Source organism: Humulus lupulus, chromosome 2 (assembly GCF_963169125.1).
Source record: "Humulus lupulus chromosome 2, drHumLupu1.1, whole genome shotgun sequence".
NCBI classification, from domain to species: domain Eukaryota; kingdom Viridiplantae; phylum Streptophyta; class Magnoliopsida; order Rosales; family Cannabaceae; genus Humulus; species Humulus lupulus.
Genome location: NC_084794.1, coordinates 264,410,851 through 264,482,939, shown reverse-complemented (window position 1 = coordinate 264,482,939; position 72,089 = coordinate 264,410,851). Strand labels below are relative to the sequence as shown.

Here is a 72,089-nt window from a genome sequence, read left to right as displayed (position 1 = left end):
TCAAGTTCGACAATAGTACTGAGCACTAGTCGTATGGGATTGACCTATGAGTCAAGAACGGTATTAGCGTGTTTAACACAAGCCAAAAAGATTAGATCTAATCGACATAAGCATTATTGTCATAAGCATGAAATGCTTGACCAACCTTCAGTTCAATGAAAACAAAAGCACTTGTCTAGTCTAAATGCTAGTTACTTAGAGCCAGGGCCAAAAGGCCTAAGTGACTGCATCGTTACATGGCTAAGGGTGCGGAGCCCAAGTTCGTGACTCAATCATTAGTCACTTATCTAATTCAAGTTCGTGACTCCATAGTCACTTATCTGGTTTAAGTTTGTGACTCACTCATTAGTCACTTATCTGGTTTAAGTTCGTGACTCCATAGTCACTTATCTGGCTTAAGTTCGTGACTTACTCATTAGTCACTTATTTGATTAGGGCCACATGCCCCAGCATGATTATTAGAATCTTGATATTATCTCATTTGGGCTACAAGCCCAGTATGATTATCATAATCATCTATTGATATTGAATACATGCAGTAATGAGTTTTCTTGCTGAGCCTTGGCTCACGGGTGCTATGTGGTGCAGGTTAAGGAAAGAAAAGCTCACCCAACCTTGAGTGGAAAGCTTAGGTGGTGATGTGTACATATGCGTCCGCTTGACCACCACGACCAAGGTGTTTCTCAAGGGAACTAGGGGTTAACTCTATTTTTGCCGCTTAGGTAGGCGGGTTGTAATTTTTACACTATAATGACCATTTTGGATTGTAAATATATTGTAAACATTTTTATGGGCACATGTACAGCTTTATGTTTTAAATAAAACATATCATTTCCTTTTGATCGGGATTTTTGTTACCTTAGCCTATTAATAACACCTAGATGCACGTTTATAACCTAATGAATCGTTTAGCAAGTTAAGCACTGTTTAAAGTTCATAGTAATGGTCTTGGAGTAACCAAGGCGTTACAAATATATTGGGAGTTAGTGAGATCAGGAAGGAATTCTAAGGATTTTGACTATTTTACCCTCCGCGGTGTTTTTTTTTTGGGACCCCAAGCCTTGGGTTTTACTTGAGGTTACTTATGCTCGAAGTAACATGTCAGAAATAAAAAGAATGTTTGGTTACGTTCTCTCTCTCTCTCTCTCCCGTTCTCTTTTTGACACCCGTTAGCATTTTCGAAGGAAACTCGAGTTTTAGGGCTCAGATTCAAGCAAGGTTAGAGTCATAACGATTCTAGGGAAGATTAGAAGCTTGTTAGCCAGACGATTTAACTAGAAAACAACTCAATCAGAGATAATCCAAAATTTAAGTTTTGAGTTTTCAAGTTTTTAAGCTTTGATTGAATTTTATAGTTTTGACGAGTTTTTGATTAGGTTGTAACTTGGGTTTTGATGGTTTTGGGCTGCTGAGTTGTTTGGGAACTTTGTTTATGGGGTTTGGCTATGTTTGGATAGGTTTATCGATGGATTTGGTCAGGGAAAAGCGAAGGAAAATTAGAGTTTTCATGTCGAACCGCGGTCCTATTCTTGGGGTGTCGTGGCTCAAATCGATCGAAGGAGAAGCAGGTGCAAAAGGGCTATTGGCGCCGCAGTGCCTACTAGGGCGTGTCGCAGCGCTGGTGCAGGCAGGGAAGAGGTTCGGGCCTCTTACTTGAATGGGCTGCGGCTCAAATGCTTTTGGGTCGCGATGCTTAAGGGATTTTTGGCCTTAGGGAGGTTTTGATTGCGGGAACTCAAACCTAAGGGCTCGGGATCGATCCCACTACCCGGTTTAGTAGGATTCGACGTCCCGATGGCTAGGACTCGGTCCAGAAGCCTGTGTTTACTCGTTATTGATGGGACTCTATATCATGGTTGTGACTAGGTTATCACTAGGGGCTCAGAAATGGGATCGTGCTCGAGGGTCATTCTTTGGTAACCTGCACTTAGACCAAAGGTTGCTATTATATTAGATAAGGGCACTGAGGATGGTGAGTTATGTGTTGAAGGTTTGGTCAATGCCAAACTGTTTTTGTGAAATGGGTGAAAAGAGTATTCAAAGACTATTTGAATTGGACTTGTGATTGTCTTGATCGATGGCATAATGATGTATTCTGGTTAGAACTTTGTTGAGGTTGAAGAATGCCTTGGAAGTAAGAGTTTCCCTAGGCAAGCATGATGGTACATGTAGTTGGGTTGAGTTCCACGTCTTTTACAGAGTAGAATCAATTGATGAGTTGCTATGACACCTCAAGACGGGAGAAAGTGATGGTCTATGCATGATGTTGGTTAAAGGATCCGACTAGAACTAGAGTGGAGTTTCTAGTAGGCTTATTAGCCAGTGGATACTTGGAATTATTATCGTATACGGGAACAAGAACAACAGGTAAGGAAATCCCAAATGAAAGGAATTAAAGGTAAGTCTTGATTGAGTTAGCTAAGGATTCTACAGTGTTACGTATAAGTTTATCGTGATATAAGGACCAAATCTAGACTCTGGTGGACACCGAAATTACATGGAAATTCTGGATGAATCTCATACTACTCTCTTGGTCTTCTCGTCCAGACATTATGAAAAGGTACAATAATCTGAAGGTTTTGTATTGGAGGCCTAGGTGAAGAGGAATATAATGAATGAGGAACAAAATGCTTAACCTGATAGTAGATCGTGATAGGTATCGCAGAGAAGCTGCCAAGACGGTTGGGTCATTATGGACCAACGTCTGAGGAGAACATGCTTTTATTGGTAGGGATAATCTATACAGCTGATCGATATTCAGAACTCTAAGCAAGATGGATAGTAAGCCTCCATGGAGTTTGGGGTTAGTGTCATTGAATGAGGACTTTCTTTTACCCTCAGGTCTTGGGAGGATTAAGGAGGATAATGAACAGATAATCGGAATCTGATGAGTTTTATTATTTTCAGACTGATGATAAATCAGAGAGAAAGGGAGTTGTCCAGTTATTGGAAGAACACTTGTTAAGATGGAGCATAATAAGGGTTGCATATCATCCAATTATTGGATTGAGGTAAGTAGGATGTTGTATTTGGAACCGGAGGTAGATCAGGGGATCATTGAGATTATTAAAAGATTAGAGCATGGGTTGGAGAAACCCATGTGTTGATTGATAAGGATCTACAGATAAAGATGAAGATAATCCATGTGGAGTGACCGGTTCAATCATGGGATTGAAAGAATGAGATTCTGGGGAATAAGATTGTACCTCGAGTTAAGGTAACACACTAGAAATGGTAGGGTCAAGGAATGACCGGGATAGCTGGAATCAGTTGTGTGGAAGTGGTGTTCCGGGCAGTTCAGATAAAATTTCGAGGACGAAATTTCTGTAAGGAGGGGATAGTTGTAACGACCCAAATTCCCTAATAAGGTTTAGGACCTTGATTAGGAGGCCGGGAGGGCCATAATTGATTTACGGTGCTATTACATGATTATATGCATGATTATGTGGGTCATATTATTATACGATGATAAAGGCATGCATGGGGCTATATACTCTGTTGTGAGGGTATTTTGGTAATTTGGCTCATTGAGAGCGTAATTGTGTACTTGTGTGTATATTGGTAGGCTAATGTTGAGACCACATTATTATGTGGATATATCTGTGATCTGTGACTTGAGACGATCCTAGTGAGCAGATTAGCGAAAAAGTCATGGCCGGGATTTATACCCGGCTCGGAGTGAGCCTAGGGGTATAAATGGGACTTTGGAGAATGTATTGGAGATGATTTGGTATTGAGAAATATAATTGGTGACTAATTAGATGACGGGAATTAAGTGGTAAATATTTAAGACACTGGAGGAATTAGTGGGAATTGGGAGCAATGACTAAAATGCCCTTAGAATGTTTAAGGTTTAGTTACTATTGGGAGGGCAAGGTGGTCATTTGGCTTATTTAAGGTTAGGCTATATTCTGCTTTATGATGTTAGTGGAGGTTGTAGATAAACTTAGAAACTTAAGGAAAAGAAAAGAAGAAGGAAAGAAAGAAAAACAGAACACTTAGAGGTACCTCACTCTCTCTCATTCGGCTGGGTCATCTCTTCACCATTCCTTGTGGGTTTTGGAGCTGGAATTCTAGAGCAAGCTCAGGATGGAGCTTAGGGCTAGGGACTTTGGTGAAGCTTGAAGAACTAGCAGAGTTAAGCCAGTCAATTGAGGTAAGTTTTAAAGTTTTCTGATGTGAATTTCTGAGTTTTAATGAGATAGTTTTTAAGTTTGAGTTTTTGATGGAATAAAGGGATATGAACCTGAGGAGTTGAAGGGCTTGAAGCTGGTTGGATGCTAGAACGATTCTACAGCTGAGGTAAGGATTAATTTGAAGTTTGATGGTTGAATTTGAGAGTTTTCATGGCTGGTTTTGAGTTTGTGGGTTTGAAATTTCAGAAGTTGGAATTGGGATTTTGGTGAGTCTTAGGCTGGATTTTTGGTTGGGTTGTGTTGTCTAAATCATTATAATGTTGTTATTATTAATTGGTTTTGAGTTGGGGGCTTTAGGATGGTTTTAGGTGAGGTTTAGAGATTGAAAATGGTGGTTTTTTCTGGGTTCGAAGGGTCGGGCCGCGGCATGGCTCTTGGTGAGCCGCGGCCCTTCGATGTTGTGGCATGCTGAGGAAGGAGGGCGGGCCGCGACATGGTCCAAGCAATGCCGCGGCCCTTACCTGTTTTTGTGCCCATGGAGGGTTCTGTCAGGGGCCATGCCGCGACATGGATGGCCCATGCCGCGGCGCTTAAGGGATTTTGGGATTTTGAGATTTTAGGCTTGGGAATTTAACCTAGGGTGCTCGGGGTTGAGTCTTTTACCATATTTGGTGAAGTTCAATGTTCCGAGGACCAGAACTTGGTTTAGAAGCTCATTTAAGATTGTTAATGGTATCCTTTATCTTGGTTGTGACTAAGTGCTAAGCTAGGGCTCAGGGATCGCGCTCAAGGAGCATCGCTTGTAGCTAGCTCGTTTGAAAGCCAAAGGTAAGAAAGCTGCACCTGATTATGTGGCTAGGTTTGGACTAAGTGTTCCCTATGTTTGTATGCACTGTTATGTGAATGTGTTTAACCATGTGGACACGACGGGACTAAGAGCTCCCTAAACTTGTTTATCATGTCATGAGATGACATTATTATGCCATGGGACATGCGGTAACCGGCCTAAGAGTGTCGGAATCAATGTTTGCACACAGGGCGCGGCTCGGCCACTGGTAGCTGAGGCAGCTTATTTATCACTGAGCTCGGTTAAGCTGGCCGGAGTCAGTGAGTATTACACTGGGGGCGGCTCAAGTGAGCCGAAGACAGTGTGTTAAATAGAGGGTGCGACTAAGGGCGCCAACCCTGAATGTTATTTGATTGATATGATAATGTATTGGTTATGAACGTGAATATTGTGTTATGAATATAGTTGGTTGGCTGTCTGGATGACAAACCGTTAATTTGCTGAGTGTTATCACTGATTGGATAAATGTCATGAATTGCTAAATTCCTGGTTATGCATTGTGGAATGTTTAATTATTGATGTTGATCTTGCCATGATATTATGCTTTCTTGCTGGGCCTCGGCTCACGGGTGCTACGTGGTGCAGGTAAAGGCAAGGGTAGGCTGAGTCAACCATGAGTTGGAGAGCTATGGGGGCGGGGTGTACATTGTCAGCTGCTCAGCCGCCACGGTCGAGGAATTGTACAGGAACAGAAACCTAAAATGTATATTTTGCCATTAGAGTGGCTTAAATTGTTTGTAACTCTTGGAGTTTGCTGTAACTAAGTCGTCTAAACCCTGTTTTGAGTTTTCATGTATTAAACAGTCATTTTAAATGAAAATAGCTTGTTTATGACCAAAATCTTTTATTCCTAACTTGTTGATGACATTGAATTCACATTTCTTTTAAATGACTTGATTAGCAAGTCCCGCACTATTTTTAAACACACAGTGTAACGGTCTTGGTTATCCAGGGCGTTACAGCTTTGTATCTAGATTTTTGACATATGATATATGCATGTTTGCATTATCTTATTGAGAAAAGGCTTGACTTATCAGTCAAGGACAGAAATAGCGCATTGAGCACTGGTCGTTATGGTTATGCTTAACCAAAAGCACATCATATGCTTGACCGACCTATTGGTCGTGAGAAAACTAAAGCGCCAGGTACGCTAGTCCAGCTCCAAGGCTGGCTATACAGAGGATAAGGCAATGGGCCTCGAGGTGACTTATTAGTCTCATATCCTAGGCTAGGGTTGGGCCCCAGACTTGACTTATGAGTCAAGGACAACCTTAGCACATTTAGTATTGGTCGTAAGGCATAGACTTATTAGTTAAGGACGACATTAGCACGTTGAGTGCTGGTCGTAAAGCATTGACTTATTAGTCAAGGACGACCCTAGCACGTTGAGTGTTGGTCATAAGGCATTGACTTAATAGTCAAGGACGGAATTAGCACGTTGAGTGTTGGTCATAAAGCATTGACTTATCAGTCAAGGATGGCAATAACACGCTGAGCGCTGGTTGATATGGTTTAGTCTAACCAGGAGCGTCATACGCTTGACCGACCTATTGGTCATGAGAAAACTAAAGCGCCAGGTACATTGGTCCAACTCCAAGGCTGGTTATACAGAGGATAGGGCAATGGGCCCCGATGTGACTTATTAGTCCCATATCCTAAGCTAGGGTTGGGCCCCACACTTGACTTATGAGTCAAGGACGACCTTAGCACGTTTAGTGCTGGTCTTAAGGCATTGACTTATTAGTCAAGGACAACATTAGCATGATGAGTGTTGGTCGTAAGGCATTGACTTATTAGTCAAGGACGACATTAGCACGCTGAGTGCTGGTCATAAAGCATTGACTTATTAGTCAAGGATGGTAATAACGCGTTGAGTGCTAGTTGATATGGTTTAGTCTAATCAGGAGCGCATTATACGCTTGACCGACCTATTGGTCAGAGAAAACTAAAGCGTCAGGTACGCTAGGCCAACTCCAAGGCTGGTTATACAGAGGACAGGGCAAAGGGCCCCGGGGTGACTCATTAATCCCTTATCCTAGGGCGTTGAGCTAGTATGATTAATTAATCATGTGTTTGGGGGCTGAGCCTTAGTATGATTCCATAATCATGTATTTGGGCATTGGACCGCGATATGATTCATTGATCATTTATCTTGGGCTATTGGCCCATATGACGTTGTAGTCATTTATATGGATGGTATGCATGCATGAGTAGGGTTATTACTGCTAGGCATGCTTATTATGAATTGGATATATGTTATTAACTGCTTATGAGCATGTTTAAGTTTTCTTGATGAGCCTCAACTCACGGGTGCTATGTGGTGCAAGTAAAGGGAAAAGAAAGTTGGACCTTTCTTGAGTTTGAGAGCTTAGGTGACGATGTGTACATATGCGGCTACTCGACCACCACGACCGAGGATTTAAAGAGGAACTAGGGTCAAACCCTATTTTGTCGCTTAGGTCGGCAGGTTGTAACTCTTTTATTGTAATTAACCTTTTAAATGTATTTTTGGATCCCATGTATAAAGTAAATGTTTTAGTGAAACGTTTGTATCTTTGACTGAAATTTCTAACCCTAAACCATTAATCACATTTAGTTACACGATTATGAGCAAATGACTTGTTTAGTGAGTTTAGAAATATTTACAATACACAGTGTAATGGTCCCTGGGTAGTAGGGTGTTACAGGTAATCTCTTTTGCCTTAACGAACGCACAAACCACGTTCATGGATCTTATGAACATAGTATTCAAGGACTACTTGGATAAGTTCATTGTGGTGTTCATATACGACATATTAATCTACTCAAAGACAAAATCCGAGCATGAAGAGCACCTACGAATGATGTTGGAACGACTCAAGAATCACCAACTATATGCTAAGTTTAAGAAATGTGAATTCTGGCTAGAGAAGGTGACATTTCTAGGACACATTGTGTCTAAAAATGCCATAGAAGTAGATCCAGCCAAGATAGAAGCAGTAAAGGACTGGCCCAAAACCCAAGAGTGCCACCGAGGTGAGAAGTTTTCTGGGCTTAGTGGGATACTATAGACGATTTGTTGAAGGGTTCTCCAAAATAGCTACACCTTTAACAAATTTAACAAGGAAGTAGCAGAAGTTCACATGGACGGAGAAGTGTGAAGAAAGCTTTCAAACATTAAAGGACAAGCTCATATCAGCCCCAGTTCTATGTGTCCCAAATGATAGAGGCAAGTTTGTAGTATATTGTGTCGCGTTAAAGCAAGGACTTGAATGTGTTTTGATGCAAGATGGAAAGGTGGTCGCATATGCCTCAAGACAACTAAAGGAGTACGAGCAGCGGTACCCGACCCGTGACTTGGAATTAGCAGCAGTGGTTTTCACTCTAAAGATTTGGAGGCACTATCTGTATGGAGAAAAGTGCGAAATCTATACAGACCACAAAACTTTAAAGTACTTCTTTATGCAAAAGGAACTCAATATGAAGCAACGAAGGTGGCTGGAGCTAGTAAAGGACTATAATTGTGAGATCTTGTATCATCCGGGAAAGGCTAATGTCATGGGAGACGCACTTAGCACACAGAGTTACGAAAGAATATCAATACTTAAGGGGATAGCACAACACTTACAAGATGATATTAAGAAATCCAAAATTGAGTTAATAACTGGACAAATAGCTGACCTCACGATCAAGTCAACACTAATGGAGGAAATTAAGGGGAAACAACAAGAGGACAAGTTTCTTCTTAAGAAGATGGTAGCACTACAAAGCTCAGAAAATGCTGATTTTTCATTGACAAAGGAAGGCATGTTACGATATAGAAACCAAGTGTGTGTGCCAGACAAATGTGAATTAAGAGATAGTATTATGAAAGAAGCGCACTGTAACGACCCAAATTTGCTAATAAGGCTTAAGGGCCTTGATTAGTGTGCCTGGAGGGCATAATGGGAATTATGTGTGACTTTAATGATTAAGATGCATGATTATGATTTAAAGCATGTTGTATGACTATTTAAATATTTGGGATGCATGACTATGTGTATTAGTATGCATGTAGGCCCTGATTAGGTTAGAAGGGCATAATCGTAATTTTGGCCATTATGGGCATAACTGCTTTGATATATGTGATAATTGTCGAGACCACATTATTATGTGGATGTATCTGTGATCTGTGACTCGAGACGATCCTAGTGAGCAAAGTAGCGAAAAAGTCATGGCAGGGATTTTCACCCGGCTCGGGGTGAGCTTAGGGGTATTAATGGGAATTTAGTGAGTATACTGGAGCCTATCTTGACATTGAGGAATATTATCGGTGGTTAATTAGGTATCGGGAGTTAAGCGGGAAATATTAGAGACACTCGAGGAGTTAGCGGGAATTGAGTAAAATGACTAGAATGCCCTTAAGTGGATTAAAGGGTTAGAAATAAAAGGGAGGGCATTGAGGTCATTTGGCTTTCTAAAGAGGGGAAATTACTGAAGCTTTATGTTAGTGGGAATTGTAGAAAGTTATAGAAGTCTGAAAGAGAGAAAAGAAGGAAAAAGAAAGAAAAGAGAAAAGGAAGGGAAAAACAGAGTTGCACTCTCTTAGGTCGGTTTGTGGTTCTCTCACCACTTTTCTGGGAGCAAAGCTCAGAGGAGAGCAGGGTTAGGCTAAGCATCAAGAATCCTAATCTAGGATTGGAGAATTGGCAGAGGTTTAGTAGGAACACCCTAACACTTGAGGTAAGGTTCTATAATTTCTTCAGTTTCTGGTTTTGGTGTTTGAACTTTGGTGCATAAGCTGAGTTTGATGGAAACTTTAGGGAATTCAGGCCAAAGGCTGAGGAAGAGCAAGCTAAGGAGGTGTAGAGGTTATCTTGAAATCGAATTCCATTAAAAGGTATGAAGTTCTGAGCTCTAGACCTTGGTGTTTTGACTGGTTTATGTTGAGTTCTGAGTATAGGGTAAGCTATGGTGAATTTTGGGATTAAGATTGCATGTGCTTGAGTTTTGGGTATTTGGGATGCTTGGGATGAGTAGAGTGTGTTCATAAGGTTGTTTTTGAATTTGGTGAAGGTTTGGAGAAGTTTTGGTTGTGGTTGGTTCGAGGAAATCGCAGGAAGGGAAAACTGGTGTTGGTCTGTCTGTGACTAGCACTACAGTGCTAGCCTTTGGGTGCTGTAGCGCTAGGCCAAGCTTCCTGGGGGATTTTGCTTCTGTTTGTAGCACTGTAGCACCCTCCCATGAGCGCTGTAGCGCTACCCTGTCTTCTTAAAGGGATTTTAGGGTTGTTTGCAAGGGTTTTTTACCAGGAGTTTGGGGTTTGATTCCACCACCTTGTTTGGTGGAATTAGGACTTCCCAGGGGCTCGAGATTGGCCCCGAGGCTAGGTTTTGGACTTGAGGATTGATGATGACTTTGACCTATGGTTGTGTTTAGGTGAGCGCTAGGGCTCGAGGGGGATTGTGCTCAAGGAGTCGAGGGATCAAAGCTAGTGAATTGAAAGGTAAGAAAACTGCACCCGGTTATATGTTTGTGATGGGACTAAGTGTTCCCGATATTTGTATCGTGTCAATGATGGTATTATGCCATGGGACATGTAAAGGCGGCCTAGGAGCGCCGTACACAATATTTGCGCACAGGGCGCGGCTTGGCCACTGGTAGCCGAGGACAGCTTAATATTCACTGAGCTCGGTTTAAGCGGGCCGGAGTCAGTGGGATAACGGAGGGAGCAGCTTGAGAGCGCTAGCCCTAGCTATCATTTGTGCAGTGACATATGATATGAGTTGATATGCTTAGTATGATGAACACGTGATTATACTGAATGATTACATGGTTGAGTACTTGTGATGCAATGTGAGATACTGACTTGTCTGTTGATTTCTTATGCTCTGTTGTTGTGTTTTCTTGCTGGGCCTCGGCTCATGGGTGCTACGTGGTGCAGGTAAAGGCAAAGCCAAGCTGGACCAACCCTAAGATGGAGAGCTGCGGGGTTGAATGTACATAGCCAGCTGTTCGATCGCCATGGTCGAGGAGTGGATCAGGACAAGGATTGCCTAATTGTCTGTTTTGCCTTAATATGGCCTATTATTGTATCTAAACCTTATGACTTTTGTAAACGGTCTTTAAACTTAATATTTTTGGGATCCCGTGTAAACAGGAAATGCTTCTTAATGAAAATGTGGCTTTTGAGACCAAAAAATTTTGACCCTAGTTCCTTTATAGTTTCAATAGCACGTTTTAATTAAATGTCTTGATTAGCAAGTCCAGCACTTTATAAACACACAGTGTAACGGTCTTGGCTATCCAGGGCGTTACACGCACACCACTCCGTATTCACTTCACCCTAGATCGACCAAGATGTATAACAATGTCAAGACAATGTATTAGTGGCCGGGGATGAAGAAAGACATAGCAGAATTTGTAGCAAAATGTCTTACATGTCAACAAGTTAAGGTCAAACATTAGAGATCCGCTGGAACATTGCAACCGTTAGAGATTCCCGAATGGAAATGGGAAGATATAACGATGGACTTCTTGACGGGGTTACCAAGAACCACCAAGCAGCATGACTCTATGTGGGTGATTAATAATTTACAACGCGGAGCAATACGCAGAGCTTTACGTAGCAGAGATAGTAAGACTACATTGAGTTCCAAAGATGATAGTCTCTGATAGAGGATCAGTTTTTACCTCAAAGTTCTAGGAAAGTCTACATCGTGCAATGGACACTAAGTTAAAGATAAGTACAACATTTCACCCTTAAACCGATGGTCAGTCAGAATGCACCATACAAATATTAGAAGATATGATAAGGGTCTGTGCTTTAGACTTCTCAGGATCATGGAGTAAGTATCTTCCATTAATAGAATTCTCTTACAACAACAGTTATCAGGCAACAATAGGTGTTGACCCTTGATTTGGCCAACGACACGGAGTCAGAATTACGACAAGAAATGAAAAGATAGTCAAGAATGGAATCAAATGGTAAAGAAATGACACAAATGATTTATAGTGGTTCGGCCCCAATGAATGGCAATGACCTACGTCCACTTAGTGTTCTTATTGATATTGAACCTCAAAACCGTGACCAAAGAACTAGGGTTCTTGAGTTTCACAAGCTTTGATAGGATTACAATTTCGGTGGATTATCACACTCTATTTTTTTTTCTCTGGATACCAAAAATGTCTAAGGTTTCCCGTCTCCAACCCCCTCCCCTGAGCCCTATCATCACTATTTATAGGTTCAGGTGGGTTACATGGGCCAATGGGCCGTAATTACAATTAATGATAGCATATCAAGATAAATAAAGGAAAATATATCAATGTTATTATTACAAGATTGCGTATCTTAAAGGAAATAACTAAGAGCATGTGACCAGACTGGTCGTATCTAATCACGAGATCTGATGGTGTAAGGAACACTTGGTCGATGGTCGAGCAGGATCTTTTCATTTGAAATCGCCACGTGCCAGACACGTGTAAGGAAATTTTGCCACGTCATCAGAGGCCATTTTTGGGTAAACATTTGCCCCCAAGTTTATTTTACTGTGACCAGCATAAAGTAAACATAGGTGTTCGACCTTTCATACACCCCATAAAACCTGTCAGAGCTGTCCATGCCTTCTCAAAAAAAGGTAACCAATCAGGTCTTTTCAATTTCCCAAAAAATTGTCTGACGGCTATTGCGTTTCCCCATGCTTTGAAAAAAGTAATTCCATGATTACCTCTTTTATAGTGCCACGATCAATATAAATAATCCCCCAAGATCACTTTTTACCTTTTACTTTTTACTTTCTCCTCCAGAACACTGAAGAACAGAGCCAAACAAACCCAGAAACTTTCATCGCTGATCCAAGGTACTTCTGCTCAGTCATTTGAGATGCACGTGTTCGTAGTCCAATTTTTATTCAAGTAAGTTTTCCGAACCTTTCAGTTATTTGAGATGCCATACAACACTTGTTTCATCTTCCTTTTGTATTCTATATTTTTTAGCATTCTCGACTGTTCTTGAAAAAAAAATTGCTTCGGGGTAGACGATTACACTGATTTGTGTTTGATAGGGTAGTGAAACAACTTTATAGAGGTTGAGAATCAGTTTGGTAGTTGAGATTATAGATTTAGGGCGTAAAATCGAAGTAAAAATTCGATTTTTAAGCTTGTTGAAAAACTGGGTTTTTCCCGCCCTTTTAGAGTCAAAAAGTTTTCCATGAAAAACCTTTCACTTCTACTTTTTAATCTGCTTTCCAAACTGTTCGCATAAAACTTAATTTTTTTGTCAAAATGCTGCTGATCGTATAAAAGCTTATCTTTTATACACGAACAACGTTATTTCAACTTTTAGACATAAGTTTTTAGGCCGTAGATTCTCATCTCCCCTTATATGTTTGCAGATTTTCATGCAAGATCTGTGGTGAGGTGAGAGGCCAATCGACGACGATCTGCTGGCCCAACTGCTTGAGAACGAGGAACAATCGTCACGACTAATTCCAGAGATCCCTTTTTCTCAAAACACCCCAAATAATCCTCCGACCCCTCCTCAAAACATGGGTCGAGTAAAATCTAAAGCCCAGAAAAAGAAATCATCCAATCCTCCTTCAAATCAGCCTGCTCCTCGGGCTGAAATTCCTTCGACCAGTGGTCGAGATGAAAATACTCCTGACCCAGAAATCCAAAATCAAGCCCGTCTCCGCAATATCATTCGACCAGATGTCGAATGGTACGTCGCTCCCCCTAGCCAAAGCTCGGTTAGGATGATAGCCAACTATCTTAGGAAGTACAGACTTCCTGGGGTAAGCTTAGTTCAACCTACCAGAGACCAACGGGCAAACCTGCCTGAAGGCGCCTTCAGCGCCTGGTCGAGGTATCATATTGAGGCAGGAGCGATCCTGCCTCTCCATCCTTTCTTCCAAGGAGTGGCCAACTATTTTGGGGTCGCTCCTTTCTAAATAACCCCAAATGGGTATAGAATTCTCTCCGCACTCTATATCCTTTACAGTCATAAGAAGTGGCTTGTTCCTACGCCACACGAGATCAACTACTTGTTCAACCTCAAATCCAACCCCAACCAAGAAAATACAGGGTTTTTTCATCTTTGCCACCAGGAAACAACCCGCACTTTCTTGAGTGATACCACCTTCAAATCCAATGTGGGGAAGTACCATCTAGAGTACTTTTTGACTACCGACATGGTTGCCAACAACTTGGCCTTTACTCAAGGAGGTAATATCTTTTCTCTCCTGGTCGTTTATTTTCCTTATATTTCATCTGCATTCCCCTTAGAGATTTAGCATATTTTAGGTCCATGGCTGCAACCAGCTCCCACTCTAGAAATGGAAATCTGAGCAGCACTCTTGGCCAGCATGACTAACGTAGAGAAGAGCATCAAACAGCTGGTCACTGAAGCTAACCTGAGACTGGTCGGGCTTTTGGCACCTCACCAGGATGTGAGGGAGTCAACGGCGGGTAGTGCCACCGACGAGGAGATTTTCGAGCAGCACATAAATGTGTCGCAACATCAAAGGAGGAGGACGACTGGAGTGACAATCAGGGAACCCTCCAGTACCCCACGAGCAACTGCTCCCCCTGCCCCTACGAGAAAGGGAAAAAAGAAAGCTTCCAAACCCCCTGCACATATCGACGAGTCTTCAGATGAGAACGGTGTTGTCTTCTCATTCTTAGATAGTTTGCCAATTCCCTGTCATTTATTTGACGGGGATGGAAACTTTAAGTATACTCTAAACTTAGATTCAAATTTCTTCTAGGTCGTAAGTGAGGGTAGAAGTAGTTCAGTAAGTAATGTAGCGACCAGTAGTTATAGCACGGATACTTTACTTATCATTTCCTTGCTTTCCTTTTTAGCTCCATCTATACATATTGTCTCACTGCTCATAGTGTTTCCTTACATGGAGATATGTTGTCTGGAGACGTGTTCGATCACTACACCGTCGCTGGTACTCCCTCAAGCAAGAAGAAAGACAGCAAGAGGGTTCACAGAGAAAGCAGCAAACTACTTCAAAGAAGGCCCAGACTAAGGGTCCTTCAGCAGCTGCTCCTTCAAAGGAAACCACGCCACCTCCCACAAAGGAAACAACTCCACCTCCCTCTCCACTCGACCAGCCGTCTTCAACTGCACCAGTCGACCAGCACTCTACTCCTCCAGCACCTACCGACCAGCCACACCACACTCAACCTGAAAACACTCTGGCCAGCACCATGGTCAGTTTGGCCAGGGAGAGAATATACAAACTCTCCAAGCAGAAACACAGTCAAGAGGCCATCTTCGGTACTAGCTCCATGGAGGCCGACCAAATAATAAACCGAGGGCTGAACGAGATAGCCAGTGTAAGTTGTTTTCTGTTGTTGAGTCATTTTACTCTGTTAATTTCTGCCATCATCTTATTTATTTTATCTAATCGCAGGGATTGCTGACTATCACTGCTGGTTGGTGCCGCACAGGTACTTTGGTCACCCAAACCAAAGACTTTGACATCAGGCATACTAAGGCAGTGAAGGTGCTCGAGGGGAAGAATGCTGACCTGCTCGAGAAAAACGATGAATTGCGCGAGCAGAAAGCCCAGCTGACCGAAGAGTTGTTGGAGTGTCGGGCTGCCCTGAACAAATCTAATGAAGATAAAGAAAAATTCAGGGAGAGTGCCAAACTCGACTTCCAAGAAGCCAAACAGCTTGAGCTTGATCTGATTGCGAACAGAAAGGAGATGGAGGAGCTGGAGGGGCGCGTTAAGGAGCTCGAAGAGACTAATGCCAAAAACTTGGAGAAGTATAGGGAAGCCACCCACCTTTGCTTCTACGAGTTTTGGAAGCATAATCAAAAGGCCGAATTCAATTATCTGTCTGAGTGCTTGAGACGAACTCAAATAACCCGATGCACCATTCGCCTGGAGGAAGAAGAAAGAGCCAAAATTCCTGTTTCCCCAGAAATTTCCTTAGCAACGGTGATTGACGGCGCAGACAATGAAGCTGGCACTACTGTCGACCAGAACACTCCTCAAGATCCTCCAACCATAGACTTTCTATTTTTCTTTCTTTAGATACATGACCTGCGAGTCGTGATGTAAAGACGATGTTTAACTTTTATTGTTGCAAGGGTAGCTTTTTTTTCTTTTAACAGACAATTACATCCGAGCAGCAACTACTCGCAATGTAAAGGAATTTATTTTGGTATTATAATATATGCATTTTATTATAACACCTGTTCGCGTGACCGAACTTAGCATAGTACTTTGGCTTGATTTAACAAAATAACAAAATTTTGAAAAATACTCTAAGTACCCTAGCATGCTTTCACTTATTTTGCTCATGTGTTTACATACCTTTCGATATGCTTTGCTTTACTAGATACCTTATCTGCCCCCCAAGTGATTGAGGAGCTTTAGGTCCGAGGTCACTTACCTTGACTAGGACCTATTCGAACATTACTGCTCGTAGCAAAGAATTTAAAATAAAAATATAGCAAAATAACACACATAATGTGCAAGGACTTGTAATAAATACAATAGTTGGCAAGAATGGCTTACTGCGCACAGTCTCTTTTATTTCTCGTAATAAATGGACAAAACATGTTTGTACGAGTGATCAACAAGATCTTACACTTATAAGCGATCTGTCAAGTAAAATGACCAACCCTTTTTCATAACTTGTAAAAAGTAAAATTAATACAAGTCAATTCTTTAGGAAGAATTGTTTATTGATAGTACTTGTGCAGGTGTTCTCCATTTCAATAGCAAGGAATGAGATCTCCATTTAAGCAAGCAAGTTTATAGGTTCCTGGTTTAAGGACTTCTTCAATTTGGTACGGTCCTTCCCAATTAGGTCCGAGTACTCCAGCGGCCGGATCGCGGGTGCTGAGAAAAACCCTTCTAAGTACTAGGTCTCTGACATTGAACTTCCTTTCGCGTACTTTAGAATTGAAATACCAAGCGACCTTTTGCTGGTAAGCAGCTACTCGGAGTTGGGCTTGCTCTCGCTTTTCATCGACCAAATCAAGAGATTCCATCAATAGTTGGCTATTAGAGCCTTGATCGTCGTACGTTATTCTTCGATGCGATGGCGGATCTAACTCAACAGGCAACATAGCCTCATATCCATAAGCTAAGGAAAATGGAGTATGGCCTGTTGCTGTTCGATGGGAAGTTCTGTACGACCAAAGGACTTCAGGCAATTGCCCTGGCCATGCCTCCTTCGCCTCCTCAAGTATTTTCTTCAGAGTATCCTTTAGCGTTTTATTGACTGCTTCGACTTGTCCGTTTTCTTGAGAGTGAGCAGCTGAAGAAAAGCTCTTGATAATTCCATGTCGTTCGCAGAAATCCGTGAACAGATCACTATCAAACTGTGTGTCGTTGTCTGAGACAATTTTTCTTGGGAATCCATAGCGACACATAATGTTTTTAACCACGAAATCCATAACTTTCTTAGTCGTTATGGTTGCGAGTGGCTCGGCTTCGACCCATTTTGTGAAGTAATCGATGGCCATTACAGCGTACTTGATGCTGCCCTTTCCTGTGGGCAGAGATCCGATTAGATCTATACCCCAGACTTCGAATGGCCACGAACTTTGCATCTGTTTTAGCTCATTAGGGGCTGCTCGTGGAATTTTGGAGAACCTTTGGTATTTGTCACACCTCCGCACGAATTCCATCGAGTCTTCATTCATTGATGGCCAGAAGTATCCTTGCCTTAGGATCTTTTTTTAAAAACTCTACCCCCCAGCGTGGTACCCACAAAAGCCTTCGTGGACCTCTCTCATCAGTTCTTTGGCCTTCTCTTTCAAAATACACCTAAGGAGCGACATTGAGTATCCCCTTCGGTACAGGATTCCATCAACTAGGATATACCTAGCAGCCTACCGCTGGAGGGTCCTAGCTTTGTTTCTGTCCGTTGGTAACACGCTCTACGTCAGGTACTCTATGTAAGGTGCCATCCATGTATCCACCGCCTGGATCACCAAAGAGGTCTCCTCTGCTCGGATGCTTGGTGCAGATAGTCGTTCAACTGGCACTATGTTTAGGGTGTCAGCATCCTTGGCACTTGCTAACTTGGCCAAAGCATCAATGTTTGAATTTTGGTCACGAGGTACTTGCTGGAGAGTGTATTTATCAAACTGTGCCAATAGATTATTTGCTTTATTTAAGTAAGGAACCATTTTTAAGCCCCGGGCCTGATATTCTCCAATGATTTGATTGACCACTAGCTAAGAGTCACTATAGATATCAAGTGACTTCATGTGCATGCTTCTATCTAACAGTAATCCTGCGAGTAGTGCTTCATATTCGGCTTCGTTGTTAGAGGCAGTGAAGTCAAATCTGATTGCGCAGTGACATCGATGCCCCTTGGGTGTTATCAAAATCACTCTTGCTCCTGCGTGGTGCTCATTAAAAGAACCATCTGTAAACAACTTCCAAGAAGGCGTTTGGCTTTGAGACTCAGGCCCTTCCAGCCCTTCTGTCTGCTCGCTATCTGGAAGTCCAGTGAGTTCTGTGACAAAGTCTGCCAGGGCTTGCCCTTTTATCGCTGCTCGTGGCAAGTATTAGATATCAAACTGCCCAAGTTCGACCGCCCATTTCAATAATCTACCTGCAGCTTCTGACTTCTGTAGAACTTGTCGTAGAGGTTGGCCAGTCAAAACTGTGATTGGGTGAGCTTGGAAGTAGGGCCGCAGCTTCCTTGAGGCTAAGATTAAGCAATAGGCTAATTTTTTAATAGGTGGATATCGCAGCTCCACTCCTATTAGCCTCTTGCTTACATAATAACGGGCCTTTTGCATGCCCTCCTCCTCTCTTACTAGGACAGCACTAGCAGCGTATTCTGTGACCGCCAAGTAAATGAACAAAGTTTCTTTATCAACTGGCTTTGATAGAATTGGTGGCTGCGACATGTGAGTCTTTAACGCTTGAAAAGCCTATTCGCACTCCTCCGTCCATTCAAATTTCTTGTTGCCTCTGAGTAGATTAAAAAATGGGACACATTTGTCTGTCGATTTAGAAATAAATCTACTGAGAGCAGTAATTCTTTCAGTCAAGCTTTAGACATCCTTGATCTTCATTGGCGATTTCATATCGACCAGGGCTTTGATCTTCTCGGGATTGGGCTCAATTCCTCGCGATTTTACTATAAATCCCAAGAATTTCCCTGATCCAACTCCGAAGGAGCACTTGAGGGGATTCAGCTTCACATGATATTTGTTTAAGACGTTGAAGCATTCTTGCAAGTTCCCTATGTGCCCTCTTGCCTTCTTCGATTTAACCAGCATGTCATCGACATACACTTCCATGTTTGTGCCGATCAGCTCCTTAAACATGTGGTTGACAAGTCGCTGGTAAGTCGCACCAGCGTTTTTCAAACCGAAGGGCATCACTTTGTAACAGTAAAGCCTTGTGTCAGTCCGAAAGCTAGTGTGATCCTTATCAGGAGGATGCATATTGATCTGATTATATCCATAGTATGCATCCATGAATGAGAGAATCTCGTGCCCCGTAGTGGCATCGACTAGTTAGTCGATTCTAGGGAGTGGGAAACAATCTTTAGGGCAGGGTTTATTAAGGTTTGTGAAATCCACGCATGTTCGCCACTTGCCATTCGGCATGGGAATAAGTACGGGATTAGAGACTCACGATGGATAAAACGCTACCCTAATGAATCCATTCTCCTTCAGCTTCTCGACCTCTTCCTTTAGAGCCTTTGATCTATCTTTGTCGAGCAGCCTCCTTTTCTGCTGTACTGGTGAAAAACTCTTATCTATGTTCAAGACATGGCTAATGACCGCAGGGTCTATTCAAACCATGTCTTTGTGCGACCAGGCAAAGACTTCCTGGTTTTTCCTTAAAAATTCCACCAGTGCTTGCTTCGTCGTTGTCTCTAAGTTTTTACTGACTTTCACAACCCTGGTCAGATTTTCTTCATCGAGTTGGACCTCCTCAAGGTCCTCGATGGGTCCTTTCTCTTCATCAAAATCCCCAAAGTGAGGATCTAAATCTCTATCCTCACTTTGGGCAACGCCCTATTTGGTGACATCATCACCTAATTGGGCTTGTACATCAATTGTCATTTGCAACTCTTTTTCGGTAACTTCCCTCGATACACCTTTCTTCGCCTTAGATATCGAGGAGTTGTAGCACTCCATCGCTTCCCGCTGATTTCCCAACACGCATCCTATCCCTGCGTCGGTTGGGAATTTCATGGCCAGGTGCCATATCGAGGTAACGGCTCACAGGTCGACTAGAATAGGCCTCCCAATTACAGCATTATATGCTAAAGGACAATCAACTACAATGAAAGTAGTGAGAGCCTAATCGACCCAGTTGGGCCGAACCCTTCGCCAGAAAAACCATAAATGGTTTGGTTGCACGGCTCCAGGTCCTTGACAGACAATTTCATTTTTCCAGTGAAACTTGTATAAGATATTGACTGAGCTTCCTGTGTCAACCAACACCCTCTTAACCATCATGTTCGCGATTTGAACGTCAACGACCAGTGGATCGAAGTGTGGGAATCGTACGTGTTGGGCATCATCTTCAAAGAAGGTTATCAATTTCTCCTCTATTCGAGCCTTCTTTGGTGCTCGATCCTCCACACTCATCATCTCGATGTCCTGGTCATGGCGTAAGGTTTAAGCGTATCGTTCCCTTACCTTCCCACTGTCCCCTGCAAGGTATGGGCCGCCACAGATGGTAAGTAATGTACCCGCCACAGGAGCTGGCTATAAAGGTGGCAAGTGTTGGCGTGTAGACGCCTGCTCGTTGCCACCTTGAGCCTCTTGTTGAGACCCTACCGTGGCTCGTACATACCTCCTTAGATGTCCCTGCCTAATCAGGAACTCAATTTCATCTTGCAACTTGTTGCACTCATTGGTGTCATGTCCGTAGTCGTTGTGAAAATGACAGAATTTTGTTGTATCTCTTTTGGAGATATCCTTCCTTATAGGTGCGGGTATCTTATAAGGAACATTAGAGTTGGTTGCCTGGTCGACCTCTGCTCGACTTTTGACAAGGGTCGTATAGTTGGTGAATCTCGGCTCGTATCTATTTCCTTTGGGGCATTTATTCTCAGATGTTGACGGCTCATTGCCTACCCTTTTTCCACCATTTCTGCCATTTTCGTTCCCGTTGTCGTTGCCGTTGCCATTGGGTTTATCCAACTCGTTGCCGGCCTTGGCAGGTTCTTCCTTCGGTCCCTTGTCTTTCGTAGGCGATTTCCCCTCGTTGGCAATCGCATCTTCAAGCTTGATGTATCGATCAGCTAGATCCAAAAACTCCTGGGTACTCCTTACCCCGTTCTTCCTTAGGCTATTCCAGATGGGAGAATGGCATCTAACCCCAGCAGTTAGGGCCATCATCTTTCCTTCGTCGCCCACTGTTTTGGCTCCAGCTACTACTCGCATAAAGCGTTGGACATACTCCTTCAAGGGCTCTCCTTCCTTTTGGCATATCTCGACCAGCTGGTTGGTCTCAATGGGGTGTACGCGACCCGCATAAAATTGTCTGTAAAATTCCTTCAAGAACATCTCCCAGGATACTATACTAGCAGGAGGGAATTTAAAGAAACACTCCTGTCCAGTGTCAGATAGTGTGGCTGGGAAGATCTTGCAGCAGGCATCGTCCGACACCTTCTGAATATCCATTTGTATCTCAAATTTGTTGACATGAGATACTGGGTCTCTGTACCCATCAAAGTTTGACAACACTAGAATTTTGAATTTGTTGGGGGTTTCTGCCACAACAATCCTTTGCACGAACAGAGTGCCTCTCCTCTGATCGTACTCTATGTGGGATGTTCGACTCTTAACTTGCTGCTGTACTGCCTGGTTCAGAGCATCAATTTGTGCCTGAACCGTGTCTGGGATCGCTGGGGCGACCGGTGCCGGAGGAGCGTACTCATCGTGCCTCTCGCGACGGTCATTGAGAACGTCCCTCAATCATCATCTCTATGCCTTTGCTCGATAACTCCTAGCCGATCAAAGACCTTATTTTGTCAGGGTTGCCCCCCAGCGTTATGGCTCGTCAGCCTATTTTCTCTAGGTGGAAGGTTTCTGTCTCCACCTCTTTCTTCATTCCTCCGACCAGCATTCCCCTTGCCAAAATCAACCTCATTATAGTCATGGCCGTCTCTAAACTGTGGCTGACTATAGCGCGATCGGCTGTTCACGCTGTTTCCTCCTCGGGCTGACATTTCCCGAGCATTAGGGGGAGGCCTGCGCTGTTCGTGGGGTCCTCGTGAATTATTATGCCATGGGGGGCCCCTGACTGCAGAGCCTGAATCGTTGTGCCTTCTGTTGTCAGAAGGATGCTGCCCCTTGCTCGGTGGATTTGGCCCTTCGTCCCCTAGGCGTCTAGGGCTGCGGGGCAGCTGCCCGACCCTATTCTGCCTATAGCGCTATGGATTGCTGTGACCAGCTTGAGATGGAGGCTGCTGCTCAAGATCCCGAATTGGGACATCATCCTAAGCCATAGGTGGCTGCTCCGGCCTTTGAGGGCATGCTGGCTGGAGCGGAGGACTTGGATTGGGAGCCCGCTGAGGTGGCACAGTCGGTGGCTAATCTGGTTGAGAGGTCAGCGTAGCCTGTCCTCGAGCCAATTGAATGGCTACTTCAAGAGCGGTTGTGGCATCCCTCTACCGACAGTCCATGTCCGCCTACCGCTCATTCAGCTCCTGGCGCTGACGCTCAATCTCCCTTTGCTGCAGCACCAAGGTTTTCGCTGCATTCTCCTGGTTGGCCTTCAGATTGGCCAACTCGTCCTGCAACACCCCTAGTGTTTCCCTCAGCGTCTTCGAATCTAATTCCTCCTTTTCGAATTCCAAATGTGGTTCATTCTCGGCCACATTTGGAGGAGGAGGTTGAGATGATGCAGCACCAGAGGTCTGTCCAGCTCTCTTGGATGTCTTTGCCATTTGATCTTCTTAAGACTTCTTGATCAAACTCTCAATGAAAGCACCAGAATGTTGACCCTTGATTTGTCCAACGACACGGAGTCAGAATTACGACAAGAAATGAGAAGATAGTCAAGAATGGAATCAAATGGTAAAGAAATGATACAAATGAGTTATAGTGGTTCGGCCCCAATGAATGGTAATGACCTACGTCCACTTAGTGTTCTTATTGATATTGAACCTCAAAACCGTGATCAAAGAACTAGGGTTCTTGAGTTTCACAAGCTTTGAGAGGATTACAATTTCGGTGAATAATCAAATTCTTTTTTTTTTCTCTGGATACCAAAAATGTCTAAGGTTTCCAGTCTCCAACCCCCTCCCCTGAGCCCTATCATCACTATTTATAGGTTCAGGTGGGTTACATGGGCCAATGGGCCGTAATTACAATTAATGATAGCATATCAAGATAAATAAAGGAAAATATCTCAATGTTATTATTACAAGATTGCGTATCTTAAAGGAAATAACTAAGAGCATGCGACCAGACTAGTCATATCTAATCACGAGATTTGATGGTGTGAGGAACACCTGGTCGATGGTCGAGCATGATCTTTTCATTTGAAATCACCATGTGCCAGACACGTGTAAGGAAAGTTTGCCACGTCATCAGAAGCCATTTTTGGGTAAACAATAGGCATGGCGCCTTATGAGATGCTATATGGACGGAAGTGTCGATCACCACTTCATTGGGAAGAGGTTGGTGAAAGATGATTCTTAGGACTCGAGGTTGTAAGAGAAGCAACAAAAGTGGTAGAAAAGATAAGACATAATGATTGCTGCTCAAAGTCGTCAGAAGAGATATGCAAACGCTAAGAGGCGAAACGTTGAATTTTCAGTAAGCGATCAAGTCTTTCTCAAAGTATCTCCGATGAAGGGATTATGCGTTTTGGAAAGTTAAGCCTGAGGTTTATAGGTCCTTTTGAGATATTGGACAAAGTAGGGCAATTAGCATATCGGTTGGCTTTACCGCCATCATTAGCTGAAATACATAATGTTTTCCATATATCTATGTTGAGAAGGTATGTATCAGATCAATCCCATGTGCTCGATTACAAGGCTCTAGAGTTGAAATAAGATTTCAATTATGAAGAATGACCAATACGCATTATAGAGCAGGGAACTAAGGAGTTAAGGTCCAAAAATATCCCTATAGTTAAAATCTTGTGGAGCAATAGCACTGAAAGAGAGGCAACATGGGAATTGGAGGAAGATGTGAGGGAGTGGTATCCCGAGGTATTTGGTAAGTAAAATTTCGAGGATGAAATTTCCTTAAGGAGGGAAGATTGTAATAACCAAGATTATTATTTTCTCCTTAAATTTTGACTATATGTTAGTTTTTATAGCTTATAGTTTTGTTTGAGTGATGGAAATTAAAAAGATTGCTTTAAGTTTGAATTATTTATTTTAAGGATATGATTTAGAAAATAATTATAATTTTGATAGTCATAATTATGTTAGTTAGTATTTATAAGATTTTAGCATATGGTTTAAATTAGTGTATAGTTTTAAGCTTTTAATTAAATTAGAATATAGTTTTAATGCACATATTATTTGGTGGTCTAAGGATTATACATGTTGCATTAAATTAAGTCCAAATTATTTAAAATATAGTGTATGGCCGAATTTCCCTATGGTATTATTAGGTGGATTTTCATAAATTAATTAAATTAAGTGTTAAAGCTAAATTGAAGACCTAGCTTAGTCATAGGCACGTGGAGCATATTTAGGCTAGGATTTAGACTAAATTTTGAATTTACATGATAGGTGTCACACTAAGCTTGAACTAAGTAATTAAGTTGGTAATAGTTGAAGCTTTTTGAAAACATTTGAACTTAAGAAGGCATAGGTGTAGACGTGAGCATAAGTTTTGGAGAAACAGTGGAGACTTTGACTACTTTGGTTACATGTGAGTGTGTGTGTCATCAAGGGAGTGTTTGTAGCACTTTGAATAGGTAATATAGGCTGGCTGAAACCACCATTAGAGGAGGAAGTTTTGAAATTCAAAAAATTGTAGTTGGAATATGGAGGTGAAGATCAAGGAAAGGCGTTGGGATTTAAGCCTATAAACAGAGCCATTCCCATTTCACTTTTTCACACTCAAAAAGCTCTCAAGTTTCTCTCATTTTTGAAATCCTATAGTCCCCAAAAGCTCTCTTCTTTTTATCCACAAACACCTTATAGCCGAAATCTTATAGCCTTTATAAGTGCTTAGGAAATTTATTTTCTTCTATTTTCTTATTAAACCTCAAACACTTGAGCCAATATAAACCCTACATAGTCGAGACACTAAGCCCTTTTTAAGCCACTTTATAGTCGAAATATTCCAAGTATTAAATCTCTTGGTGTTGTGTTGGAGATAGACATTATAAAAGGCTCGAGATTTCGATCTTTTGGTTCTAGGTTAAATGTATGACTTTTATAAGGTTTAGAATTTTTTTGGAAGTCTAGTTATTACTATAAGTCTATAATCTTAAATATTTGATGTCATATATATAAGGTTTTGGGTGATTCTCTATAGCAAAAACAATCTATCTTTTTCCTCTCATTTCCACACTCAAGGTAAGGAAAATTAGGTAGTTTAATTATGACCTAGTTTGGGATATGTATGACCCTAACATTTAAGGTATAATAAGAAGATAAGTGTGGCTGGACCTAAGGTATTCAGAAATGTATGACGGACCTAAGTTGATGTCTGGTAGGCTCTGTTGCAAAAATTGTATGCCAGACTTATGTCCGGGGCTTAATTATCACCTTTGTATAAGCACTTATATTTTTCTTATACCTGTCTTGTTATTATGACCTATGATTATGACTTATGCTTATGACCTATTATGACCTATGATTATGATCTTGTATGATTGATATAAATTAGCGTTGTTATGAACTTTTGTATGATTTGTGATATGTCTGTTATGATTATTTGTTATATGACTCTTGTTTGTATTTTCCTTATTGGGCTTAGAAGCCCACTCCTTATTATGTTGTTGTACATACAATTAATGATAGAAAGGCTGATGGTGAGTGGGACCTAGAAGCTTAGTGATGTATTCGTGGGGACCATATAGTCGAGGAATGATCAACGGGCCTATGACTTTATTTACAAAGCATTTCCTTTTAAGTTTTTCTTTTATTTATAATGATGCTCATCTTATTTTGTTAAAGACTATTATTTTATTTTAGTAAAAACATGGGATCCACTTGCTTATTATGATTTTGTTAAATAAATGAACAATGTTTATGTTTATGATCTAATGTTGTATTCTCGATAATACTATGAGAAATTAGGGCGTTGCAATATAATACAATACTAGATATTTAATAATTATATTAATATAAATTCAAATGTTATAAAATATTATTATGATAATAATATAAATCAAAAAAATTTACTAAATATATTAACATGAATTCAAATATTATAAAATATTAATATTATAATAATATTTAATACTTATTAATATAAATTTAAATATTATAAAATATCATTATAATAATATATAATACATAATTTTTATTTTTATTAAAAAAATTATCATTTATATTTAAAAAGGCATATTATATATATATATATTAAAAAACCATTAACAATGTTTTTGTTTAATTTTTCATTTAATATGCTTATGTCATTCTTTTATATATAATATTATTTATTTATTTGAAATTTATATGACAATAATACAAATTTAATAAATTCTATAAATAAAAATAAGTAAACGTGCATTGTACGTTGCTTGTATCTAGTATGTATATATATATATATATATCTTCTATATAAAAAATACGCAGATAACAGACATTCTTGGTTTAAATGATTTATTTTGTTAACTTTAACGGAATATTCTAAATATTTAACGGAATATACATTTAAAGCTAACTAAAATTAGATATTTATTAATTATATTAATATAAATTCAAATATTATAAAATATCATTATTATAATAATATTTAATATAAGACTACATATATAATAATTATATTAATATAAATTCAAATTCAAATGTATTAAAATATCACTATTATAATAATAGATAATACAAAACTAGATATTTAATAATTATATCAATATAAATTTAAATGTTATAAAATATTATTACAATAATAATTTTTTATAACATTTGAATTCATATTAATATAATTAGTAAAAAATTAGGATTATATATTATTATCATAATAATATTTAATACATGTTCACCCAAAAAATGACTACCTGATGACGTGACAGAATTAACATACACGTGGGATGCACTTGACCGTTTAAGTGAGTATGATCTGTTCGACCATCGACCAAAAGAGAATTCACTCAGCACACATGATATTTTATGGGCGACCAGTCTGGTCGTAGCATTTCATATATTTCCTTCAGATATGTGATTTTGCATTTATGTAATAATTGTGATTTCCATTATTATTTAGACACACCTGTATTAAATATAATTAAGGCCCATCAGCCAATGTAGAACTCCTAAAGCCTATAAATAAGAATCAAAGGGCTCAAGAGAGGGGGACTTTTCTTTTGGATTTTTGAACTTTGGAATTCTAAGAGAGAAATATAGTGTTTTTATCCACCATACTTGTATTCATCTCGAGGCTTGTGAAACTCGTGAACTATAGTTCATTGATCACAGTTCTTGGGATTCTACATCAATAAGAACACTAAGTGGACGTAGGTTATTACCATTTTGTTGGGGCCGAACTACTATAAATCTTTTGTTTCGTTTATCTTTTTGTCTTGATTTCATCTCATTTCTGTCGTTTTACTTGACTCCGTGTCATTGACCAAATCAATGGTCAACATTTTGGTGCTTTCATTGAGAGAAAAAATCAAGACCTCTAAGAAGATCAAATGGTGAAAATATCTAGAAAGAATGGACAAACCTCTGGTGGCGCACCAACCTAGCCTCCTCCGCAAAATGTGGCTGAAGATGAGCCACAAGTGGATTTGGAGGAGGAGGAAATGGATTCTAAAACCTTGAGGACAACACTGATTGTGTTGCAGGAGGAGTTAGCCAATCTAAGGACTAATCAAGAGAATGTGGCTGAAACGATGGCGTTGTAGCAGAGAGAGATTGACAGACAACGCCAAGAGTTGAATGAGCAGCAGGCCGACATGGATCGCCGGCAGAGGGATGCCACTGCCACTTTGGAGGCAGCCATTCAGTTGGCCCAGGGACAACCTGCACCAGCCTCCCAACCAGATTAGCCATCGAGTGTGCCACCACAACAAGGTCCACATTCAGATCATCCCCAACATCACCACACTCCGCCTTAACCGACGAACCCCCATAGGTCGAATACTGCTCAATAGGATATGCCATTTCAAGAGCTTGAGCAGCAACCACCTACTCGCGATGGTCGAGACAATCCCCAGCAGCAAAGGCAGAATAGGGCTGGGCAGCCTCCATGAAGCCTTAGACGCCAGACTGCTGAGGAGCCAAACCCACCGAACAGGGGACAATGCCCTTCTGGAAGCAGAAGGCAGGTTGAATCAGGCTCTGCAGTCAGGGGTCCCCCACAACATAATAATGCTCGGGGACCTACCGACCAACGCAAGCCTCCACCTGTCAGTCGGGACATAGAAGCAAAGGGAGGGGAAACAGTGCAATCAGCAGGTCGCACCATAGTCGGTCACACTTTAGGGATGGCCATGACTATAACGAGGCAGATTTCGGCAGGGGAAATATTGGTCGAAGGCAAGGAGAGAGGGGTAGGGAGCAAAACCCTCCACCAAGAGAGAACCAACCAACGAGTCAGAATGTTGGGGGACAGCCTAGACAACCCAACGTCTTTGATCGACTGGGCGCTAGAGAACAAAGGCATAAGGATGAGGATTTGAGGGATGTTCTCAATGACAGACGAGAAATACACGACGAGTATGCTCCTTCAGCACCAGTCGCCCCAATGGTACCAGACGTTGTACAGGCCCAGCTCGACGCATTAAATCAGGTCGTCCAGCAGCTAGTGGGGAGCCGGACATCCCACATTGAATACGACCGGAGAATAGGCACTCCGTTTGTACAAAGAATAGGAATGGTTGAGACCCCAATAAATTTAAGATGTCGATCTTACCCAACTTCACTGGATTAGAAGACCCAATATCTCACGTAAATAAATTCAAGATACAAATGGATATCCAGAAGGTGTCAGATGACGCTCGATGCAGAATCTTTCCAGGCACCTCGTCCGATACTGCTCAGGAGTGGTTTTTCAAATTCCCTCCTGCCAGCATAGTGTCTTGGGAAATGTTCGTGAAGGAGTTTTACGGATAGTTTTATGCTGGTCGTGTACATCCGACCGAGGCCAACCAACTGGTCGAGATACGCCTGAAGGAGGGAGAAACCTTGAAGGGGTATGTCCAACGTTTTATGCGAGTCGCTGCTGGGGCTAAGATAGTTGGTGATGAAGGAAAGATGATGGCACTTACTGCTGTAGTACGGCACCATTCATCCCTCTGGAACAGCTTGCAAAAGAATGGAGTAAAAAGCATCCAAGAATTTCTGAACCAAGTAGACAGGTACATCAAGCTCGAAGAGGCCATTGCCAACGAAAGGGAGGCGCCTGCAGATGACCAGGGTCTGAAAGAAGATCCCACTAAAGCCTCCAATGGGTCTGGGAAACCCAATGGCAATGATAAAAATAATGGGAAAACAGAGGGAAAATGGCGAACCACGAGCCGTCAACATCTGAGAACAAGTGCCCTAAAAGTAACAGATACGAGCCGAGGTTCACCAATTACACAACCCTAGTCGATAGTAGAGCAGAAGTGTACCAGGCCACTAACGCCACTATTCCCTTTAGGCGACCAGCCCCAATCAAGAAAGATATCTCCAAGAGAGATACAACCAAGTTTTGTCATTTTCATAACAACTATGGTCATGACACCAACGAGTGCAACCGGCTTAAAGATGAGATTGAGTTCCTTATCAGACAAGGACACCTGAGAAGATATGTATGAGTCACTGGAGGTTCTTAGTGAGAGGCTCAAGGAGGCAACAAGCAGGCACCTGTACGGTCTTCTTGGAATTTTTTGCCATTAGGTTCTTTCACAAGCTCTCAATGAAAGCACCAGAATGTTGACCCTCAAATTAGCCAACGACACAGAGTCAAGTATACGACAAGAAATTAGTACGATGCTTGAGCAAACAATCTAATGGAAAGTAAAGAACACCAAGAATTATAGTGGTTCGGCCCCAGTGATTGGTAATGACCTACTTCCACTTGATACTATTATTAATATTGAGCTTCAAAGGTGTGATAAAAGAACTAGGGTTCCTGAGTTTCACAGACCTTAGAAGGAGAAACAATACAGACGATGGACAATAGCAATACAATTCGGAAAAAGATCCAAAGATCCCCCCTTGAGCTATTTCTTGACTATTTATAGGCTCAAGGAGGATTACATGAGTCAATTAATCATACCTTTCCTTAATAAACGGATATTCAGGTTATAATGAAGAGATATTCTCGGCGATCATTACAACTATACAACATCATTCATAAATAAACATAGTATACGACCAGGCTGGTCGTATACAAAACTTGAACCTCGCATATGGAAGTATCTCTGGTCGATAGGCGAGCAGCATCTCTGCCACGTCATCCACAGCTATTTTTTGGATAAACATTTTCCCCCCAAGTTTATTTATTGCGACCAACAATAAGTAAACTTAGGAAACTAACATTTCGTATGCCCCACGAAATATGTCAGAGACACTCGTGCTTCCTCGAAAAAGGTGACCTAATCAAGTCCAATCATGCCTTTTCGGTTTCCAAGTAATCCTTCTGACGGCTATTACACTCCCCCATGCCTTGAAAAAAGTAACTCATGATTACCCCTTTTTATCATATTTCAGCCGCTATAAATAATCCCCAAATTTACCTTTTCACTTTTTACTCGCCATTTTCTTGCCAAGAACCCTCAAGAACTTCATCTCAGAGCTCAGAAACTTTAAAGATCATCTGTCACTTGTTCTGAAGATCCTCTGTTCACACGTCCAAAGTTGCTTCATTTCAGAACCTCCAATCTTCATCTAGGTAATTTTCTTCAACTTTCATGCTCTCTAACATGCCATGCATACCGTCACATGCCTGTTTTGAGTTCTGAAATTGTTTGTGTTCTTGGGTAGAAATGCATGAGGATTGAGTGTATATTGATTGATGCATGATAGGGTAGTGTAGTTTTGCTCAGTAGGAGTTAGGAGCCAGTTTGATAGTCAAGATCGTAAGTTTAGGGCGTAAAATCGAAGTAAAAATTCGATTTTTTTCGGCTAGTCGAAAAACTGGGTTTTTCCTGCCCCTTCAAAGTCGAAAAAGCTTTTTTTCCAAAAAACTTTTTATTTCTGATTTTCGATCTATTTTTCAAACTACTCGCATAGAACTTAGTGTTTCTGTTAGAATGCTGCTGGTCGTAGACGCGAGCAACGTTATTCCAACTTTCAACATAAGCTCTCAGGTTGTGCGTCTTATCTCCTCCTTTCTCTATTCGCAGCTTTCATGCAAGATCCATGGGGGGAAGAAAGACCTATCGACGACGACCTATTGGCTCAACTGCTTGACGAAGAGGAGCAACCATCGTCATTGATACCTGACATTCCATTTTCTCGTGTCACTTCAAACACTTCACCTGTCCTTGCTCAAAATATGGCTTGTGCTAAAACCAAAGCCCAGAAAAAGAAAACCCCCAATCCTTCACATCAGCCTGCTCCTCGGGCGGAAATTCCCTTGACCGGTTGTCGAGCTGAAAATGTTCCTGACCCCAATAACCAAAGACACGCTCAGCCCCGACAGCCAGATGTTGAGTGGTATTTAGTACCTAAGAGCCGAGTGACGATCAGGATGATCGCCAACTACATCAGGAAGTATGGTCTCATGGGGGTGACCTTAGTCCGACCCAACCAAGACCAACGGGCGAACCTGCCCAGAGGTGCCTTCAGCACCTGGTCGAGGTTCTGCATTGAGGCAGGGGCTACCTTGCCTCTTCATTCATTTTTCCAAGGGGTGGCCAACTATTTCAGAGTTTCCCCATTTCAAATAACTCCAAATGGATATAGAATGCTCGCAGCACTCTATATCCTATACAGCCACAAAAAATGGCCCATGCCAACTCCTCATGAGGTTAACTACTTGTTTGACCTCAGGTCTAACCCCAACCAAGAAGGCACGGGGTTTTTTCATTTTTGTCATCAGCAAACTAGGCGCACCTTCCTGACTGACACCACCCATATATCGAATGTGGGGAGGTACTATCAGGAGTACTTCCTCACGACCGACATGATCGCGGACAATCTGGCCTTTGCTCAAGGAGGTAAAACCTTTGTATCACTGGCTGTTACTCTTTATTTTGTGTTCTTCTCCACATTCTCTTAAACTTTTAATGCCTTTCAGGCCCATGGCTGCGACCAGACCCAACTCCAGACATGGAATTGAGATCAGCACTCTTGGCCAGCATGACTAACGTAGAAAAAAACGTCAAACATCTGGTCACAGAGGCTAACCTTAGGCTGGTTGGCCTCTTGGCCCCTCATCAGGACAGGAGGGAGTCAATAGCAGGGAGTGCCACAGCCAAGGAGGAACCCGAGCAGCAACCACCAGTGTCACCTTCACAAAGGAGACCAACCGGGGTCACGATCAGGGAACCTGTTGGCGCACCACCAGCAGAGAGGCCCTCTGCCCCCTTGGGGAAGGGGAAAAAGAAGGCCACCGAGCCTGTCGAACACTTGGACAAGTCTTCAAACAAGAATGGTACAACTATTTCGCTTTTAGATAGCTTGCGAATTCCCTGTCACCTATTCGATGGGGTTGGCAATTTTAAATATGCTCCAAATTTAGGTCCAGACTTCTTCGTGTCAGCGAGTGAGTATAAGACTATTAGAGTCTATAGTATAGCGACCAGTAATAATAGCTCGGGTATTTGACTTTGCAATCTTTCTTTATTTCTTTTCTTGATGTAATATACTTAGTCATTCATGCTATCTCATTGTTCAACATTTTGCTTCTTTTCCAGACATGGACTCCGTGAACGTGTTCGACATTTACAGCACTCCCGAGACTCCCGCAGCACCCCTGAGCAAAAAGAAGGCAAGCAAGAGGCACCCTAAGGAAAGTAGCAAAGCGCCTCAGGCTAAGAAGCCTCGCAATGCAGGCCCCCCAGAGGACGGGCCCTCAGCCAACGCAACTCCACCCTCTCCTCGCGGGTAGCAGACTCCCCCTGCTCCAGCCGAATCGACTCCATCTCCAGCGACCCCAACCGAACAGACTCAGCATGCCAGTCTTGCTTCGACTGGGGGTGACATAACTAGTCACACCTTCAAATCGGTCAAGGACAAGGTCGCGAAAATTGTAAAGCACGACCGCTGCCAAGAGGCGAAGGCCGCGACAGAGGCGATGGACGTCGATCTGATCTTAAACCGCGCCTTGAACGAGTTTACCAGTGTAACTCATCTTTTTCTGTGGAGACAACTCTTCTATACTCTATAGTTAGTCTAACTTCTTTTCTAATTGCAGGCAATGCTGACCCTTACTGTCGGTCATCTCCGCTCGGGTGCTGTTACCGAGCAAGCCAAATCTTTGGAGCAACGACACGCTGATGAACTCAAAGATGCCGTAGAGAAATATGTCGAACAGCTTGCAATGGTGCTTGAGGAGAAGAATAAACTGGCTGAGGAGTTGGGCTTGTTCACGCTTCTCATCGATTGAGTCCAGGGATTCCATCAATAGCTAGTTATTAGAGTCTTGGTCGTATGTTAATCTGTGGTGCGAGGGTGGATCCAACTCGACAAGCAACATAGCTTCATACCTGTATGCCAAGGAAAACGGGGTATGACCTGTTGCTGTTCGGTGGGAAGTCCTATATGACCAAAGAACTTCAGGCAAATGCTCTGGCCACATCCCCTTAGCGTCTTCAAGTCTTTTCTTCAGAGTATCCTTTAGATTTTTGTTAACTGCTTCGACATGCCCATTTTCTTGGGGATGAGCGACTAAAGAAAAGCTTTTGATAATACCATGTCGTTTGCAGAAGTCCGTGAACAGATCACTGTCAAATTGGGTGTCGTTATCCGAGACAATTTTTCTTGGAAATCCATATCGACAAACGATGTTTTTGATTACGAAGTCAAGCACTTTCTTAGTCGTTATGGTTGCGAGTGGCTCAGCCTCGGCCCATTTGGTGAAGTAATCGATGGCAACCACTACATACTTTACACCATCTTTCCCTGTAACAAGGATCCGATTAGATCTATTCCCCAAACTGCGAAGGGCCATGGACTCTGCATTTTCTTTAACTCATTGGGGGCTGCTCGCGGGATTTGGAAAATCGCTGACACTTGTCACATCTCCGCACGAACTCCATTGAGTCTTCCTTCATGGTTGGCCAGAAATACCCTTGCCTTAGGATCTTTTTTGACAAACTTTGCCCCCCAGCGTGGTCCCGGCAAAAACCTTGGTGCACCTCTTTCATCAACTCTTTGGCTTTCTCCTTTGTAATACATCTGAGGAGTGGCAGTGAGTATCCCCTTCGGTACAAGATTCCATCGACCAAGATATACCTAGAAGCTTGCCGCTGAAGGGTCCTGGCTTTGTTTCTGTCCGCTGGTAGCACGCCGCTTGTTAGATACTCTACATATGGTGCCATCCACGTATCTGCCATCTGGATAACCAGAGTGGTATCTGCTGCTTGGATGCTTGGTACTGATAGTCGTTCGACTGGCACTATGTTCAGAGTATCAGCATCCTTCGCACTTGCCAATTTTTCCAAAGCGTCAGCGTTGGAATTCTGACCGCGAGGTACCTGCTGGAGACTGTATCTGTCGAACTGGGCTAACAGATCCTTCGTTTTGTTCGGATAGGCAACCATCTTCAAACCTCGCGCCTAGTACTCTCCCAGGACCTGATTCACCACCAGCTGAGAATCACTATAGATGTCAAGCACTTTTATGTTCATATCCTTGGCTTTCCGCAATCCAGCGAGTAGTGCTTCATATTCGGCCTCATTGTTAGAAACAGTGAAGTCAAATCTAATTGCATAGTGAAATCGATGCCCTTCCGGCGTTATCAATATCACTCCTGCTCCTGCGTGGGATTCGTTGGATGAACCGTCTGTGAACAACTTCCACGAGGGTGCTTGTATTTGACTACTATAAAAGTAGTGAGTAATGTCCTATTAGCAAGTGCAGTGCCTATGACGTTATTTTGCCCCTTGTCCTTCGTTGGCGGGTTCTTCCTTGGGCCCCTTGTCCTTCATTGGCGATTTCCCTTCGTTGGCAATCGCGTCTTCAAGCTTGATGTACCGATCAGCTCAATCTAAGAACTCTTAGGTGCTCCTTACCCCATTCTTTTTTAGGCTGCTCCAAAAGGGTGAGTGGCGTTTAACCCCAGTAGTTAGGGCCATCATCTTACCTTCATCGCCCACAGTTTTGGCTCCAGCTGTAGCTCGCATGAAGTGCTGAACATATTCTTTCAAAGGCTCTCCCTCTTTTTGGCGTATCTCAACCAATTGGTTTGCCTCAGTGGGATGCACACGACCCGCATAGAACTGCCCGTAGAACTCCTTTACGAACATTTCCCATGATACTATACTAGCAGGAGGGAACTTAAAGAACCACTCCTGGACAGTGTCAGACAGTGTTGCCGAGAAGATGCAGCAGTGGGCATCTTCTCACACCTTTTGTATATCAATTTGTATCTCAAATTTATTAACGTGAGATACCAGGTCTCCATAGCCGTCGAAATTTGGCAGTGTTGGCATCTTGAACTTACTGGGGGTTTCAGCCACAACAATCCTCTGTACAAAGGGGGTACCTCTCCTCCGATCGTACTCAATGTGGGATGTTCGCCCCCCGACTAGCTGCTGCACCGCCTAGTTCAGGGCATCGATTTAAGCCTGAACAACTTTTGGGATTGCTGGGGCCTCTGGTGCCGGGGGAATGTACTCATCGTGCCTTTCTCGCCGGTCGTTAAGTACATCCCTCAAATCATCGTCTCTTCACCGCTGCTCGCTGGCTTCCAGCCGACTAAAGACGTTATTTTGCCTGGGCTGCCCCCCAGCGTTATGACCCGCTGGTCGGTCTTCTCTAGGTGGGGGGCTCCTACCTCCACCTCCTTCTTCGTTCCTCCGACCAGCATTTCTTCTGCCAGAGTCGGCCTCATTGTGGTCGTGGCCATCTCTGAATCGTGGCTGACTATGGTGCGACCGGCTATTTACTTTGTTGCCTCCTTGGGCTGGCATTTCTCGAGCGTTAGGGGGAGGCTTGCGCTGGTCAGTGGGTCCCCGTACATTGTTATGCCGTGGGGGGCCCTTGACCGCAGAGCCTAACTCTGAGTTCCTACTATTGGTAGAAGGACGTTGCCCCCTGCTCGGTGGATGTGGCTCTTCATCCCTTGGGCGTCTAGGGCTGCGGGGCGGTTGCCCGGCCCTATTCTGCCTCGGGCGCGGAGGATTGCCCCGACCAACCTAGGATGGAGGCTGCTGCTCAGGATCCCTAGGTGGGACATCATCCTGAGCCACAGGTGGCTGCTCTAGCCTTTGAGGGCTTATTAGCTAAAGCGAAGGACTAGGATTGGGACCCCTTTGAGGTGGCTTGTTTGGTGGCTGATCTGGCTGGGAGGCTGGCGCAGCCTGATTCCTAGCCAGCTGAATGGCTACTTCAAGGGCAGCCATGGCATCCCTCTGTCGACGGTCCATCTCAGCCTGCCGCTCGCTCAGCTCCTGACGCTAGCGCTCTATTTCTCTTTGCTGCGACGCCATTATCTTTGCAACATTCTCTTGATTGGCCCTCAGATTGGCCAACTCATCCTGCAACACTCCCAGTGTTGCCTTCAGGGTTTCAGAATCTAACTCCTCCTCATCAAACTCCAAATGCGGTTCGACCTCAGCCACATTTGGGGGAGGAGGCTGGGATGATGCAGCGCCAGCGGCCTGTCCGGTCTTCTTGGATGTTTTTTCCATTAGATTCTTCCACAAGCTCTCAATGAATGCACCAGAATGTTGACCCTCAAATTAGCCAACGACGCGGAGTCAAAAATATGACAGGGAATAGCACAATGCTTGAAAAGATAATCTAATGGAAAAGAAAGAACACCAAGAATTATAGTGGTTCGGCCCCAGTGATTGGTAATGACCTACGTCTACTTTGTGATATTGTTATTATAGAATCCTAAAGTTGTGATCAAAGAACTAGGGTTCTTGAGTTTCACAGACCTTAGACGTAATACAATCGGATGGTAACAATTCACCTTAGCTCATTTTCTCTCAATCTTAAGCAAAAAAGCTAGAATGAATCCAAAAAGTCCTTTCCTTGAGCCATTTCCTATGTATTTATAGGCTTCAGGAGGGTTACATATGATAACGTGTCTTATCTTATCCTTAATAACCGCGTATCAAGGATAATTATGAAGAAATATTCAAATGCAGTTGATATTAGATTACAACTTAAAAAGGAAATAAATCGGGCTTCACGACCAGTCTGGTCGTGACAAACATTAACTCTGACAAGGAGGCGCGCTTCTGGTCGATAGTCGAACAACCCCTCTGCCTTTTAATTTTGCCACGTGTCAGTCTATGTGTAAGTAATCTTTGCCATGTCATCAGTGACCTTTTTTGGGTAAACAGTCACTATAAATAAGATTAGCTATATGCTCGGTGTTGACCCTGATTTTGGTCAACTGACACGGAGTCAAAATACGCTTGACGTAGGTGAATGCGTTGAAATGAACGTAATAGCGAAAATAATAAGAACACGATATTTTATAGTGGTTCGGCCCCAGAGTCTGGTAATATCCTACATCCACTTAGATTATTATTGATATGAGAGTCAAAGGAGTTGTAATGCCCCAAATTTCCTAATAAGGTTTAGGACCTTGATTAGGAGGCCGGGAGGGTCATAATTGATTTATTATAGTATTTAATGATTATATGCACGTTTACGTTAATTATATTATTATATGATGGTGAATGCATGAATATGGGCTCATATGTTAATTATGAGGGTAATTTGGTAATTTGGCCACTGTGGGCGTAATTGTATATTTTGGGTGCATGGTTGTAATTAATTAATAGAGCCACATTATAAGGTGGATTGATTTGAGCTAATCGACATGAGACGATCATGTGATGTAAGTGTTCGGTCTGGTCATAACGGGTTTAAGTTCGGGGCTCGGGGTGAGTCTCGGGGTGAAATTAATGATTAGAGCATTACTGGGAATTAAAGGGTAATGGGATATGATTTATTGGTATTTGGGAATATTGAGAATAGCGGGAATTGGAGAGCGTTAATTTTAATTAACGAGATAGGCGGGAAATGACGGTTTTACCCTCGGAAGCTTTTAGAGGGATTTATTTGGCTTAGGGGCATTATGGTCTTTTGACCCTAAGGATATATATGACATGAAGGCTGTAGAAAATACAGAGTTAAAACAGAGCCTATCCTCTCTTTCTCCCTTCCTTCTCGTACAAGTCCTCCTTCACCCTCTTCTTTAGGTTTTGAGAGCCTATCTTGAGGAAACAAACTAGGGAGTCAAGCTTGGGGAGGTTTAGCTTGAGTTCAGCCATTAAAGAGGATTCAAATCGTGTTTGAGGTAAGCTTCAACCATTAGTTTCTGGTTCATACTCTGTTTTGAGTTTTAGTTTTTAACTTGTGAATCACTTGTGGAAAGTTTGAATTAATGGAGGTTTGGGTGATGTTTACTTTGGGTTTTGTTGAAGGTGAGCTGTAGAGGATGTTTGGTGGTTAAATTGGGTGTTAGGTTGGGGTTTGGGACAAGTTTGAAGGCTTGGTTCTAAGGGAAAACGTGCGTGCTAGTTTCTTGGCTGATTTGCGAAATGAGCCGCGGCCTGTCTGTGGTGTGCCGCGGCCTGTGTTGGCTCTAAAGGTGAAAATGGCTCTGTCAGGAGGGTGAGCCGCGGCATGGCTGTGGTGAGCCGCGGCATGGCTGTGGTGAGCCGCGGCCCATCAAGGCAGATTTGGCCAAAAATGGGTTTTTGGCCTAGGGATGCTAGCTTAAGGCCTCAGGGTTGATCCTAGTACCCGGTTAAGTGGGGATTGATGTCCCGGAGGCTAGATATTGGTTTGGGAACTTATGTTGACCATTTTTATTGGTGGTATCTTATATTTGGTTATGAATAGGTGACCGCTAAAGGACTAAAAGTTGATCGTTCTCAAGGGTCGTTCTTTTAATCGTTCTAGCTCGACTTTGAGGTAAGAAAACTGCACCCTGTGTATATGTGACATGCATGGCTATTATGATGCATGTTGGTTGATTTATGGGCATGACATGCATGGTTATTATTGATGCATGTCGGTTGATTATTATGTATGACATGCATGGCTATTCTTGATGCATGTTGGTTGACTAATAAACGTGACATGCATGGCTGTTATTGGTGCATGTTAGATTGCTGGATATATTGCATATGATGCTTGGGAAACATGTGATTAGGACATGCTTTGTATACTGGGTATGATATTGTTCAGAGCTTGAGCCTCTGTGGTTGTACATGGTCCTAATTGTACTGGTATCTGTTTGGTAAGCATGCTAAATACCTTGTTTATGGATATTGAACATGTGATATATGTTTGGTGGCATGGCTTACCTGTGTATGGCGCTGACTTATTAGTCAGAATCGACAATGGTGTCAGATCCATCTGTGAAGCTGTGACTTATCAGTTAAGTTCACCACGGGCTGAGCACTGGTCGCGTTTTACCGACCCAAGGGTCAGAAGTGGCAGTGCGTTGTGAACGCCGGGCCGATTAAAGATTAGATCTAATCAAGGCCGGCATTGAATGACTCATATGGGGTATTAATGCTGGACCGACCGGAAGGTCAATGAGAACTATAAGCGCTTGCCTGGTCTAAGACCAGATGACTATAGCCAAGGTATATGACCCCGGTGACCGTTTGTCACATGGCTAAGGGACGTTTTCCATAGTTTCGACTCTAGAGTCGTGAGGAAGGTTATGTTGGTGACTAATCACCTTGCACCTGTCCTAATCGAACTTATGAAAGGATCATTTATCAGTTAAGCCCTGGTGACCCTATCGTCACATGGTTAGAAGGAGCGATGCTCATTATTGTGACTTTTGGCTATTGTCACCTATTTGCTTGGACTGATAGTCCTGAATGATTATTATGATCGTTGTTGATATTATATCAAGCTTTATTGGGTTTTCTTGCTGGGCTTCGGCTCACGGGTGCTACGTGGTGCAGGTAAAGGCAAGAGGAAGCTGGACCATCCTTGAGTTGGAGAGCTTAGATGATGACATGTACATATGCAGCTGCTCGTCCGCCACGGCCGAGGTTTAAAGTAGAACTAGGGTTAAACCCTGTTTTGCCGCTTAGAACGGCTTGTTGTAAATATTTTCTGTAATAAACTCTGAAATTATATTTTCGGGATCCCAATGTATATATTAAACGTTCTAGTGAGACGTTACATCTTAACCAAAGTTTTTAATCCCTAAACCGCTAATCATACTTAGTTCACGATTTTGGCCAAATGACTCGGTTAGCGAGTTTAGCACTGTTTACAAGGCACACTGTAACGGTCCCTGGAGTTTGGGGCGTTACAGGAGTGATCAAAGAACTAGGGTTCAATGAGTTTCAGTGACCTCTAAAGAACAATACAATATCTCAGATAGAATTACTCTAGTCTCAAATAATTCGAAAGCCAAAAGTCCCTTCCTTGAGCTATCTTTCTCTATTTATAGGCTCAAGGGGGATTACATGAATTTGTTACAGATATTCTCTCCTAAATAATCGGATATTTAGGAGATTGTAGGAGTCAATTTCGAGATTTACAAAGATCTTTATGGAAACTTCATGTTGCATGCGGAACCATCGACCAGACTGGTCGCAGGTAAGACTAGGCCGCCTACTGCTCATAATGTGTCTTCTGGTCGATATCCTAGCAGAGTTCCTCCAAGTGTCAACCACGTGTCCAGGAATCACTTGCCACGTCATCTATGCCACTTTTTTGGATAACACTCGGGATTTAATAGAAGTTTATATTAAACAAATAATCATGAAAATAAAACATGTGAGCAAAGTAATTAACCAAGTCAAAAAATGATTTCTATTCTTTTATTGATAATAAAATGAGATTACAAAGAATTTGGGTTTTAATTAGGGCATAAAACCCCAACAGCCATCCCCGTCGAAAGACTATCTAAAAGTAAAAAATCAGTACCGTTCTCGTCCGACGACTCAAGAATAGGCTTAGAGGCCTTCTTCTTGCCCTTCCCTGGAGGGGCCGGTGCAGCAGCAGGTCGCGGGGCATCGGTTGGTTCATTGATGGTCACCCCTGTTGCCCTCCTCGGTGGAGGTTGTGACATGTCTTGTTATTGTTCAGGGACTTCAGTGCCGGTGGCACTCCCCGCGGTAGATTCCCTCACATCCTAGTGAGGTGCCAGAAGGCCGTCCAGCCTCAAATTGGCCTCTATGACCAGCTGTTTGACGCTTTTCTCTACGACAGTCATGCTGACCAAAAGGGCTAATCAGACTTCCATGTCTGTAGTAGGAACTAGTCGCAGCCATGGCCCTGAAATACACTAAATCTCTAAGGGAAATGCAGGAAGAATCAAAGGAAAATAATAAACGATCAGGGGTGCAAAGATATTACCTCCTTGGGTGAAGGCCAGGTTGTTGGCGACCATGTTGGTTTGTTGGCGACCATGTCGGTAGTTAGAAAGTACTCCAGATGGTACTTCCCCACGTTGGATATGAAAGTAGTATCACTCAGGAAAGTGCGCGTCGTTTCCTGGTGGCAGAAATGGAAGAACCCCGTGTTTTCTTAGTTGGGGTTGGATTTTAGGTCGAACAGGTAGTTGACCTCATGTGGCGTGGGGACCGACCACTTCTTATGACTATAAAGGATATATAGTGCAGAGAGCATTCTATATCCATTTGGGGTTATTTGGAAAGGAGCGACCCCAAAATAATTGGCCACTCCTTGGAAGAAAGGATGGAGAGGTAGGATCGCTCCTGCCTCGATGTGGTACCTCAACCAGGCGCTACACGCACCTCCAGGCAGATTCGCCCGTTGGTCTCTGGTGGTTTGGACTAGGGTCACCCCAGGAAGCCCATACTTCTTGATATAATTGGCAATCATCCCAATCGTTACTCGACTAGGAGGGGCGATGTACCATTCGGCATCTGGTCGAATGACGTTTCTGAGTTGGGCTTGAGCTTGGATTCCTGGCTCGGGAGTACTCTCAACTCTACCGTTGGTCGAGGGAATTTCCGCATGAGGGGCAGGCTGGTTTTCAGAAGGTTTTGATGGTTTCTTTTTCTGGGCAGAGGATTTTACTCTACCCATGACTGAAGGGTTTGAATGAGGTCTGTTAGGTGGAATTCGAGAAAAAGGGATGTCCGGAATGAGCAATGACGGCTGTTCTTCGTCCACGAGCAGTTGAGCGAGCAGGTCATCGTCAATTGGTCTCTCACCTCCCCACGGATCTTGCATGAAAATCTGCGAACAGAAAATGGGAGATGAGAACTTGGAGCCTAAAAACTTGTGTTGAAAGTGGGAATAATGTTGCTCGCGTATAGAAATTAAGCTTTTATACGGCTAGCAGCATTCTAGCAAAAACACTAAGTTTCTTACGAGCAGTTTGTGAAACAGATTAAAAAGTGGAAGTAAAAAGTTTCGACTCCGAGAGAGCGGAAAAAACCCAGTTTTTCAGCTAGCTTAAAAATCAAATTTTTACTTCGATTTTACGCCCTAAATCTACAATCTCGACTACCAAACTGACTCCTAACTCCTATGAAACGTTATTTCACTATCCTATCAAACATCGATCAATATGCCCGTTTACCCCAAGACAGTTTCGGTCAAGAACATTCAAGAGCTCAGATACGAAACAGATAAAAAATGATTTTTCATGGCAACTCAAACGACTGAAAGGTTCGGAAAACTTACTTAGATAAAAGGTGGAGTATGAACACGAAAGTTTTGAGCGTCTGAGCGAAAGTCCCTTAGATCAGCAACGAAAGCTTCTGGGTTGTTTGGCTCAGTTCTTCAGAGTTCTTGAAGAAGAAAAGAGAAGATAGACGAAAAGTAAAAAGTAAAAAGTGAAAATGTGATTTTGGGGTATTATTTATAGTGATCGTGACGCCATAAAAGAGGTGATCATGAATTACTTTTTTCAAAGTATGGGGAAGTGTAATGGCCGTCAGACAATATTTTGGGAAACCAAAAAGACTTGATTGGACATTGTAGAGGTGATTTCCTACAATTGATTAGATGGGCACCAGCAACCTGTCAATAACAAAAAGAAGAGAGACGAGAGTTCAATTGGGAGCACCGGTGGGGTGTCAGCCAAAGGGACTCCGACGCTCAAGTCAGTCGGGTTGTAACGAGAGCTAATAGAAAGTAATAAAATTAAGATATAAATAGTCGAAATGATGATGGATGAAGGAGTCGTAAAATGGTCAGAGTGACGGTGGCGATGACGGAGGAGTCAAGCGACTAGGTCAGGTCCAATCAGACTGACTAATTAGTCTTGCTTGACTGGATTGCTCAGAAATAGAGTAGCCTTCGTTTCAATTAGAGAGTAAAGAAAGTTCAGTGATTATTTGATGCCTTTTCTCAACCTCTGATGGTCTTATTTATTGTCCTCCTTCTCGTTCCGTCCTCCTCCGTCTTTCTCCTTCGCTTGACTCGCTCCAAGTGGTTTTATTCCGAGATTCTTGGCGAACGTGATGGGAGCCTTGACTGTTTCAAGGTCCCTGGCTGACTGAGTGTATCCGAATTCGGGTCCGGGTATGGTTTTGGGTAATTGGATGGTACTTTGTATATGCGAGCCTATTTTACATGGGCTTTGGGCCTTCTTGGCTAGTTAGATAGCTTATTGGGCTGACTGACTGCTTGTTGGACTATTATTTTTCAAGTATACGAATTTTGTCCACTACAGACATGATTGGTTACTTTTTTCGAGAAGGCATGGGCGGCTCTGACAGATCTGGTGGGGTAAGCGAAGGGTCAGTTTCCTAAGTTTACTTTAAGCTGGTCGCAGTAAAGTAAACTTGGGGGGGCAAATGTTTACCCAAAAACGGATGCTGATGACGTGACAAGGATTTCTCACACGTGGTTGACACGTGGCAGAGTCAAAATAAGGCGATGTTGTTCGATTATCGACCAGCTACACATTGCTTCGTCATGCCTGACTATTAGATACAACCAGTTTGGTCGTATAATTCGGTTTATTTCCTTAAAAGATTATAATCTTGTAATAACTACGTTGATTATTTCCTCTTTATTGCCATGATACACAGATATTAAGGATAGTTAAAGTTCATTAACCCATGTAACCCCCCTTGAGTCTATAAATATGCATGAAATAGTTCAAGGAGGGGACTTTTGGCTTCTTTTTTTTTTTTTATCTTTTTCCTGAATACTGAGAGAAAGAGCATATAGTGCGATTATCAATCATCTTGTTGTAATTCTCCCAAGGTTTGTGAAATTCAAGAACCCTAGCTCTTTGATCACAGCATTGAGATTCAATATTAATAATAACACTAAGTGGATGTAGGTCATTACCATTCATTGAGGCCGAACCACTATAAATCGTCTGTGTTTATTCTTTACCATTATATTAAACCATTGGCTATTATCTCATTTCTTGTCGTATTCTTGACTTCGTGTCGTTGGCCAAATCGAGGGTCAACAATATTATATTAAACATATAATATAATCTACTATGAATTAGAACAATTTTTTTTTAAAACTAGCAAGAAACTTAAATTTAAAATCCACGTATAATATTTAATATTACATTAAATATATAATATATAATCTCTTGTTATCACTCTCAAATTCAAAATCTACAACAAATATAAACTTAAACAAAAGTAAATAAATTATTTAATTAAAATATGATTTTTATTTTAAAATTTATATAACATTAATATAAATTTAATAAAAATAATTAATAAATTTTATAAATAAAACTAATTATTAGAAGTGTGAAAAATATTTGAAATAAATGAAAAAATATTAAAGTTGAATTTTAGTGATGTAAATAAGAGAAATTGATGTATGATAGTAACAAGTAAAATATAAAAATAGAGTTTTGGTAATGTAAAATTAGTTCTCTAACAACACAATCTAAGAGCACTCCCAACGGCTATTTTACTCCATTTTTTAAAATACCTCATCAAAACACATTTTTTTTCTATTTTACCTCTAAATTTTATATTATACAATACATCAATTTATTTATATATTTCTCTACATCATTTAAATATTATATCTTTAAACATATTTTATTACTTAAAGTAAAATAAAATAATTGAAAAATAAAAAAGAAATAATAAATATATACTAAATGGAGAAAGAAAGCTTATAAAAAAATAATAATATTAAAATATTATATAAATGTTATGTAAATGTAAATATGGATTAATTGGAGTTTGTGCATAATTATTATAAATATATGTATAAAGGAGCTGATAGAAAATATTTTTATGAGTTTTAGCTAAATATTATAGAGAAAGTGTATTACAAAATATATCACCAAAATATATATTTTTATAATATACCTCAAACTTTTACATTATATCATACATCTGCTTCTCTATTTTTTTTCTACATCATTTATATATTATATTTTTTAAAATATTTTATTTATTTTAAAAAATAAAATAATTAAATATAATAGTATCGTACTCATATATATATATACAAAAGTTTATAAAAAAATAAAAAAATATTTATAGCTTGATTAATAGTATTTTACTACATATAGAGAAATAATATTCATTTAGGTAAAAAAATATAATTTTATATCATCATTAAATATGATCATCTAAGTAGAAATCCTAGATATATTACCAATTGTTTTGTTTCTAAACGGAGTCTGGATACTTCATTTTATTGGTCGAATCAAGCCAACCATAAATTATTTGAATTGCTAATATTAATTTGTATACCCTCCTAAAAAATATATTTAAGTGCACTTCATTGCATTTCACGCTCTAAATTTTTGATAATTCAATCAATCTTTCTTGGGCGAAAGGGAGGATATCATTAAAAGACTACTTAACTATTTTTTCACTATATTATATAAACAATAACACATTTTACAAATTTTGAGTCCTCTCAGCGTTATCTTATACGAGCTGTAACAATGCTATTGAACACGAGTTGAAAAGGTCGTTACTTTGGAGCAAGGTGATTGGAGGGGTCACGTGCCCCTCACGTGGAAAATTGCAGACACGACAATGGAAACGCAATTTAATATAGTACAGTATATATATGGCTACAAGGCGCGGCCAAAAAGTCAAATTCAGAATCAAAAGAAGAGAAACCGAACAAGGAAGGAGAACCGTTCCTCTTCTTCTTCTTCTTCTTCTTACCATTTTAGCTGTTTTCTCTTTTCTCTCGGAGGAGAGAGAGAGAGAGAAACCAAGCTCGCAAACAGATATTATCAAGATTACACCACCTTCCTCTCTCTAGGGTTTCAGTTTTCTCCATTGCTGCACTTTCTTTCTCGGTCTTCTTCTTCTACTACGGCCATTGCTCCCAAGATTCTTCTCCAATTTCTTCCTTTCTATTCGCTTTTCTCCGATTCCACTTTCAGGTTTCGTAGATATTGAGGTCAGACTCTCTTCTGCTGATTTTGATTTTTATTGCGTGATTTGGTTGAGGTTCGCATTGTGTGTTTTTGTATGTACATGCTTCTCTTTTTGTTAGAAAGGATGGGTTTATAATATATGAAGACGCATTGTGTGGATTGTGTTAGGCACAAATTAACGAGTTTTTATTGTTTTCTTACATTTTTTACAATAGAGTTTGGACAGTAGAGAAGAATGTGCTTGTTTATCGAATTGCATTGGTGTAAGCTTTTATTGGAATTTCATGGAGAATGTCTATTTATTCAGTTAGTGAAAGTGATGCCAGTAGGCTATAATTTTATTGAGATGATGATATTGTCCTCGAGTTTTCACTTTTGTTCCATAAATTCTAAACCAAATTTATGTTAGAAGAGGCAACATTGCCCTACTAACTTCGCTCAACCTTTCTGTTTTGTTTAACGATTTTTATTTGTTATTTCATAGTTGAATTTTCAAATTTGTGCAAATTGTTGCTTAAATGTAACTTAATTTATAGCGCTGAGGCCTTTTTTTTTATCCCAACAGTATGATAGTGTAATTTTATGACCATAGAATCTAATTTTGCTGGTATCAGCTTAACAGATATACGACCTTCAATGGTATGCTCACTTGGAAGTGGGAGGATGGCGGTGATGGCAAGGCTTTTGGCAGCAAGAAGTTTTTCACTAAGTGTAGCAGGTACATTTGGCATATATGTATTACTGTTTTGTCACTTGTGTGGGCTTATTGTAGAACTATTTAACTGTTGAAAGAGATGGGAAGTGAGCATTTTATAGTCGGCACTTCTAAATTATAATATTTGTGTACAATCATGCTTGTCATGATTCCTTTGCTAAGTCATATTTCATTGTTTTGACAGAGGAAGTTGGAAATCAGAAATTAGCTGCTAAGTTGGCATGCAAAGAATTAAGAGAGGCAGATGAGCCAAATTTGCTTGATGAAGAAGGTGATTTGTTTATTTCTTTACCTTTGCCCCCTATTTATTTCATTAGCTAGATTCTTTACTAGAAAGCTAAACTGCCACAATAATTTGATAAAATTAGATGGTGTGGTCATGAGCTAAGTAGAATATATGTTACTAAAATTATTTGGCTTCACAAAATGCAAGACAATAATTAAGTTGCGATTTCTAAGTTTTGTTCTATTTAATTATTGGAAAATTGTGATTTTTTATCTTTGTGTTACTTAAAGTTTCTTTCCCTGCTCTTTTTGGGTGCTTTAGACTTTCATTGATTTTTGGCTGGTTTGCAGATATGCACATCTTTGGTTTGATGCCCATGTCTGATCCTTTGCATTTGGTAAGTCTATAGTTTATAACTTACCAAATTACCATGTATTAGGAATTTGTCTTTACTAGAAGATTTTTCTGTTTTCTCAATGAAATTTAATAATTCTAATATTCTATTTTCTTAATATGCTTTCATTTGTATGCATGGACTAATCATCGCTTTCAGTCTCTGATTGCTTAATATTGATTTGAAGGTATGCTGCAATACTTGTAAGAAACCAGTCCAGGCTAGTCAATACGTAGCTCATGCAGGTTTGAAGGGGATCTTTAGTTATTATTTCTAGTTTGTGTGATTTTATCAAGTCATAATACATAATATACATCCAAGAATGTGATATGTACTCCCTTTAAAATTCAAAATACAATGAAGAAGTGTGTTTCTCATAAACACACACTGACACACGCACACACAATGAAGAAGCATTTAGAGTTTATCATATATAGGATTTTTCCCTAGCTTCAAATTTGAATTCATATAAACTTCCGTGACAATTTATGTTCTCATACATCAGTATATAATGCCTATTATAGGGCCTGGCTTTAATCCAAGATGGCATGCCTCTTATAGGGCCTGACTTTAATTCAAGGTATCATGCCTATCATAAGGCCTGACTTTTCTCCAAGATATCATGCCCTATTATAAGGCCTGACTTTAATTCCCAGTGACTTGTCCTATGTGTTGGTCATTCCACTTCTATGTTTTCTTTGTCTGCTCATGCTTCTGCTGAAATAGTTTTTTTTTTCCTCCCTTACGGATCTCTGCAGAACTTTGTAGAATGGTAAGCTCGACAGAAGAATCCATGCTGGATGTTAATGGAAGTGTGGGGCATAGAAAAGCCGTGAGAAAAGAGAAGAGGAAGCCACTCAATGCTTATGCTCGTATCCTTTTTCTTTTTCATTTTCTTCATGACTTACAACATATCTGTAAAAGCCAAGGCTAGCTTCAGCGCTTGGGTGGGTGAGTGTGTGTTCTGGTGCTGGGTTTAGGTTCCTGCAGTTGTCTCTTATGAAAAAATAGAAAATCTTTAAAAGAATTATGGAAGCAGTCTGTTCTTATATATGTGTTATGAAGTCTTTTTTTTTTTGTCCATAACCTGTTTTAGACCAGGCTATTTTAGTTCGTGAAGTGGAAAGGTCTGAATCTATCACAGTAGGTGATACTGCTATTGCAGAATCTCAGCTGAATGGGAAACCTGGGACGAATTCGTCCTTCTCTATTGACCGAAAAAGTAATTTCATCGTGCCTTTAGTTCGTTATTTTGTATAATTTCTTGTAATATGATAATTTGATTTATCATGGTTTCAACCTGTAAAATCTGTTGGTAATGAAAAGATGCATTGCTTCTTTGAAAAAGTTTTCATCACTTATATATGGTTGTTTTAGGCAGGATGAAGAGTGATATATTAGGGTGGAATTGTTTTCTGATTCCCCCAATTGCTATTGTACAATTGTAAATTACCCATATAATTGTTAAAGTAACTTGGCCTATGTGAAACTTACATATATAGTGAATCTCTTATGTGCCTACACTTGTTACTCTGTGGTCTGTGCTAAAGTTGTCTACTGCAAGAGATTCTGTTTCAAGTTCAAGTGCATTTATATCTAATTAACCTCATGGAGCTTTAAATACCATACAGTGATAGCCTTTCCCAATTGATTTTGTGAGGCTGCCATTACGACAAAATATTGTATTAATATTTATCCAGCTAGCTTGATTGTCTTGCTCTCTCTTGTAGGAAATTCAGCCTATGTAGATGCTGAAAATTTGATGCATGGTTCAGCAGTTAGTCCCGGAGATGCTGACAACTCAGTTGGTGTAATGCCTTGTACACTAAAGCGATCTAAATTGTATGTTTTCCCTCGAATTTTCACCTTACATTGATTTGAGAACGTTGATTTCTTGCACATCTCTATTTCAATTACACATTGGGTTTTTTACTATTTGTACCCGGCCCTTTAATATTTTTTTATTGCAATTGCTATATTTGTTGCCTTTGTTTTTATGTCCACCCCAATCAGATATATTACTCTACTTTCATTTTGGAGCTTTTTTATAAAATAACTTTGGGTTGCAGATGTAGTAATTTAGGGAGAATTTTCATATAGTTGTGGATATTGAAATGAAATGAAATTTCCTACTTCATAAGGTTGAAAAATCTTGGTATAACATAGTTTTAGGCATTTGATTAATGTGGATGGATCTATCATCACTTGTCCCTACTCCCTCCATATATATATCGCATGGCTTCCTATCTTGAAGAGTGTGGTAGAAGCCTGTTAAATGCCTTAAGTGAAAAGTAGCTAACTAGAAAAATTTCCAGATTTTATGCACTGCTGATGTTAATATACCCATTTATTGAAACACAATCTGTCCAACTTTTTAGAGTAGTTGTTATAAATACCGTTGCCAGATTTTGTCACGGGTTTCTATTATATGATGCAAATCTTTTTTCTGTCTTGTAGGATAACAGGTGAGTGGCTGCCATTGTCTGATGCCTCTGTTGTTTCAAATATCTTATTTCTTAAGTACACAGGATGACTATGTCTGTGAGACCTGAGTTAAGTTTAGATTTATTTAATATTGTTTTGTTTTCTGATAACTCTGTACATAGAATGTTGGCAGCATTTAGCTTATGGATAGACTTGTGTGAAAATCATAGTACAATGGAACCGGAGATTACAATTGTTTTCTCAAATTTATTCACAACCTAAACTTTGAAGTGAATAATCCTTCAGTTTTGACAAAAATTCTACCTTTGAAAGGGAGTCAAATTTTTGTTTTGCACTATGATGAATGTTATTGAGGGAAACCCTGTGTCATAGATGACAATAAGCTCTCTTTTATCTAGATTAGTTGATGAAAAAACAAATGGAATGAGTATTCATGTTGATGTACTGACATCAAGACTAAAGCTGTTAGAAAAGTTCCTGTTCCTGTTTAAACAGGAACTATTCTAACAGCTTTAGTCTTGATGTCACCACCTCAATGAATCTGAATTGAGAGGTAGAGACAAGTGAAGTTGAGGTTGGGGTTACTAATTGATGTTATTTCCTGGCTAAGAATTCAGCCTAGTTCTCAATGTCTTAATTAACATTAGATAAGTAGTTTTGTAGAAAGAAAAGGACCAATCTGAAAAATATATTATTTATCAAGTAAATTAAAAACTAAAAAGGGCATTTTATTATTATATAGTACTGCTGTTAAATAATGAATTATTAATGTAGACTTGTGCTTAATGCATGTCTTTAGGTTGCATCTCTCCCAAACAAACTATTGCTGAGAGTGGAGGCCCTAATGATTCTTTTTTTGGAAACAAGAAGCCTGATCAAGTCAATGGATGCTGCCTGCCAATTAAAGGTATTTTACAGTTGTGTAGATTGCTTAATCTCTGCACATATATGATAAACCTTGACGATCTGTTAAATGTGAAATTTTCAATATATTTTCTTTATTGAAGTGGGTAAAAAGTCCATTGATCAACAGTTTATGAAAGTTTGTGTATTGGTTTTACAGTAATTAAGATTGCCTATCTTGATCCATTAAAGCAGATGTGCCAGCTCCCCTTGCAACCAAAATATATTACTCTCAAAGAAGCAATCGTCTCCGCTCTGCACTTTGTCATCTTTACTATGAGACAGTGGGATTGACTGAGGAGGTTTGCAGTGACACTGTGAACAAGAAATTAACAAATGATAATGTGTACCAATCACAGGCTTCATCTCAGAAAGACAAATCATTGAAACAAACAAATACAGAGTTAAACAGCAAGGTTTGCTGTTTACAATTTCTTCCTACTCATTATTGGTTGCTTAATGCTCTCATCTAGCTTTCTTTCAAAAAAAAAAAATGCTCTCATCTAGGTTTTGTTGTAGAGTGGTGTTTCTCTGATCTTAATAAGTAAGGATTGTACCATAATTTTCATTTGTCTTTCCTATGTTGATGTTGTAAACCTTCATGTTATCATGTGTCTCTCCAATAAGTTTCTTACAGTGGCATTCACTCCGAGCCAATATTTCATTTTCTCTACGATTATAGGCACTGTGGCTAGTTAAGGTTGTGTGTTTGCCAAAGGTTATGCTAAAGATCAAGTGCATGTGAATATTTTATGTTTCTGTTGAATTACTTGGGGATAGCTGATTTGAAGTTATCATTGTTCCATTGAAACAGAAGGACTCACTTTCTCTGCCTTCTCTGCAAAATCCTGACCAATTCCTTGCACAAAGCTCAGAAATGTGCTTGGGTTCATCTGGAGTTTGTTCGCCTATGAGCGACTTCTCAATGCAGTTTCCTGTTGATAATGTTTCAAGGTCTCTGGTTGCTCCTGTTGGTTTAGCAAGAAACAAATACCTTTCAAAGCCTTTCTCATATCCGGGAAATTCAGGTATTTCTTCAGGACACTATATGGTAGTTTCTGTGAAAATTTGAATATTTTTCTATGTATTATTATCTCAAAGAGAGGGAATATATATACAACCTAGAATCTGACCTAATAAATATAAATAGCTAATTCTAGAAAGTACACCATTAAAATCCCCTAATTTTCGATTTGGTATTAATACCAAATTGATTCCTATATACAGCTGTGGTCAACTTCCTAATTACTGAAATAAATCCACACTCCCCTTCAAGCTGGGTTGTGTATATCAAACATCCCAAGCTTGCAAATTAAATCTTCAAAATTGGTTCTTGGGAGAGCTTTAGTGAGGATGTCGGTTGTTTGAAATCTTGATGGAGTATAAATAGCTTGAACAATAGCATTCTCAATCTTCTCAGTGATGAAGTGTCTATCTATCTCAATATGTTTAGTCCTGTCATGATGAACAGGATTTTTTGCTATACTGATGGCAGCTTGATTGTCACAAAGCATTTGGATAGACTCTTCTGTAAATACTCCCAGTTCACCAAGTAACTTTTTCAGCCAAATTCTCTCACAAATACCGAGAGCTAGAGCTCTAAACTCAGCTTCAGCTGAGCTTCTGGAAACAACTGTCTGTTTCTTACTTCTCCATGTTACTAGATTACCCCAAACATAAGAACAGTAACCTGAAGTACTCTTTCTGTCTGTTATATCTCCTGCCCAGTCTGCATCAGTGTACACTCTGATTTCCTTATTTTCACTCTTCTTGAATAGCAGACCTTTTCCTGGAGTCATCTTGAGGTATCTTAGGATTCTTGTAACCGCTTCCATGTGTTCCTCTGTTGGATTATTCATGTATTGACTCACCACACTAACAGGAAAACCAATGTCAGGTCTAGTGTGAGATAAATAAATAAGGCGTCCAACTAGCCTTTGATATCTCCCCCTGTCCACAGGGGTCTGATTTGTCCCCGAGCCAATTTTCTTGTTCGACTCCATTGGAGTTGAGGCTGGTTTACACCCAAGCATTCCTGTTTCTTTGAGTAAGTCTAGAACATACTTACGTTGAGAAACAAAAATGCCATGTCTTGATCGTGCAATTTCCATGCCAAGAAAATATCTGAGATACCCTAGATCTTTAATCTCAAACTCCTTTGATAAGAAACTTTTCAACCTTACTAGTTCCTCCTTGTAATCGCCTGTTAATATTATATCATCAACATAAACAATTAGGATAGCTATCCTTTCATCTGAGTTGATTTTGACAAACAATGTGTGATTTGCCTGACATTGAGTATAGCCATAGCCATTCTGAATGATTGACTTAGTGAATTTTCCAAACCATGCTCGTGGAGATTGCTTAAGGCCATATAGAGATTTTTTGAGTCTACATACTTTATCCTGGTTGGATGAATTCTCAAAACCAGGTGGAATATCCATATAGACTTCTTCTTCAAGATCTCCATTCAAGAAAGCATTCTTAACATCTAGTTGGTGCAATGGCCAGTCCTGGTTTGCAGCAAGAGAGAGAAGAACACGAATGGTGTTGAGTTTAGCAACGGGTGCAAAGGTCTCTTGATAATCTATCCCATAAGACTGAGTGAAACCCTTGGCAACCAAGCGAGCTTTAAACCTCTCAATGCTACCATCTGCTTTATGCTTAATAGTGAATACCCACTTGCATCCCACGGGTCTCTTCCCAGTTGGCAATTTTGTGATTTCTCAAGTACCATTCTTCACCAGGGTGTTGATCTCATCTTGTACAGCCTTTTTCCAACTAGGATCAATCAGCGCCGCCTCTTGAATTGTATGGGGAATCTGTACACTGTCAAGAGTAGAAACAAATGCCTGATAGGATGGAGATAAGATTTTGTAGGACACAAAGTTGCCAATAGGATGTTGAGTACAAGCTCGAACACCTTTTCTTAAAGCAATAGGCAGATCATCATTTATATGAATAACATTATCATGACTAGGATTACTCAAACCTGAATGTATTTCTGGAGGATGTGGATCCAGTTCTGATTCATGGTGGCACTCAAGATGTGCTCAATCTTTTAATTCTTTGTCAGAATTTTTCCTTCTTTGGTAGACACGGATCTCTTTAGGTTCTTGTTGTTGAGGCTCAATAGTCATAGGTGGATCTTGATTTTCTATGACTTGGGAAGAACTAGATGGACCTTGATTTTCCATGACTGAAGAAGTCGAAGAAATGTCCTTGACTGGATTGGAAAATTGATCGAGAGGCGGAGTATGAGTATGAGTACCCAGAATAATGTCAGTATGGGTACCTGGAATACTCTCCCAAAGATGAGATTCATTTACATTCTCCCCCTGAATCTCAGATTTGTAGTAAGCATGTTTTTCAAAAAAGGTTACATCCATAGAGTTATAAGTTTTTCGAGTAGTAGGAGAATAATACTTATAACCCTTTTGATGGGAGGAATAACCAATAAAGATACATTTGATAGACTTAGGATCTAACTTACTACGATGTTGTGAATAGAGATGGACAAAAACAGTGCATCCAAAGATTTTAGGGTCAACAAAGCTAATGAACCGAGTATGAGGGAATAGTTGCAAAAGAGTTTGACAAGGAGTTTGAAATTTTAGCACCTTGGATGGCATCCGATTGATGAGGTATGCAGCAGTAAGAATGGCATCACCCCAGAAGAATTTGGGAACATGAGTCCCAAACATGAGAGACCGAGCAACATCAAGGAGATGTCGATTTTTGCGTTCAGCAATTCCATTTTGCTGAGGAGTATCAACACAAGAACTTAGGTGAATGATGCCTTGTTGTATCAAATAAGGACCAAGAACAGAATTAAAGAAGTCTTTGGCATTGTCAGTTTTGAGAATTTGAATCTTTGTGTGAAATTGTGTTTGAATCATAGAATGAAAGCGCTGAAATATTTCACTCACTTTTGTTTTATTTTTCATGAGAAACACCTAAGTTAATCTCGTGTGATCATCTATAAAAGATACAAACAATCTTTTTCCCAATATAGTGTTGACCCGCGAAGGCCTCCAAACATCACTATGAATTAATGAAAAAAGGTTTGGATGGTTTATATGTTGATCTAGAATAACTATTGCGAGTGTGTTTTGCAAACTGACAAATTTCACAGCAAAAAGAGTTTGGATTTTTATTAATAAATAAAGAGGGAAACATTTTTGACAAATACAAAAAATTTGGATGACCAAGACGATAGTGCCATAGCATAATATCACTATCGTTATTAGAACAAGAAATGGATTGATTATTCAAATAAAGCAAACTAAACTTTTGGGTTGTGCTAGTAGATTGAGTTTCATTCCTTAGAACATAAAGACCAGAACACATCTCAGTACTGCCAATCCTCTTCCCCGAATCCAAGTCCTGAAACACACAAAGATTTGAGAAAAATTTAGTCACACAATGGTGGTCACGAGTAAATTTACTAATAGAAAGTAAATTACAATCCAATTTCGGTACATAGAGTACAGAAGTGAGGGTTAGGTCCTTATTAATGATGACTGAACCCAAACCCTCAACTTTAGAGAGTGTACCATCAGCAATTTTGACAGTATGATTTCCTGTACTCATGTGAAACTCAGAAAAATTTGATGCATCTCCTGTCATGTGATCTGAAGCCCCAGAATCAAGAATCCAAGATTTAGTAGTTCTTTTATTGACAAAATAAGCTACTGATTTATTACCTCGTTCTGCCAACATTTTAGTACCATGAGTGGCAGTCAACGGAGTGGAGGATTGCTGTGAGAGGGAGTTGGAGTAGAGAGGGGCTGATCTGGTGAGGAGGTCTTGGAGGTTACCTCTGAGATGGAGCTGTCTTTTTCGGCAGCCATGGTAGTCAGAAAAGGACAAAGATGGACACACAGAGAAAAGGAAAAAAAAATAAAAAAATTTTGGAGAGCTAGGCAGCGGAACCTTGCTCTGATACCATGTGAAAATTTGAATATTTTTCTATGTATTATTATCTCAAAGAGAGGGAATATATATACAACCTAGAATCTGACCTAATAAATATAAATAGCTAATTCTAGAAAGTACACCATTAAAATCCCCTAATTTTCGAAAGAATAAATATACAAAATATTTGGTATTAATACCAAATTGATTCCTATATATAGCTATGGTCAACTTCCTAATTACTGAAATAAATCCACAGTTTCATTTGTGAGTTCACATTTTTAAAATGGAGTTAAGTTTATATAAGGCTATTTATAAACTTGAAGGTCATGTGATACTGGTAGCTTGTTGTCAGTAAAGGTCAACGTGTCTCTGAATGAGATCACTACATTATGCCGTTAGTGTTCATACAATTTTTCTTTTATCTTGTATTATGAAGTGCGGTGTTTGTTCTACTGCAATCACCTCACCAATCATATGCTGTTATCTTTTTCTATGGAGGTCCGAAGAAATAATGTTGTGGGGGCTGTTTCTGTTTGAATAATGTCAGATATGTCACCTGTGTGTAAAACTTCACTACCTAATTTATTATCAATAAGGGTGCCTATTCTTCTAATTGTTTAATTGATGAGAAATCAGGTAGCATTAATGTTTATGTATGGTTTAGCTTTGTTAAAAAAAATTGAAGAGAGCATTTGTAAGTGTTTTTCCATAGAATTTCTACAGTTTTATTGTTTGATTTTACTTGGCTGTGTAAAAACATGACTTGTTTTTTATACCAATTTATCATTGACAAAATATAATCCAGCAGTTTAAATTTTTTCTGGCTGCATTTATATATCTATTTACTTGTTTTCGTTACCCACTCACATTGTTAAATACCTTCAAGATGGAAATAATCAGTTGTCTTTGGTTTTGTAGGACAACCTCTTCGGCCAGTGCAGCAGCAAAACGGCAGTGTTCCTGTTTTATAAGACTTCAATGGAACATATTTTTGTATTGCTGGAGGAAGATGTAATTAACCAAATACTTGAGGTTAGGTCCTAGGAACCCTTTTTGATACCAACCAAGAAATTCATCAAAATTGTTCATTCTGCCTTTATAGCTGAGTGAGTACCAGCTAGTGTTTATAGTCATTCAAGAATCAAAAACGAAGGAAAAATCTTTTGATTGCTGGGAGGGTAAATTTGTAGTTCGTACAGTTGTATATCTGGCTTCTGTAAATATAAGTTTTACCCTTAATCAACTGCATTTTTCTTTCATTCCCTTTTATGAGCTTGCTTTACTCTCTTTTTCTTTGTTATGCCTGATCTCAGACTGCAGAACTTCTCAAGTTGCCATCCCTGACCCAACATGTTACTTTTTATGGTAACATAACTTTATTTTTCTTGACTTTAGATCAGTTTAGAATGGATAACATCTTTCCAGGGAGGAAGAACAGGGCCTTGGTAGAGCTTTGCTCCGTACCCATATTGGTGGAGATGTGGGACCCGTGTTCTCACAGTCTATTCTTCTATATGAACAGGCAAGGTTGTATTAGGCAATACTCCAACTATGCGCATATATAATATAACAATTAGTTTTCAGTGCAGGGAAAAGGTGAGCCTAAGGTGTGTATAGTGAAAAAAAGGTATAGAAAAATGAATCATTTTAGGTATGTTGGTTTAAAGATTATTGAATTTATCCTTTTATCTTTTAGTAGTGATTGATTATCAAGAACCCTAGAAGGAAGGGCAATGAGGTTAACGGCACTCAAATATGTCTCCTTTTGCTGTGGTAATTGAGGGTTAGGTGGGGATGGAGGCCTTGTTGCTCCAATTCAATGACAACCCAAGTGGGGGAGTTTTCAGCAGGCGGGACCTGGTAAGTTGCCCTTGCAATTATGACAATGCAGTGCCAATGAGACTAACGTGTGACAGCAATAGATTAGGACGGCCTCTTAACTTTGTGCTATGAGAATTTATTTATATCTAGAACTTAACGTTTTTTTTTTTTTTTTTTAATAAGCATTTTGTTTGTGCTAGTTGTGATTATAATATTTTCTATTCTTGATGATGTGACTTCATACAATCGTGGATTGTTTTGTTTTGTCTTGTCTTTACCAATACGATCATCGTTTTGGCATATGTTTATTCTACCATAATATAAATGATTTTCTTTTAAAGGAAAAATAATTAAATAAAATACGCAAGGGGAGGAAAATTGTGACAACTGTGTTGTGTACGTGTGTATCATTATATCCTCCACTTTGTAACGTGGGAAAGGTTCACTTACATTATAACAAAATTTTAGTAGAAGCTGTGAGATGGTTTAGATATTTATTGATCTGTGTTGTTTATTTTCTTTCCTAGTGATGCTAATAAAATATGAATTATGTGGTAGCTGATCATGTTATAGCTGCATGTTCATCTCTCTGATGGAAACATAATGTCAGCAAGACCGTATTTCAATTTTTCATTTGCATTGGTATATGATTTTATCTATATTACTGTATTCACAATTTCACACCCTAATGTTTGATTTAAAAGTTGTGCAGTCACAAATTTTTTGTTTATTTATCTTTGGTATTTCCATATGGTTAATGTGAAATAAATAAATAAATAATTGAAACTTGGCAGCATTCACGATAATTAAAGTGTTTGTTGGGCACTTGGATATATTAATCAGAATATTTAGCATGTTTTTTAGGCGACAGAAACTAACGATGGAATGTTTTGTTAGGTATTATCGACATTTACAAATGATCACGTAGTAATAATCCAAGTCTGTTTTTCGCTGGGAAACATAATCCCTCAAAAAAATATCATGTAGAGAAAACATATTCCTTGCTTTCTTCTTTAGGACTGAGTACGTTTGGTATCATTAATTTTATTGGGAATTTTTTAGATTTATATACAAGCTTAATGCCAAGAGAATGGTTCTGTGATATCATTCCTCTATCTTTTCCATTATTCAAGCAAATAGAATAATTCTATCCCGTACTATTATAAACCAAAGCATATATATATATATATGTATTCAATATTGGAGGAATAGCTTCTTTATCTTTTCATTTTTTATTTTTTCTTTCCACCTTGCAGTTGTTAAATGTAAAAAGGAAATGCTTGTTTTCAACTTTTACAACACAATTAAAATATTCATATACATAGTATATAGGCAATTTCTTTTGCTTAATGATATATGGAGAGTAATAAAAATGGCGAGATAAATTGGTACAAGTTATTAGTAGCTTAGGAATTATAGATCTTATCCAAAAGTATTTTCTAGGGGAGTTTTGATTTTGACAAAGACTCATAGAGATTAACAACCGACAGACAAAGCCCTTTTCCTAAAACTCCTTTATATTCCCTTCTTTATTTACATATCACATCTTTTCACTCGTATTTTTCGATTTTATTTTACAAAACACATCATTTTAGTAGGGTAGGTAACTATTTGGTATTCTGTGTTTTTGTAAATTATCGTTTGGGTGCTATGTGTTTACAATAATGTCTATTTGATACCATATATTTTGAAATCGTACATATTTGATACCCTAAACTCAAATTTATTTGATAAAATTTTGCCAATTTAATCAAACTGTTTTTAATTTTACGAGTTCCAAATTTAAATTTAATTACTTAATTACATATAACTAATGGTAATTTTGCCATATTGATAAAATTTTATTTATCAAATCTGAATTTATGGTACTAAATATGTATGATTTTAAAATACTGAGTATCATATGAGAATTATTAAAAAAAAAATACAAAAATGATAATTTACAAAAGCATAAGAGGTACCCAATGAAGTAAATTTCCTTTTTAGTATTTTGGTTTTATTTACTTTTTTATTTTTCTTCTCAACCTTTTTCACGTTACCTTGCCCGGAAGTGTGATGAAGAGAATAAGATGTTTTGGAGTGGCGGGCCCACCCAATTTTTGCTAATCTTGGTAATCATTTGATTCCATTTCAATTTGGATAAAAAAAAACAGTATTGCTAGAATAACACATGTTATACTCGAATGGTAAGGTATAAAATATTTGTAATAAGAATTGCTAGGGGCATTATAAGTTGTCTAATACCACTTGCACTTGATGTGAAATTGTGTGTGGTAAAATTTAATAATTTGAAGGGAATATACTTTTTTGATACATTTTATTTTTGCAAAGTATCATTCTGGTACTATCTATTTTCAATAATGCTTATATGGTATATTGTATATTGAAAACATAGATATTTTGTATCCTAATTGATAAAATTTTGTCAATATGACCAAACTATCAGCAATTATATATAATTTGTAGCTCGTATGATTGAGAGTAATTTGATTAAATTGGTAAAATTTTATTAATTAAATTTGAGTTTAGGCTACTAAATATGTATAATTTTAAAATACATGGTACCAAATATGTACGATTTTAAAATGCAGAGTACCAAATATGTACAATTTCAAAATGCAAGGTATCAAATAAGCATTATTTATAAATACAAGGTACCGAGATAATACTTTGTAAAAACACACGATACCAATATATTAAATTAGATTATGTCAGACATTAATTTAACCAATTATAAAATGTGAAATGATATTTATTTGTAATATATAGTGATTCTGGTAAGTCGTAGTAAATGCAACAACTTTAATTATGTTTTGATAAAAAAATTGTTGAAATATGAAATTATCGTGTCATTAATAAATTATAATTTAAGTGTTATAAATTAAAAAAAATTATAATATTTAATAAAATATACAATCAAAATATTGTGTATATAAAATTATTAAAACTAGTAAATTTTTTAGAATATATAATAAATAAATATAAGTTTAATTTTTAAATTTGAAATTATATATTTTATTTTAAATTATTAATGTCATAATCAAATAATTTAATGTTATAATCAAATAAATATATTAAATAAGCTTAGTATTGTGTCATTAAAGCATTATAATCGCTCAAATAAATGTTATTCATATTTTCTACTTATGATACGTGGCAGGGCCAAACGGATCCATGGGCCCTTAGAAAGAGATCCAGGCCCAGTGAACAATGAATAAGAAAACCCTGACGGCCCAGACCATACTAAACCCGATGACGAGCAAGTAGCATAAGCATAGTGAGGGGGCCGGAACCAAGGCACAGGCCCACATCATCTCCTTGACCATTATCAACCTACATCATCCGGGATGTAAATTGTGATGGCGGACAATTCACTCAAGGAGATGAATCCCATCAAGCGGGATCCAGGAGAAGATGTCGCCAATAAGACATCCGCCTTGGTAAATGAATCTGGGTTATGGTAAACGACCCATGACTTAGGTGAACGATCCTGGATATTGGTAAATGAACTCGGACCATATGTCCGGATAGTACAAGCCTAGTCTTCCCTGATGCTGATGTGTCCCCGAGAAATCCAGAAGCTGGTCTCCCTAACTAACCTGCAAAATGGGGTACACACGGATCGTACACTGTTCTTAGGAAACAACACTGTCACTACTTTGACAGATCTTGTCCCCAGAATCCCCTTAGTAGCCCACACAAATTAGTTCGTGCTAATGTACAAAGGGAAGTTGTAAGGCTTGACCACGCCTAAGCTGACCTAATGGGCCCAAATTAACCACATATAATTATGTTACATTCTTTGTATTATGGCTCCGTTAGCGAGCAAATTGTAATTACATCCTTATTGGGTCTAGATTAGTCCGGCCCAAGCTACTTGACTGCCTATAAATAGGATAAGTTGTGCATTGTAGCGAGAATATCATATTTTCTCTTGTAAGCAAAACGCTGATAAACTTGCAGAAAATCTTCATTGTCAAACTCTCTAAAACCTAATACTAGTGACTCATGGACTAAGATTCATTAACGCTCAAATTACGTAAAAATCCTGATTGTTCATCTCTTATCTTTTATTTCTAGCTCTTATTTTATTATATATTTATAATTTCCAAAAAACTCGGTAAACAAATAGTGCTCATTCTCTAGCTCTGTTGGCCCTCTTTATGGAGGCGTCCAAAGTTTGGTGGGCGGACCTGCCTCTTTGTCTCTGGCCTTAATTCTTGTCTTCTTTTGTATGTTTAATTGGCTATGTTTACCATAATGAAATCTCTTTTTTCAATAAAAAAAATGTTAAATATTCTTATAAGGTAGAATTTATTGTTGGATTGTGTCATTTTTAGATTTTAGTTTTTAATAAATTATTTAATTAGATGTTATTTGCTTATTTATTTATTTTAAGTAGTTTTTAACTTTTCTTATAAATTCACTAAACTGGACTATTGTATAATCGATAAAAATACTAATAAAGTAAATAAAATTGAGTAACATGTATAAACAAATGTATTATTATTAGAATTAAAATTACTCTTAGTATTTGTAATAAGTTGGAATAATAAAGTGTGAGATAATTTATGGAAGACTGACAAGTTTTGCACCTTACGTGTTAGTGTTAAAAGTACACACAAGACTCCGTACATAGATCTCTCTTTACTAAAAGAAAAGAAAAGAAAAGGATCAGACATGTAAATAGATTGAGTGCCATGTCATCCAGATCAGCTTTTAAAGTTCAAATTGATTTTTTTGATTTGGAGAAAAAAAGAGTTCAAATTGCTTTTATCACAGTGATTTGATTGAAATATTATATAACATTTAAATAAATATTGTGTTATTTCGTCACCTATCATACTTGTAGTAGGAAAGTACTAGTAATATAAAATGTTTATTAGTATAATTAATAAAAGTGTATATCTCACATGAGACTTTACTATCATACAACTTATTTAGATTATGTATTAGCATTGTTCTAGTGAAGAAATTTTACTACCAAAGTTTTAAAAGGTACATGAATTATAACAAAAAATCAAATGTAATGTAATTTTTATTTCTTATATATGCCTACTTTAAGATATCACATCTTGATAATTAATGATATTAATAATAATAGAGTAATGATATTTTTCTAAAAGTATGTATATTCTAAGTCAAATTATCTTTAATACACGGCATGGACAATAAAAGTGTGAAATTTGGGGTCCTAGCCTGAATAATTTATTTAAATGGTCCTAACCTAAACTTGGAGGCTTAATTTGTCGATAAATTAATTAAATCACATAACTAATGAGATTAACACTATGTTTGGTAGGGTGGATGGAAAGGGGTGCAAAGAGTAGTGGGAGGAGATGTTGAATCCCTTGCCAAAGAGGAAATGAGAGGAGAGATGGAGAGAGACATTCTCTTTCCAAAGCTTCAAAATTCAATATCTCAAAAAATGGAGGGATCCAAGAAAAAGACAAAAAATACTATGTAAATTGTTTATCCAAAAAACAGATGTGGATGATGTAGCAAGAATTTTCAACATGTGGCCGACACGTGGCAGAGATGCTGCTCGCCTATCGACCAGGGATACTTCCATATGCGGAGGTCAAGTTTTATATACAACCAGCCTGGTCGTATACTTCGTTTATTTATGTGTAAATTTGTATAGTTGTAATGATATCCGAGAATATCTCTTCATTATAACCTGAATATCCGTTTATTAAGGAAAAATATGATTAATTGACTAATGTAACCCTCCTTGAGCCTATAAATATACAAGAAATAGCTCAAGGGGGGATCTTTTGATCTTTTTCCGAATTGTATTGCTATTATCCATTGTCTGTATTGTTTCTCCTTCTAAGGTCTGTGAAATTCAGGAACCCTAGTTCTTTGATCACACCTTTGAAGCTCAACATTAATAATAGTATCGAGTGGACGTAGGTCATTACCAATCACTGGGGCCGAACCACTATAATTCTTGGCGTTCTTTACTTTCCATTAGATTGTTTTCTCAAGCATCGTACTAATTTCCTGTCGTATACTTGACTCCGCGTCGTTGGCTAATTTGAGGGTCAACATTCTGGTGCTTTCATTGAGAGCTTGTGAAAGAATCTAATGGCAAAAACTTCCAAGAAGTCCAGACAGGCTGCTGCCGCTGCATCATCCCAGCCTCCTCCCCCAAATGTGGCTGAAGACGAACCTCATTTGGAGTTTGATGAGGAGGAGTTAGATTCTGAAACCTTGAAGGCGACGCTAGGGGTGTTGCAAGATGAGTTGGCCAATCTGAGAGCCAATCAAGAGAATGTTGCCGAGATAATGGCGTCGCAGCAAAGGGAAATAGAACGCCAGCGTCAGGAGCTGAGCGAGCGGCAGGCTGAGATGGACCGTCGACAGAGGGATGCCATGGCTGCCCTTGAAGCATCCATCCAGCTGGCTAGGAATAAGGTTGCACCAGCCTCCCAGCCAGACCAGCCACCAAACGACCCACCTCAAAGGGGCCCCAATCCTAGTCCCCCGCTTCAGCCAGTAAGCCCTCAGAGGCCAGAGCAGCCACCTATGCATCAGGATGATGTCCCACCTAGGGATCCTGAGCAGCAGCCTCCATCTTAGGCTGGTCGAGGCAATCCCCCGCGCCCGAGGCAGAATAGGGCCGAGCAACCGCCTCGCAGCCCTAGACGTCCAGGGGATGAAGAGCCGCATCCACCAAGCAGGGGGCAACGTCCTTATGCCAACATGAGGAACTCAGAGACAGGCTCTGCGATCAGGGGCCCCCCACGGCATAACAATGAACGGGGACCCACCGATCAGCGCAGGCCTCCCCCTAACGCTCAGGAAATGCCAGCCCAAGGGGGCAACAAAGGGAATAGTCGATCGCACCATAGCCAGCCATGATTCAGAGATGGCCACGACTACAATGAAGCCGACTCTGGCAGAGGAAATGCTGGTCGGAGGAACGAAGAGAGAGGTGGAGGCAGGAGCCCCTCACCTAGAGAAGACCGACATGCAGGTCGTAACATTGGGGGGCAGCCCAGGCATAATAACGTCTTTAGTCGGCTCGGAGCCAGCGAGCAGCGGCGAAGAGACGATGATTTGAGGGATGTACTTAACGACCGTCGAGAAAGGCACGATGAGTACATTCCCCCGGCACCAGAGGCCCCAGCTATCCCAGAAGCTGTTCAGGCTCAAATTGATGCCCTGAACCAGGCTGTGCAGCAGCTGGTCGGGGGGCGAACATCCCACATTGAGTACGATCGGAGGAGAGACACCCCCTTCGTACAGAGGATTGTTGTGGCTGAAACCCCCAGTAAGTTCAAGATGCCAACACTGCCAAATTTCGACGGGTATGGAGATCCAGTATCTCATGTCAACAAGTTTGAGATACAAATGGATATTCAAAAAGTCTTTGAAGACGCTCGCCGCAGGATCTTCCCAGCAACACTTTCTGAAGCCGCCCAGGAGTGGTTCTTTAAGTTCCCTCCTGCGAGTATAGTATCCTGGGAAATATTCGTGAAAGAGTTTTACGGACAGTTCTATGCGGGTCGTATGCACCCCACTGAGGCGAACCAACTGGTCGAGATATGCTAGAAAGTGGGGGAGCCCTTGAAGGAATACGTTCAATGCTTCATGCGAGCTTCCACTGGAGCCAAGACTGTGGGCGATGAAGGTAAGATGATGGCCCTAACTGTTGGGGTTAGGCACCATTCACCCCTCTGGAGTAGCCTCAGAAAGCATGGGGTTAAAAGTACCCAGGAGTTCTTAGATCAAGTTGATCGGTACATTAAGCTCGAGGACACGATTGCCAACGAAGGGAAATCACCAGCAAAAGACAAGGGGCCCAAGGAAGAACCTGCCAAAGCCGCCAACGGGTCGGGCCCAATGGCAACGGAAAAGGCAACGGGAATGGCAATGGTAAGAATGGTGGAAAGCGGGCGAGCAACGAACCCTCGACCTCCGAGAGTAAGCGCCCAAAAGGTAATCGTTATGAACCGAGATTCATCAACTACACTGCCCATGTTGAAAGCCGAGCCGAGGTCTACCAAGCGACCAGCTCAAGCGTGCCCTACAAACGACCCGCACCTATAAGAAAATATATCTCCAAGAGATATGCAACAAATTTCTGTCATTTTCACAACGACTACGGGCACGACACTAATGAATGCAACCAGCTGAAGGACGAAATTGAGTTCCTGATAAGGCAGAGACATTTAAGAAGATATGTACGAGCCGCGGGAGGTTCTCAGCGAGAGGCTCAAGGTGGCAACGAGTCGGCGCCTGCACGCCAACGCTCGCCACCTTTACAGCTAGCTCCTGTGGCAGGTACCCTACTCACCATCTGCGGAGGCCCACATCTTGCAGGATACAGTGGAAAAGCAAGGGAACGATATGCTCGAACCCTGCGCCACGACCAGGACATCGAGATGATGAGTGTTGAGGTTTGAGCACCAAAAAATGCTCGAACAGAGGAGGAACTGATCACTTCTCTGATGACGACGCCCAACACGTGCGATTCCCACACTCCGATCCGCTGGTCGTGGACGTATAGATCGCAAACATGATGGTGAAAAGGGTGTTGGTCGATACAGGAAGTTCGGTCAACATCCTATACAAGTCTTCGCTGGAAAGGATGAAGTTGTCTATGAAAGACCTGGAGCCATGTAACCAAACCATTTATGGTTTTTCTGGAGAAGGGCTCGCCCCAACAGAGTCGATTAGACTCCCAGTCACAGCAGGCACTGCACCTGCTAATAGGACATTACTCACTACTTTTATAGTAGTTGATTGTCCTTCGGCGTACAACGCTGTGATAGGGAGACCAGTTCGACCTACGAGCCGTTACCTCTATATGGCACCTCTCTATGAAATTCCCAACGGACGCAGGGATAGGATGCGTGTTGGGAAACCAGAGGGAAGCGAGGGAGTGCTATAACGCCTCGATCACCAAGGCAAAGAAGGGTGTATCGAGAGATGCCATTGGAAAGGAGTTGCATATGGCGACTGATGTTCAGGCCCACTCAGGTGATAATCTCACCAAATAGGGCGTTGCCCAAAGTGAGGATAAGGACTTAGATCCTCGCTTTGGGGATTTTGAATAAGAAGTGGGACCCATCGAGGACCTTGAAGAGGTCCAACTCGATGAGGAAAATCCGACCAGAGTTGTGAAAGTCGGTAAAAACTTAGAAACAACAACAAAACAAGCACTGGTGGAGTTCTTAAGGAGGAACCAGGAGGTCTTTGCCTGGTCGCACAAAGACATGGTCGGGATAGATCCTGCAGTCATCAGCCATGTCCTAAACATCGACAAAAGCTTTCCACCAATGCAACAAAAAAGAAGGTTACTCGACAAAGATAGATCAAAGGCCTTGAAAGAGGAAGTCGAGAAGCTGAAGGAGAATGGGTTCATCAGGGTGGCATTTTATCCATCGTGGGTCTCTAATCCCGTACTAGTGCCCAAGTTGAATGGCAAGTGGCGTACGTGCGTGGATTTTACAGACCTAAATAAAGCCTGCCCCAAAGACTGTTTCCTACTCCCAAGGATCGACCAGCTGGTCGATGCCACTGCAGGGCATGAGATCCTCTCATTCATGGATGCATACTCCAAGTATAATCAAATTAGTATGCATCCCCCTGAAGAGGATCACACTAGCTTTCGGACTGATACAGGGCTCTACTGTTACAAGGTGATGCCCTTCGGTTTGAAAAATGTTGGTGCGACTTACCAGAGACTCGTCAACCACATGTTCAAGGAGTTGATCGGCTCAAACATGGAGGTCTATGTCGACGACATGCTAGTCAAGTCAAAGAAAGCAGAAGGACATATAAGGGATTTGCAGGAATGCTTCAACGTCCTGAATAAATATCGGATGAAGTTAAATCCCCTTAAATGCTCCTTCGGAGTAGGATCAGGGAAGTTCTTGGGATTTATAGTTAACTCAAGAGGAATTGAAGCCAATCCCGAGAAAATAAAAGCCCTGATCGATATGAAATCTCCAGTAAAGATTAAAGATGTCCAAAGCCTGACCAGGAGGATTGCTGCCCTCAGTAGATTCATTTCGAAATCGACAGACAAGTGTGTCCCGTTTTTCAATCTACTTAAAGGCAATAAGAAATTTGAATGGACAGATGAGTGCAAACAAGCCTTTCAAGCACTAAAAACACATATGGCGCAACCACCCATCCTGTCAAAGCCGGTCGATAAAGAAACTTTGTTCATCTACCTGGCAATCACGGAATACGCTGCTAGTGCTGTTCTAGTAAGAGAAGAAGAAGGTTGTCTACTACGTGAGCAAAAGGCTGATTGGAGCAGAACAGCGGTACCCGCCCATCGAGAAACTAGCCTATTGCCTGGTTTTGGCCTCGAGGAAGCTGCGGCCTTACTTCTAAGCTCATCCAATTACGGTCTTGACCGACCAGCCTCTTCGACAAGTCCTACAAAAGGTAGAGGCTGCAGGTAGATTGCTAAAGTGGGCAGTCGAACTCGGGCAGTTCGACATATCTTACTTGCCGCGAGCAGCGATAAAAGGACAAGCCTTGGCTGACTTCATAGCCGAATTCACAGAGCTCGCGGGCGGCGAGCAGATTGAAGAGCCCAGCGAGCCTGAGTGTCAAATACAAGCACCCTCGTGGAAGTTGTTCACAGATGGTTCATCCAACGAATTCCACGCAGGAGCATGAGTGATATTGATAACGCCGGAAGGGCATCAATTTCACTGTGCAATCAGATATGACTTCACTGCTTCTAACAATGAGGCCGAATATGAATCACTACTCGCTGGATTGCGGTTAGCCAAGGATATGAACATAAAAGTGCTTGACATCTATAGTGATTCTCAGCTGGTGGTGAATCAGGTCCTGGGAGAGTACCAGGCACGAGGTTTGATGATGGTTGCCTATCTGAACAAAACGAAGGATCTGTTAGCCCAGTTCGACAGATACACTCTCTAGTAGGTACCTCGCGATCAGAATTCCAATGCGGACGCTTTGGCAAAGTTGGCAAGTACGAAGGATGCTGATACTCTGAACATAGTTCCAATCGAACGACTATCAATACCAAGCATCCAAGCAGCAGAAACCACTCTGGTAATCCAAATGGCGGATGGCACCATATGTAGAGTATCTGGCAAGTGGCGTGCTACCAGTGGACAGAAAAAAAGCCAGGACCCTTCAGTGACAAGCTGCTAGGTATATCCTGGTCGATGGAATCCTGTACCGAAGGGGATACTCATTGCCACTCCTCATATGTATTACAAAGGAGAAAGCCAAAGAGTTGATGAAAGAGGTACACGAAGGTTTTTGCAGGGACCACGCTGGGGGGCAAAGTTTGTCAAAAAAGATCCTAAGGCAAGGATATTTCTGGCCAACCATGAATGAAGACTCAATGGAGTTCGTCCGGAGATGTGACAAGTGTCAAAGATTTTCCAAAATCCCACGAGCAGCCCCCAACAAGTTAAAGCAAATGCAGAGTCTATGGCCCTTCGCAGTTTGGGGAATAGATCTAATCGGATCTTTGCCTACAGGAAAAGGTGGTGTAAAGTATGCAGTGGTTGCCGTCGATTACTTCACCAAATGGGCCGAGGTTGAGCCACTCGCAACCATAACGACCAAGAAAGTGCTTGACTTCATAGTCAAAAAAATCGTTTGTCGATATGGATTGCCAAGAAAAATCGTCTAGGATAACGACACCCAATTTGACAGTGATCTATTCACGGACTTCTGCAAACGACATGGTATTATCAAAAGCTTTTCTTCAGTCGCTCATCCCCAAGCGAATGGGCAGGTCGAAGCAATTAATAAAACGCTGAAGGATACACTGAAGAAGAGGCTTGAAGAAGCTAAGGGAGTGTGGCCGGAACAATTGCCTGAAGTGCTCTGGTTGTATAGAACTTCCCACCGAATAGTAACAGGTCATACCCCGTTTTCCTTGTCATACGAGTATGAAGTAGGGCTGGCAATTTTCGATACGACACGATGACACGACTCGAAAACGACACGAAATAAATGGGTTTGGGTGACACATTTAATTTTTGTGTCATAATCGTGTCGACACGTTTAACACGTTTATTAAACGTGTCATTTTCGGGTCAACCCGCTTAACCCGAAAATGACACGCTTAAGACACGTTTAAGATTATATAACATTTTAATTTATTTATATTATGTTAATCGTGTCAATTTCGTGTCAATTTCGTGTCGTGTCATTACACGTTTAATTGTGTATTAATCGTGTCAGTTTTATATTTGTGTCAAATGACAAATTTATTAAACGTGTTATCGTGTCGACACGTGTGACCCGCTAAGATAATCGTGTCGTGTAAGGGTTTGGATTTCTGACACGAATAATAAACGTGTCGTGTACGGGTTTACTCTAATCGTGTCGTGTCATAATCGTGTCGACACGATTATGACACGATAACACGAATTGCCACCCCTAGTATGAAGCTATGTGCATGTCGAGTTGGATCCCCCATCGCACCGCAGATTAACATACGACCAAGACTCTAATAGCCAGCTATTGATGGAATCCCTGGACTCGATCGATGAGAAGCGTGAACAAGCCCAGCTCCGAGTAGCTGCGTACCAGTAGAAGGTCGCTCGGTATTTCAACTCTAAAGTGCGAGAAAGAAAATTCAATGTTGGAGATCTTGTACTCCGAAGAGTTTTTCTAAACACCCGTGACCAAGCTGCTGGAGTACTCGGGCCTAATTGGGAAGGGCCATACCAGATCGATGAGGTCCTTCACCCAGGCACTTATAAACTTGCACGCTTAAACGGAGATCTCGTTCCTCGCTATTGGAATGGAGAACACCTGCGCAAGTATTACCAATGAACAATTCTTCTTAAAGAATTGGCTTGTATTAATTTTACTTTTTACAAGTTTTGAAAAAGGGTTGGTCATTTTATGTGACTGATCGCTTATAAGTGTAAGATCTTATTAATCACTCGTACATACATGTTTAGTCCATTTATTACGAGAAATAAAAGGGACTGTGCACAGCCAGTCATTTCTTGCCAATTATTGTATTTATTACAAGTATTTGCTCATTACGTGTGTTGTTTTGCTATATTATAAGGCTAATCATATTGCTACGAGCAGTAATGTTCAAACAGGTTCTGGTCAAGGCAAGTGACCAAGGACCTAAATCTCCTCGATCACTTGGGGGCATATAAGGTACAAGTAAGCAAAGCATATCATTAAAAGGTATGTAAACACATGAGCAAAATAAGTGAAAGCATGCTAGGGTACTTAGAATATTTTTCAAATTTTTTTTATTTTGTTAAATCAAACCAAAGTGCTATGCTAAGTTCAATCATGCGAACAGATATTATAATAAAATGCAAATATATTATAATATCAAAATGTATCCTTTTACACCGCGAGCAGTCGCTGCTCGGATGTAATTGTTCAAATAAAAGTAAAAGCTGTCCATGCAGCAATAAAAAATATATATTGTCTTTACATCACGACCCGTAGGTCGTGTAGTTAAAAAGATAAAAGCAGAAAAAGACTAAGGAGCCGGAGGATCTTGAGGAGCCGGAGGATCTTGAGGAAGGCCCTGATCGACGACGTCTGCAGCCTCATTGTCTGCCCCGTCTATCCCAGTGGCCAGCGAGATCTCAGGGGAAGCAGGAATCCTTGCTCTTTCTTCCTCTGCCAGTCGAGCAGCACAGCGAGCGAGCTCGGCGTTTCTTGCATTCTCAGGAAGGTAATCGAAGTTGGCACCTTGGTTGTGCTTCTAGAAATCGTAGAAGCATTGAAGAGTGGCATTCTTGTACCTTTCTAAGTTGCTAGCATTGGCTTTCTCAAGCTCCTCAATCCGACCCTCCAAGGTTGTATTCTCCTGTTTGCTCGCAGCCAAGTCCTCCTCGAGATGTTTAGTCGCACGGTAATTGACGCGGTTAGACTCCTTGAACTGCTCCCTCTGATCGATGGCTTTGTCCAGAGACTTTTGCTTCTTCTTCAACTCCTCAGCCAGTTTATTCTTCTCCTCAAGCACCACTGCAAGTTGTTTAGCATATTTCTCTGTGGCAGATTTGAGTTCATCAGCGTGCCATTGCTCCAAAGATTTGGCCTGCTCGGTAATAGCACCTGAGCGGAGACGGCTGACAGTAAGGGTCAGCATTGCCTGCGGTCAGAGCAGAAGTTAGACTAACTATAGAGTGTAGAAGGGCTATCTTCGCAGAAAAAGATGACTTACACTGGTAAACTTGTTCAAGGCGCGGTTTAAGATTAGGTCGACGTCCATCGCCTC

General features: G+C 40.5%; 2 protein-coding genes across 12 annotated transcripts in view; one reads left to right on the top strand and one right to left on the bottom strand.

Moving 5' to 3' along the window:
- Nucleotides 1-46,149: 46,149 nt before the first annotated feature.
- On the top strand, nucleotides 46,150-57,306 carry LOC133819349 (uncharacterized). 11 transcript variants are annotated; one of them, XM_062252573.1, is made up of 13 exons: nucleotides 46,150-46,467; nucleotides 47,067-47,162; nucleotides 47,344-47,430; nucleotides 47,736-47,782; nucleotides 47,967-48,024; nucleotides 48,538-48,651; nucleotides 48,876-49,001; nucleotides 49,510-49,621; nucleotides 50,245-50,331; nucleotides 51,024-51,131; nucleotides 51,320-51,543; nucleotides 51,942-52,155; nucleotides 56,966-57,306. In XM_062252573.1, the coding sequence occupies exons 2-9, from the start codon at nucleotides 47,081-47,083 to the stop codon at nucleotides 50,246-50,248; spliced, it is 630 nt and encodes a 209-aa protein (XP_062108557.1). In that variant the 5' UTR covers nucleotides 46,150-46,467; nucleotides 47,067-47,080; the 3' UTR covers nucleotides 50,249-50,331; nucleotides 51,024-51,131; nucleotides 51,320-51,543; nucleotides 51,942-52,155; nucleotides 56,966-57,306. The 11 variants fall into 11 exon arrangements, with proteins under 11 accessions (XP_062108557.1, XP_062108551.1, XP_062108550.1 ...); XM_062252567.1 differs by having other exon boundaries at nucleotides 50,237-50,331; nucleotides 51,323-51,543; XM_062252566.1 differs by having other exon boundaries at nucleotides 50,237-50,331.
- Nucleotides 57,307-71,289: 13,983 nt separating this feature from the next.
- The window catches only part of LOC133816669 (uncharacterized), a 1,221-nt gene continuing 421 nt past the window's right edge, over nucleotides 71,290-72,089 (bottom strand). Inside the window, exons 1-2 of the mRNA XM_062249036.1 lie at nucleotides 72,036-72,089; nucleotides 71,290-71,963 (exon numbers count right to left, since the gene is read on the bottom strand). The exon at nucleotides 72,036-72,089 is cut by the window's right edge and continues 421 nt beyond it. Of these exons, the coding sequence (XP_062105020.1) occupies nucleotides 71,574-71,963; nucleotides 72,036-72,089 (444 nt within the window). The 3' untranslated portion in view covers nucleotides 71,290-71,573. The remainder of the gene's footprint in view (nucleotides 71,964-72,035) is intronic.

Excerpts from the sequence above, each read along its gene's own strand:
- LOC133819349 (XM_062252567.1), top strand. The coding sequence starts at position 47,081 with ATGGTATGCTCACTTGGAAGTGGGAGGATGGCGGTGATGGCAAGGCTT. Across the intron at positions 47,163-47,343 it reads TTTTTCACTAAGTGTAGCAG|AGGAAGTTGGAAATCAGAAA; the intron begins GTACATTTGGCA and ends TTGTTTTGACAG. Across the intron at positions 48,652-48,875 it reads GCCACTCAATGCTTATGCTC|ACCAGGCTATTTTAGTTCGT; the intron begins GTATCCTTTTTC and ends AACCTGTTTTAG.